This window comes from Chionomys nivalis, chromosome 24 (genome assembly GCF_950005125.1).
Source record: "Chionomys nivalis chromosome 24, mChiNiv1.1, whole genome shotgun sequence".
In the NCBI taxonomy this organism is placed as follows: domain Eukaryota; kingdom Metazoa; phylum Chordata; class Mammalia; order Rodentia; family Cricetidae; genus Chionomys; species Chionomys nivalis.
In genome coordinates, this window is record NC_080109.1 from 18,169,423 (window position 1) to 18,241,511 (window position 72,089).

Consider the following 72,089-nt stretch of genomic DNA (forward strand, 5'->3'; position numbering starts at 1 on the left):
TTTTTACAACCTCTGTATGGTGTGCTATTCAGGCGAGGTTCCACACTAACTCCCGTCATTGGGCCCCTGTATCTATCATTAATGAAAAGACTGTGAGGAGCTCCTCAAATAAAAGATATAATGATATAATTTTGGCACCAATAGCTCCATCTTCCAGACAAGAAGAAAGGGCATTTTCCAAACCCAGTATTCACCTTTAGTCTGGCCTAAGGTATATTCTCCTTCCTAAATGCCTACTCCACAATAAGATTACGAGCGCTGCCTGCCAAAAATTAGGGCAGTGTAAAGGGATCAAAATCTAAAATTTTTAACATATGCATTAAACCCAAACATTTCACAGCATGTATCAAACCTTTCCCAACATCTATAAGCAGTTACAAATATCATTAGGTCAATTCCAGTAAGAATTCATACATTGACAGACATTGTTGTTATCAAATACCACCAGCTCCAGTCTCCAGTCTCTGAGCAACAGTCAGAACCCCAATCTTCCCCCTTCTTAAGTAAAGAGGGGTTAATATTTTAATTAAAATGAGTTTTTTGTGTCCCAAAGTTTAAAACAGTCAAATGTTTAGTCTACACCTCAGCTGCAAAGCAAACAGAATGCAGACTGCAGAAGCAGCTCAACGTTTGTGCTTCAGGGCAGGTGGGCTTCCTGGGTGAGGTGAGCTGTAGTCAGCTATCTGAAGCACATCCTGGCAATTATCTCAGCCGTCTCCCTGGACTCTCTAAAGGCAGCATGATGTCCTGCAGAGTGGCGTAGCAGGTTCTGTTATCAGGCACTCCTTGGGGGCAGAGAAGACCGACCGGACCAAGCATTCCTCTCCAATCTCCTTTGGGAAGTCCTCTGTGGGGTGTCTGTAGCCACGACATCAGGTTTAGCTTTTATATTTTCTTTCTGTGAAAAAAGCATAAACGTCTCCTCGACCCCAAATATATATAGGTCGGGTTTTTTCATAATGCATTGCAAGGGCCTTTTTACCTTGCCTTAGTAAAGGTTAGCTTGGTGTCATCATGCTAGATCCGTTTGCATCAGGATCTGTGTGCAACTGTTATAAGTTGCTGTGTGCAACCGTTATAAGTTGCTTTCAAGGAGCCTTGGTACGCTCCATATTTTCTTTTTATTAATTATTAGCCATATGTGCAGTTCTTCCTTGGAAGAGCCATTTGTAAAATTTAGCATAAAATCCTTTAAGGGATTTTTAGCTATAACATTAGCAAAATACAGGTGTGTGAATCGTAGCAATGATCATCTGGGAAAAGATTATTGTTTTGGCCTTTGAATTGAGCAAAGGCAATTGTCCAGGAATCAATCTTAAAATTATCAATGTTTAGTATAAGAAACATTGATCATAGTCAATATTTTGTTAAACCATCTCCCAGATTTTATCCTGCCCTTTTGTATCAGACAGGCTACTATTCTAAATTAAGAGTTTCATATCTTAACTGGCAAAATTGAGAAGGTTTAGCCATAAACAGCATTTTTTATAAAACTGTTGTAGAACAAGTTTTACATTTAATATACACACTTGCCATAGCTGTATTATAATTAATATACTGTACCTGTTGATTTATATTTTACCTGCTTGAGTACCTGCTTGGCAGCTTTCTAAGCTCTCTATTGGAAACTATTTTTTGTAAGAATTTTATCTAGCAGCTCAAGGTCTTCCCATAAGAATATTATAACTAGAGCTTTAACCATTGAATATCTAAAAGCTTATAAGCTATTCTCTTAAGTTGCAAGTCTGTCCCGCAGATAGGAAAATGAAAAAAGGAAGCATTTTAACTAATGATGTTGGCCTCATTAGACACCACCATGTAGAAGAATGAAAATAGATCCATATCCATCTCCATGTACAAAACTTAAGTTCAAATGAGCCAAAGGCCTCAGCATATAAAAATTTTGTTGAGCCTTATAGAGAAAAAATTTTTTGAAGTATATTTTGCCACATTTCAAACACAGCCTCAGTGGCACAAACATTTGGAGAAACCATAAATTATATCTCCTGAATTGAGAAACTTTTGTATAACAAGACTATAGAGTGAGAAAAGATCCTTACTTATCATAAACCCATTTTAAAAATATATGAAGAACTCGGAAAATTAGTTATTAAAAAATTTAATCCAATAAAAATATTTGTTACAAACCTAAACTGAAAACTCTCAACAGACGAACTTAAAAATGACTGAGAGACACTTTAAAAATAATGTTTAAACATAATATCCTTTAGCCATCAGAGAAATGCAAATTAAAACTCTGAAATTTCATTTTATCCTTGTAAAAATGACCAAGATTAAAAATTATTGCTAACAATTTATGCTTAAGAAAATGTGGGTAAAGAAAAAACTTCTTTGCTGGAAGTGCATACTTGCATTGGAAGTGTAAACTGGCAGTCACTTTTGGATCATACACAGTATTGAAAGGCCTGAATAAATCCAGACGTCTCCAGCAGGAAGAGAAGAATCAAAAATCTAGGGCCAGCCTGTTCAGCGACCCTGCCCTAGGAACCAGCTGAAGACAAAGCCAGATTGCAATCCTGATAAACAATCCCGAAACACAAGGAATTTTCCTCCTGTGATTATCATCACACTGCTCTAGGAACCTGGGAGTGGTCCCGAGAGGCAGGGAGCTGTCCCCCTGCGACCATCACTGGATTTTTGGAATTTTTATGACCCTCCTGGACCACAGGACTGTGGTCTCTTTTCTAAAAATTTCCTCTACAGGTCACTAGAGGCCAAACTCTTCCCCCACGTGGGTCATGAGCCTCATCCCCAGTGTATCGGGCCCCCATACCATCTCCTTAACCAAAGCCTAGTGCGATTGCAGCAAGGACGGTCTCCTGCAAGTCATTGGGGGGGCTGTGCCCTCCCGAGACCTAAGTGAGAGTCTCCCCAGCATTGGGAGTCCCTCATTACGGCCATTTTTTAAAATTAGGCAAATATTTACCTTAAAACTTATCAATACCCCTGTTGGGCCTAAATATAAAAGTTTTTTGAGCATAAAAACATGTGTTTAACTATGTATACAGCAGAACTACTTTATCATAGCCAAAATCTGAAAATAACCCAAGTGTGTCTCTTTTACACCTAGGATAAATGAGACATCATCCTTTTAAATATCCATGAATACCATAAAATATCTTGGAGTAACTCCAAGCAAGCAGGATAGAAGTTTTTGGGTCCTCTTACTTCTGATTGTGAAGGCGAAAATGTTTTTTTATTTTTATTTTTAACTATTATCACTTGTTAGAGTATAACTCTGGCCCTCGATAAATTTAGTGAGAGGCCTGAGTCTCAGCAGTCTACCCTCAAGCAACACCTGGCAGCAGGAAAGGAACACAAGCTGAGACAATACAACTCCCACCCAAGAGTGGGCGTACAAATGAAAAAACTTGTATGATAAAAACTTTAACTCTTTTAAGAAAAAATTTAAGACATTAGAAAATAAAGATCTCCTATTTTCTTGGGAAAATAGAAGAAACATAGCAAAAATGACAATTTCACTGAAAGCAGTCTACAGATTCAGTGTAAATGTCCATTAAAAATTATAGCAACATTCCTCACAAAACTCACATACAGATTTACTATAAATGCACATTAAAATTATAGCAACACTTTTCACAGAACTCGAAAGAACAATCCTCAACTTTATAAGAAAGAAATAAAAATTCAGGATATCCTAAACAATTTTTAAAATCCTCTGAATGTATCACAGTCTTTGATTTTAAAACTTTTCTACAGAACCACAGTATTGAAATTAATCTACCTTAGATATAAATTTATATGCCTACAAACTAAAGATTTTTGACCAAGAAGCAAAATTTTTGGAATGGAAAAGAAGCACATTTATCTCCTTTTATTGTCCTGAAGCTGTAACTTTCTGAGTCCAGACCTCCTTACAGCCAACCTGTCTGGCTGCCTCAGCTCCACATGGCAGGAGGCTAAGACACAGGCTCTCTAGCCCTAGGGGTCTTCTGTGGAGTCAGGGTGGAGCTCAGCAGCTTTTGCTTGTCTAGCTCCGTTTGCCCGTTTGTCTAAAATCCTGCCTCTTTTCATAGTGAATTGTAAGTCCCGAATCTGAGAGGAGAGGTCTGAGAGTTCATGCTGTAATGCAAGAACTTGTTTGAGACCTCCTATTTGGGCCTTAAGGGCGGCTTTGTATTGAACAATTTCTGAACCAAAGGCATGTTATCGGGAGCAGTCAGAGCATAGGGCAGTGGCTGCGGAGTCCTTTTTGGCTGACTAAGGAAGACGCGGAGAATAGGGTGTATTTCTGGACCTGTTAAAACTAACCAGGGGCATATTTTATCTATAAAACAAAAAAATGCAACTAAATCTCTTTTTTTTTACTCTTACTCCTCTCACCCTGAGTGATTGTTGAAATTCCTTTATGAATTTCTCTTCCTTTGAAAGCGAATGGCCCATGTCTTGTGGGACGACAGCGAACCTGCGCCTACCTTATCCTGCAGATCTGTCCGAGTTCTACAGCTGCAGAATCTTTTATTTCTTGTTGTCCCGGGACTGCGCGTCGTCGTCCGGGAAGTTAACCGTGCTCCGAGTCACTGGTTCGGGCGCCACTGTAGCCGCCTCGACGGGTTACTCTGTCTAGGGTTTGTAACCCGCCTGGCTGGCCAGTTATTCCAGGGTCACGGAGAGGCACCACCTGAAAGGCAAGGGCTGATGAGAGAAAGGAGGCTCTGCTTATGTTGTCAAAGCCTCTGTTTATTAGGGTCATGGTTACAGCTTATATAGCCCCTGGATCAGGAGCTTGGGGGGCTGGAGCACGGGGTCTTGCCACGCACGTCACGTAAACCAAGAGGTTACAATGGGTCAGGTCACGATTCCTTGGTCAGGAAGTCACAAGGTGACACACCTAGTTGCCTAGATAGTTTGGAATGTGAGGCAGGTTCTGCTAAGAGATAACTCTCTATTAACAGTTAATTTGGGTGTGGGATAGGCTTGGTCAATAAGACTATTCTCAATACAATTGAGAAGTGAAGCCCTCTGCAAAAACTCCTCACGGCGGTGCTTCCTGTAAATTTTGGGGGGACACGGCTCCTGACAGAGATCCTAGGCTAGCACACTGAAGGACCAAAAGCTGACCTACTTCCACCAGATCCCCATATCTCAAAACACTCTGTCCTAGACATTTTGGAGTTATGCTTGAGAATTTCAAGCAAGTAAGGGGAAGACAACTGTGGATGTAGCTCAGTGGGAGCTTGCCTGGTTTCCAGGAGGTGTTAGACTCATTCCAACAGGACAATAAAAAAATGAATGAGTATCTACATGATGTGGGGATTGGGGCAAAATGGGTAGGTGTTTTATATGTCCAGATTCATGTATGAAATATTGTCTCATTAGTTTGATAGAACACCTGAACTGACAGTCAATGAAACTCCATTGAGCTATAACCCAAACACATTTCAATACACTTGAAGCAGCAACAACTGTTGCAAGAACGATGGTTAGGCTTGCCTGTGGCAGTGACCTAACCTAGAACCCCAGAAATCCATGTAAAAAGTTGCCAAAAAGGTCAAAGTAGCTTCTTCAAATGGTCCCGCTGTGCAGCTGGTTGACCTCCCTCCAGATAAACTCTACTCAGGTTTTTAAAATACCCTAAATGCCAATCTACATATATCCGCAGGTTTGGCAACAACACACCCACATACTTCACTAAGCCCATGATGGGAAAAGCAACTTTCATGTTGAAAATCAACCCTTGGGAGCAACAGAGCATGTCAACAGAGTAGCAGGCGGTAGAGGTGATGCAAGCAACATCTACTATGATCAGGTGAGTGTTTCTTAATGCTTTCACGAGCCCTGATTCTTCTGTATGGTGTCAGATTTGAACACATGTAAACTCCAAGCCAAATTATACCCCTGGAAAGGCCTGAGAAGCCTAATAAACAGCTTCAGGTGATTCACTTCATCCCCAAAGCTGGCAAAACAAAGATCTAACCGTGCACAGCTTTCCAACATCACCTTGCTAGCCTTGCACCTGAATTGATTCTGGACACAGGTAAAGGTATAGCTTCTGGGTGCCCAGAGTACATCTTCCTCAATGTGTTCTTCAACAGCAAGTTCATCAGTAGGGTAGTATTGGTAATTAACAGCTGCAGGGAACCACACGGTTGGCCTGATCTAGCTGCCTTGAAAGGCATACGTTATAGGTTTCTCAGGTTAGAGTTTGTGACTCCTGGGCACCGTGTGTCTTTTCAATTCCTGAGGAACTGAGACACTCCTCAGGCAATGGAGTGTTCAAGCTGCTTTGAGTTTCTATGTATGGTCTCTTAGAAGTTAAGGCAGCATGGAAGCTTAGCAGGACACTTTGTTTTAGACATTAATCTTGTGTGCCCAGGAGAGCTTGCAAACATCATTGTATCTGGCAACTACAGCTGTATTGATTGATCCTAGCAATTGCCACCATATTCTGTTTCTGATAATGGTATAAAAAGTCAGATTGCTTTCAATAAAACTTCTCACACAGCATCAGTCTTGCTGTGGTCCCTCCAATTCAAGCCTGTCTTAATTTCTTGCTGGCCATATCAGGTAATCTTGTCCCGGTAAATAAACATAGGCTTACAGACGGCTATAATTCAAATCAGTTAAATGGCATTGGTTTTGCTCACACATTGCTGTTTGTTAATTTGCTCTGATGCTGAGAAGTCCTTGTTATGAATGTTGCTTGGATAGTTCACCAATATATTCTCAGCTTTTTGCTTGAATTTATTAGCTCACCAAGGGTGGCTTTTTTTCTGACTTTGTCATATTTTCTATTAGTTGATTAAATTAGACTAGCCCCATCTAGGTGCCTCCTGTGAAGTCAGAAACAGATGATCTTGGTAATCCAAATCTCACGCTCTGATAGATAGCTGTAGCAAGAGCAGAATTATGTAGGTGACCACTGGCAGGATGAGAGCGTCTCTGTGGTATGGGACAGAATGAGGTCTGGGATAGTGTATCTTACATTGTGAAGATGTCTATTGTAGCCACAGGTAAAGCTGTGGATGGTGCCATGTCTTCAGTCTTTCCTACTACATGCTTGTAAAGGCCATGGCATCTTAGTGATCTGCCCAAAGACCCGAGTATTGCCTGCCTTTTGATAAAATCAGATTGGGTTGTCTCAGTTACCTCGTCATCATATCCGAGTCCCAACTCCACTGAATCATTGATTATCCAGAGTCCTGTTGCTTGAACCTGGACTTTCACCTTTGTGAGCTTAGCTGTGTCCTGCTATCACAAGTGTGCAAGTGGTTGTTTAGAAAATTGTTGTACACATTCCATAGTAAGAACAAAGAATTGAACATCCAGGAATGACCTAACACCAATCCATAAAGAGATGTAATGGATGTATTACACAGAGCTCCCTTTGGGATGGGAGAGATTCTAAGATGGGAGTTTGCTAATCAGGCTCTGGGCTGGGTACTTTATGGGGCCTCTGCATCCTCCCCTCTCCTCTATTGGTTATGTTTAGATACTGACTTCTGTCCCCACCCCAACTATCTTCCTCAAATATCTTCTGGAACAAGAATCTGCCACCTGAGGGAACGCACTTTCACTTTCCATGTCTGCCTATGTCTTTTTAACCCTCTCTTAATTTGGGATTAATAGTAAATAAAGACAAGCAATTCTCATCAGGTCGGGTTTGATATAAATTGACCAATGTTCCCTCTCTTGTGCAAATGAAACAGGTAGAGTGATGTTACTTAAGATGTTACAGTGTACAAACAATAGGAAAGAAACCCTTTAGTCAACCTTTCCTGATATTCATGAAACAGTTTAGTATCTAAATGAGGGGGAAGAGGCTCATAAGATGAAGTCTGAGAGATTAGTGAGAAGGACATGTTTGAGATTAACAAAAATGTTCAAGCTGCAGAAAAGCACTAATGAAAATACGTTTTGAGATGAAAGTCAGATTACCAATTAAATCGCTTAACGTCCATTTAACAAAATTTATTGAACATTAAGAAAAAAACACAAACAGGTCAAACAATTCAAACAACCACACACAAGCAGCGGAGCTATCAGGACATCAGAAAAGTAAACATTGATTTAATCACTTCGCAGTGGAAATACAGATATTTATGAGTTGATCTGTGCTGGTGGGAGTATGGGTCACGTCATCACAGGGAAGCAAACAGGCCTGGAGATCACCACTCAGATAACTCCCCGGATATGCAGCCTCTGTGTGAACAATGATTCACCACAAAAATTCAAAGGAATATTATAAATAACTCTGCCTACACTCCACAGTTGGCTGGGTACCTTCAAACATCAAGACACATTGTCTATCAATGAATGCAACTCACATAGGCACCTTCAAGTTTGATCTTACAAAAGTTTAAGTAAGGCGAAAATGTTGAAGCTTTAGGAATGGTTGCAGTCCAGTTAACTTTTTCTTTCAATACATGAAGTGTTCTTGTGCACATATCTGTTTTCCAATGGCACTGGATAGTTCCTGTGAAAGGGTCATTCAAACCTCAAGGGGTGGTGACCCAGAGGTTGAGAACCACTGTATTGCAGCAATGGTTGACCTAGAATTAGCTATGTAGACCAGCCTTGCCTTGTCTTGAACTCACAGATATCTGCCTGTTTTTCTGCCGCTGGAATGCTAGAGAGTAACGGGCCAATCCATCCAGTCCTCTTGATTCCATTCCTCTTTTGTTCAAAATTATTTTTTCATACAATATACTCTGAATTTGGTTTATCGCTGCCTGGAATCTCCAGCATTTTTACATGTAATCACACTTACAGTCTTTTACTGATCTACTTTTGATTACTCAAGAATACGTATTTCTCAACAAATGGCAATTAATGGGAATAAAGAAGTATGTGTGCTCATTTTAGCAATGTTATTAAGATTGAGAAAATAAAGCAGTTTTCTTAAACATACACATCAGTCTTCATTCAAACTGAAATGTAGTTTGATCTAAAAGTCACATCATTTTGTTCCCTTCCATCATACAATAGCTCAACACAGAACGTACAGGTTACTCTACTGGTGAGCTAGCTACATGTACCATTAATTTCATTAATTTATAGATTTTCTTCTAACCAACTAATATACTTGTCTCTTATTCTTAATCCTGAATGTAAAAACATGGGAGCTCCAGTAAAGGATAGGGCTCCATGGATTCCTTCCTCTAAATGGTCATGAGTAACTTGGACCCCAACATTTCTAAGGCGTGTGATGTAAATGAGACTATCGTCTCTTATGAGATCATGTTCACATGTGACAACATAAGTTAGTGGCAAACTCTGTAACTGGGAGTCATTGGCTATCAAAGGTGACATTCTGTTATCCACAAGTGCTGGATAAGTAGCATTTAGTTTTCCAAGGATGGGCTCCCTGTAAACATAGTTCTTTTTATATTTGTCAGGAAGGAAGTCACTCCAGTTAACAAACTTGAACAAGTCTCTTGACCCTGGTGGCATGTGCTCATTTCTTAGTAAGGCCTGGAGCAGAGTTTTGTCTTCAGTCACATACAGGCTTGCCAACTTAATTATCATCTCCCTGGACACAAGTGGACCATGTTCGTACTCTCGATGTGATGGCAGAGAAGTATCAAGCACTTGTAGGCCAGGGTATATCAAAGCTTGTGCCTTAATTCTGTCTTTGAAATCTGGGTCATTCTGTAACTAGAAATATAATGGATGTTAATTAATCAGTAGTTTTCAAGTAAAAGGAGTTGCAGTTTCACTTTAATAGCCTGAGATAAATAAATTTACTAATCTGAAACACTATTTAGTGATATTTCTCACAAGATTTGCACATTGACTGAGAGATATAAGAGTGTGTAATTCCACTGTCATATGTCCAGAAACAATGTACACTCTGTCGCTCACACATTGACTCACAAACAACAATCACCCAGGAAGATGATCAGCCACATCCTAGTGGTGATGACAGGGCAACTATGTTTACGATGTCAAATTTTTTGCACATTCATTCGTCTTAGAAATTTCGCTTTCGTTGTTCAGAATAAAGATGTGTTGTGTGTCTCAGTTTGTTCTGGAACATACTGTCCCTCTCTCTCAGTCTCCCAAGTGTTCTAATAACAAGCATGTATTACCAAGTCTAGTTTCCCTAAAACCACTTTTGACCTAAGCAATATAATGTGCAAAATCCACAAATGATATGAGATACAACTGCCAAAACTCACATGTAAAATCAAATGGAATTATGGCATGCTTAAGAGAACACTTAATATTTATCTAAGTAGTATGGTGTGTTAGATGCGATAGACAATATAGAGAATAATTTAGGAAAACCAGAAGAGCAGAAAAGGAAATGGAATGTTGTACATGTAGCCTCTGTTTCTTACCAGAAATAAGAGGAGTCCTGAGTCTCTAGCTACACACTTGTACACTCCACATCAGTAAAGCTAGTCTTCAACTGTGATCATGAGTATTTAAACAGCAGCAGCCTCCCAGCTGCTCTGCACCAGTGACTCTATCTACTGCCATTCTTTGGTATTCCAAGGTATACAAGTGTTCTCAAGACCATGTCCTCATAAAAACAAAGAATGTACACAAAATGAAAGAAGTACCTGAAGTCTCATTAGCTCATCACAAGGTTAACCATTTCACCAACTTCAAATTGTAGTACAATAGAAAGGAGGTTCTACAAGTTCAGGAAGAAATAAATAAAATCTCCCTAAGAGAATCTTTCCATGGCCATTATTCTTTACAGTCACTTTGGGATGGGATTTTCTAAATAAAGGAGAGCCTCTCAGAACATTAACAGACAAGTCATTGCAAGCATAGTATCAAAACTGAGGCAGGGTCATGTGATAACACCTTGATATGTAGCAGGATTGCTGCTCCCAAATGAGTTAGTACAAATTCTTGTACTTGAAGAATACAGAAGAAATGAGAAATTAGGAAAATCAGAGGCTGAGGAGATGGCTCAGTCAGTAAAGTATGTGAGTACAAATGGTCAGAACCAAGAAAGACGGGCACAGCTGCAAATACTTGTTACCGAGCACTGTGTAAGTAAAGGTGACACAAGGAGACCCCTGAGGTTGACTGGACAGCCAACCTTGCTGAGTCAGTATTTTCCAACCTTTTAGAGACGATGTTCCAAAAGTGAAGTAGAGAAAAGAAAAGAGAGAGAGAGAGAGACAACCCGTGCCAACCTCTGACTTCTACATTCGTGATTACACTCTTAAACATGCACATGCTTGTGCACACACATGTGTATACTCAAACAAACACATGCACCCCTACACAGAGACATCATATGAAAATTGTGACATTTAAAGGTGAGAAAACAGAACAGTAGTTCTAGTAGTGAAGTTGAAAACCCCCAAATCTTTAAATCAAAAGAAGCTGGAACAAATGCCATAACGCACTCCCTTAAAGAGAAGAATCGTGGGGGAGACCATCGGGGCTGCAAATTTTGCCACTCCTGTGCTCTCCTGAGAGACTCAATCCCTTCTTTTATCTAATGGCACTGTAATAAATCTATTAAAACTTCATGGTGGTAATATCTATCTTTACTACTAAGTAATCATTTTAAACTTCATTATAAAAAACTTTTCAAATAAATAGCCATACAAGTACTCATTAACACCTATATATATATAAAAAAAATAAATAAAGTCCAAAATAGTGGATCTCAGTGTACTAAAGCACTTCCAGACTATCCTGTGCCAAATCCCCTAGATAGACACTGGTGACAAGTTAAAGGTCCCCTTTTACTGAAGATGACAATTATAGAAGAATTGGCAGTGCTTAAATTTACCTAAGACACCAAAGACCCAAGAAAAAGCAATGGAAATCTTGACCTTGGCAATTCAGATGGATCACAGAGTCTAATATGGCCCCAAAATACCTGAACTTTGTAGCACAGAAATGAGCCTTGGTAGCTACATCTGTTTAACAATATTATTTTAAGATGTAATATATTTGTTTGTGCTGTGGAACATTTTTTAATGATGCAAATATGTGTTGCATTTTTTATGTTACATTTGTTTAACTCTGTGAAACTGTGATGCTTTGTCTGTCTAAAACATCTGATGGTTTAATAAAGAGCTGAACGGCCAATAGTGAGGCAGCAAAAGGATAGGCAGGGCTGGCAGGCAGAGAGAATAAACAGGAGGAGAAATCAGGGAAGAAAGAAGAAGTAGCAAGGTAGAACAGGGAGAGGAGAAAATCAGGGGCCAGCCATCCAACTACATACCAAGCCTCGAAGAAAGAAGTAAAGAAAGATATACAGAAATAGGGACAGATAAAAGTCTAGAGGCAAAGATAGAGGGGATAATTTAAGATAAGAAAAACTAGCTAGAAACAAGCCAAGCTAAGGCTGGGCATTTGTAAGAAAGAATAAGTCTCTGTGGGTGATTTATTTGAAAACAGGAATAATCAGAAATGGAGCTGAATACGAGCAAGCACCTCCTTCTGAATACTAGACTTGGGAATAAGAAAGAGCAGCCTTCCCACTGCCACAGCCATAGACAACTGCCACTTCCAGACCTCTTCCCTCCCTTGCTTCACTGAATATTTCAAGACAAGATCCATTATTGTTGTGAGACAATGGTTTTACTCTGTAAAGAGTTGTTTCTTGTACTTGTTTTTTTTTTTTTTTTGTTTTATTTTGTTTTTTGTTTTTTTGTTTTTTAAATGATGATTGACCAGTAGCTGGGCAGGAAATATAAGCAGGGTGACCAGACAGAAAGTAGAGGCAAGGCAAAGAGAATTCTGGGAAGAGGGGAGCTTCAGTTTGCAGTCATCATCCAGACACAGAGGAAACAAGATGTGACTGCTTCACTGAAAAAGGTACCAAGCCATGTGGCTAATGCAGACAAGAATTATGGGCTAATAAAAGTTATAAGAGTTAATAAGAAGCATGAGCTCATATACCAATCAGTTTATAATTAATGTAGGCCTCTGTGTGATTTCTTTGGGACTTAATGACTGCAGGGACCAGGCAGGGCAGAAACCTCAGTCAACACATTATAACACTTTCTTCCCTTTAATTGCTTCTTATAAGATGTTTAGTTTTCGAGGAAACTAAAAAGCAACTAATACATTCCTCACCTCAAATGATACAAAAAATGAGAATTCTAAAATAGTTTGTCAATGTAAATTCAATAAGTTGTGAAGCAAAACAACCCCTTATTAAGATAAATAGAGTTAGTGTAGGTTTCAAGATATTGGTGAACTTTTCTCTAACATTGGCAGGGTGAATCAAGGTGAGGGTGACAGTTTCCTTTTTTTCTTTTTATGGCTTTACCACATGACTCTTTATTTCGTTTAGTGCTAATAATGTCAACAGTAGTGTAACACACCAAATGCAAAGGAGTGACACTGGAGACACAGAGAAGTTCTTGAGTTGCTGAGGCAGGAGGCTCACAAGTTCAAGGCCTACACAAACAACAGATCGATTCAGGGAATCTTATCAAAAGCATGTCTTGAAAGTCATTGAAAAAGAGAAGCTTCCATGACCCTGTGGTACAGTATCTTCTTGGTAAGCACACTGTCCTGTATCCAATGCCCAAAACCTGCCCCTCAAACCATAAAATACTAGGATTGATTGTAAAACCCTTCCTTAGCATCGAACAAAGCCACATTTAAGTTAATAATCATTGAAACGAATAATCTTTCTTGTTTATCTGAAATTTTATAGATAGCAGTGGAAAAGTAATGCAAATACACCTAAAACACAGGGTTTTTTGCATGTTAGGATTAAAGCAAATAATAACACACACAACATACCAGTTGAATCACTGCTGCTACCAAGGTGCCCCCAGAACTGTCTCCTGTAATACAGATGCGAGCAGGATCTACTCCATATTTTGCAAGAACCTTATCCTGGAGAAAGAACTTGACCACAAAAACACAGTCTTCAAGGGCAGCTGGGAATTGATACTGAGGAGCAAGTCTGTAGCTTTAGAGGTAAATCAAGAAAAAACACAACAGAGCCCTTGTTAAAATTATGTAACTAAGTATCTCTTCCTCTCATCAACAGGTACCCTGACATATTGAAAAATAAACCTCACTAATTAATGCCTAGATGACTGGTAACTTCTGTCTTAAAAGTGAGGAGTAGATTTCGGTTCAGAGTTTCAGGTGTCGGTTCTAAGGAGGAATGAGTGAGACAGGTGTGTTATCCTTGTGAATCCTGTATGCTTCGGTGGCCCTCAGTGTGCTTGGTGACTGAAAAACAATTCAGAATTACTTATGGGATCACTCAGATATTTTAAGTAAAGAAAGTATGAGAGTAAATAGGACTGTTTTGAAGAATTTGAAATATGAATGTTTTAAGTATACCAGTGGAGCTTACAAAGATTCCTAAAATTGAAATAAGACTAAATACTATTGTGTTTGTTTGTCTTTGGCTGGGTATATCTGTGCTCTATCACAGGAGCACGCTTTAACCAGACCATCTCACTTTTTAACTCTATCAACTTCAAATTCATTAGAATTAGTGAATAACTCCCATGGCTATATTAAGCAATGTTCTTCAGACGGTTCTTGTGTTTATATTTTAACCTGTGTCTAAAATATTTGAAATTAGTATAATCTGAGCAAAGTAGTATAGCAACATTAATATGCTTCAAGATAAAGAACAGCTAATACCTTAAAACCTGTAGAATTTGTAAACAATGTACAACAAACTTACTATTTAAAAGGCTTAGCTAAAAATTATATTGTGTTGAACTTAGCTAAAATCACAGCAGTAATGGAACTGCGTATTTAATGTCAAAATTTAGATATTTTTAGAAACTTATGTAATTTGTCTGGTTCCATTTTGAAGTAATTATGAGCGGGACAGAACTGATCTCTAGTATGTCCTACTGACCCCAAATATACTCTCAACCATGATAACTCCTTAGAGTGACCTTGTCTGAGGTCTACAGTTCTATACATCTATGTCTTCATTAAAGGACTGGAAAGATGTGCAGCACTCAGCACATCCCTCTGCTGAGTCCCTCAGTAGTTCAGAGGCCACATATGACATGTTGGAGTAATAAGCAATTATGCATATTTTGCTCTATTATTGAAAATGTTGTCAAAAGTCATGTCATGAAATATTAAGACTGATAATTTGGATGGTATCTTGAAACATTCAAATTACTCAAATACCTTCACCTAATAGAATTAGAACCAAAGACAACTCCAACCCCACACAGTGTTTATAAGCAGCTTCCATAACCCAATGTCTCAAGCATATAATGAATAAACTTTCAAGGAATGTCACTTGCAGGTAAAATTAGGTGTTTGAGAATCCTGAAGTTCATAGTCCCAGAGATGTCATAGCTGTGATAACAAAGATGCTTATTACTCTGGCCGTACATTTGTGTCCACAGTGGCAGATATCAAAGCAAAGACTGATGCCTTTGAGAACATATTGACATTATAATCATAAGAAAATTACTATAAACAAAAATTCATATGCTATGGGTATAGTTGGGTGAGAAGCCCTGAAAAAGCCAGGCCTACATTATGAAGGCAAATGCTGTGGTATGAAGTATCATCGTTTTCTTACTCTATTCCCACAATAACAGCACCAAGCTTGTTTGCTGTCAGTCTGTTCAGGTCATCATAGGCTGACATCTCTGAAACAAAAGAAATAAATTTAGAATGGTGCCCTGTAAATAGAAAACAATGGAAACCCAGCAACACTCATGACTGTGATAGAAATGTGAATTACCGCTGATTGATGGAAACCCAGCAATCTCCACATTTATTATTTACGTAAGTCAACACTCTGTCAGAGTCCAGGAAGAAATATAGTCTACAACTTATTACTGTAGCACAAAGGCAGTTGAAGTAGAGCATGGAGGTCACTACTGCAGGACATTTGTATTACTTGTCTTCTTGTCTTATCTATTCCCCTCTTTAATCTTTGAGAAAAGAATAAGATGGTATCTGATAAGGAATTAACACAATACATTAGGGATCGGTATGCATCCCAGTCTGCAGTTGAATCTATTGAACATAAATTCAGCAACAATGCTAGAGATGGAAAAGAGAACTCATATCTATGTGATGGACATGGGGACTAAGATGGAAACAGTGAAGAATAAAGCAGAAGAAAATGTAGGATTAACACCTAAAGAATTAAATAATAAAATATGGGGATTATTAATATTTGTAAAGTCTAAACAATAATTTATTACCACATGGTTTTAGTGGTTTTCTTTTTGTTATTTTAAAGCTGTAGTTGCAAATGAATAGATAAAGTTAAGGAGAGAAAAGAAGAAGAAATTTCTTTCATTCAAAGTAACAGTAAAGAATATTAGTATAGCAGAGTGGCCACTTTCATATTACACAGTTTAAAAAAGAATCAGAAGAGAAACAGAAAGACCTTACAGTATAATTGAAACATCTCATAAAATAAAACATGATAGGATAATAAGTAGGAAGAGCAATGGGGGTCAGCAGAGGTCAAGGCAGAAAAAACAGCTCATACTTAGGAGTAAACAAAGGGGTTAAAATTGCAGGTAGAAGTAACACTAATCAGATGATGATCTGGAAGTAAATATCCCAAGGAAAGCAGAGAGACTCATCTTGGCCAAAAGATAAACATATCTTTGCCTAGGATGTAAGTAGAGCAGTAGAGCCTAGTGAAGAAGGGATTAGTAAGATGTGAGGAAGACACCAGTAAGTGTGAGATGCGTAAGGAGAGATGCCAAACATATGGACTTATATCTTGGAAGGAGCGGGTAAGGTTGGAAACAGGATGGAAATTTAGAAATGTCATCGGAGTGCAACAGAGGGACTAAGAGCTTCTGAGAGGTGGCATTGTTCCGGCCACAGTGAGAGCTTGGATGGTCTGGAGCAGGAGCCCACACCCCTAGTTTCTAAGAATAGGACTGTTGCTTCCTCCTTCAAACTCTTTGAAAACATTCTTTAATAATTTTGTTTCTGCAAAACTAAAACGCTGATGATAATGCCGATCTACAAAAGGCTTACTCAGTTGGCTGCCCAGTTGAACACAGTGGTATTTTTGTTTATCTTGAAATGTTCACAGTTCACAAGGACAAAATACTGGATATAGTAATTAAGCTACAGGTTCTTTGAGTGTTATCACTTGTTTCAAAAGTACACAGTATAATATTCCAATGTTTTGCTGCATAGTGAATCCATAAGTCATCAAAAGTCTAAAATGGTGTGTGTGTGTGTGTGTACCTGTGTGCGTGTGTGCCTGTCTGTCTGTCTTAGCTACTCCACTCATCTACAGACAAGAACTGATTGCTCAGGTTTACTTTATTTTATCATTTTAACACAAAATTATGCTTTGGATTCTAAGCCTCTACATTATTGTTATATATCAGTCTAGTACTTGAACATATGCTAGCTGCAATATGGCAGCAATCATATTTTTCAGACTCAGCAGTTAAAAATCCTGGTTCACAACAATGTTTATTTTATTTACGTGATTAGGTTATTTTAATCTAACTCCTAAGTTTATTGGTTGAATTTTCAAGCCTAGGATATCAATATGTTTATTTTGAAATATATTTTTTAACAAACCATCTTAATTTCTACTTATTGTTTTAGTTACCAAATTGTAAATGGAGAAATATATGTGATCCATGACCCATACATCCCACTGTATCTTTACTAAGATGCATATATTCCCTAAATCAACATTGTGCTGACAAATGAGTTGTCAACTTCTGGGTACATGGTGTACAGCAATTATTTCAATATGAATATATAAGCAACACACACACACTAAAAGTACTAGAAGTACTTACTGCAACTTCCCAAGACAAAGGCACCACCATGAATGAAAATGACAGCTGGTCGCTGTATTTCAGACTTCCTTTTTGGCAAGTACAGACGGACAGGAATGTCACTAAAGTTTGTGTCAACCACTGTAATGTTTTCATCTGAAACTGGTTCTGTAAATTGAAGTGCTGTTACAGTAAAAAATACTTCTTCATAGTTCATAAGACCTATGTTTTCAAATAATGTGGCCTATAAAAACAAAAAGAATTAAACTGTACATTTTTAATTTAATAATAATAAATACACAGAGTTGCAATGATAAAAAGTAGACAGTGTGATAATACTCTAAAGAACAGATTTTTATATCCTCATGTTATTTTGGTAGCATGGAAATCAGTGTGGTTATCAGCATCAGACCTGAACAGGATTGAGTGATCAAGAATTTGTCTTGAATAAGAAATGGGTCATTAAAATACCATCCCTTTATGAGAAAATATTGATAGTTATAGGTTAATAAGGAGGAGTCTTTTCTTGCATAGCTGTTAATAAGTTACCATTGCTATAGTAAATAATCCACTAAAACAAACTGAAAGAAAAAAATTATCATCTCATTATATACATAACAGAGCTTTAAAAAGATTCAACACCTCTTTATGAAAATCCTGCAGAGATTAGATGTACAAGACTTTTATAGAAAGTCTACAGCCAACATCAAATTAAATGGAGAGAAACTCAAAGCAATGCCAGTAAAATCAGGAACAAGATGAGGTCATTAACTCTTTCTATTCTATATAGCACTTGAAGTCTTAGATAAAGCAATAAAACAACTGAAAGAGATCAAGGGGTAAAAATTGGAAAAGAAGAAGTCAAAGTATCATGATTTGCAGATGATATGACAGTTTACATAAGTGATTATCTAAAAATTCCGCAAGGGTATTACAGCTGGCAAATATTTTCAGCAGAGTGGTTGGATACAACATTAACTCAAAAAAAATTCAGTAGCCCTTTTATATACAAATGACAGCCTGAGAAAGAAATCAGGGAAACAACACCCTTCACAATAGCCACAAACAATATATAATAACTTAAGGTAACTCTAACCAAGGAAGTGGCAGATTTGTGTGATAAAATCTTCAAATCACTGAAGAAGATACCAGAGGTCATAAAGATCCCCCATGATTATGGATAGTTATGTTTGGCATACTAAAATATCCTACCACAATCAATATACAGCAGAAACTCAAATGTCTGAAAAACACTTAAAGAAATGGGCAACTTCCTTGGCCATCAGGGTATTGCACAACAAAACTACTTTGAGATTTCCTCTGTCAGAATGGTTACGTTCAACATCATGCTGGCAAGGATGTGGATTAAGAGAAACACTCATACGTTGCTGATAGGAGTGCAAATTTGTACAGCTGCTGTGGAAATCAGTGTGGCTGATCCTCATGAAGGTGGGAATAGATCTACCCCAAGATTCAGTTATACCACTCTTGGGCATATACATTACCACTGGAAAAAGAGAAACAAATTAGTTGCATAAACTGTTGAAGCTCTACCCTCATTTTATACTTACATGGAAAGGTGTTGGCTTTAGGGAGAGGAAGGGAAGTAAACCCAGAAATGGGAAGGGAGAAATTAGCAGGGTACAAGTGATGTGATAGGGGAGATGGGTGGGAAATGGGGAGGGAAATGCTAAAGAAGCAGGGATGTGGATAAAATAACAGTAAGGATATCTGAAAATGTCACAAAGAATCATACTATTAGCTATTTACACATAAATCTAATATAATCACATAATTCTGTGGATAAATACATATGTAAAATTTTAATGAACTTTTTTTGTAGGAATACCAATGATCCCTTAAGGAGTCAAACACTACATAACCAAACCCTAGTATAAGAAGTGAGAAGTTCTCCTTTGACTTGAACAGAGTGGTCCGAGAGACTTCCAAAACCTTCATCCTGTTGTCATTGTCCTTGTCACTCCTAAGAGATGAAAGGTAAGACCCTGTTATTGAAGACACCATAACTATCAGAAACAGGGCCCAGAGAGCTTTAAGCTGGAACTGATCTGAATGTCACCTCACTGAGAACTAGCGTTCATTGCATCAGAAGGCACCACACAGGATTCCAAATGAGGGAGGCAAAAAAGAATCCTACTCACATATGATGCCTATAAACCACATCAACTATCAGCATGGCACAAGGACCCTAAGTAGTGGTGACACACATACCTTGGCTGTAGCTAAAAGCTCTCTGCCTCTCTAATTGGACTTAAGAACAATCCACTAAGAGAGAAACCTTGCAAACTCCTCAGTACTAGTGAAGACATGAAGACATGAATCTAGGAAGAGAATCTTCTTAGCTAGTGCAATTCCTACTAACCGTCTAATACTCACAGATACTCGCAGTCTTCACACCTCATCAAGGAAAGTTCTCTTTGGCACATATGGAGACTACTAGAGAAAACCACAACCAATCAAATGAAGAGTTGTGGAGCCCGTTCCCAGTGGATGCATCTACAGACACTCCCATGCCTAAGCGTTAAGGAACACTGAGGGAAAGGAGGTGGAAAGATTTTAAGAGAGAGAAGATCAGACAGTTTGTTGTGAGATTGTTTGTCCTAATACTGTCAGAATCTTCACCAATAAAGGGTCTCTCCAGCATGCCTGTCCAACAATAACAGCACAAGGAGACATGCGAGCGTACAGTGTAGACAGGCACGACTACTGGTGTACCGGGTAGATAGACTTTGTATATCTCATACTCTAGATTACAAGGCCTCAACTGCACACAAAGAACTACAGGCAGCCAAGGAAAGCTGACAGCAGGAGAGGCGGTCATCCCCAGCAAAGGCCACATAAATCGCTTATCTAAAATCAAATGGCCAGTCCTGAAACATATATACAAGTACCATTATTCAGACCGAACAGGTTATATTTAATAATATAAATGTATGTAAAATGTGTATTCATGCAACAATAATGAATATGAAAAATAATATGGAGGGGCTTGTTGGAGGCCAAGTAGGTAAGAAAATGAGGGGGAGAAAATACAATTATATTATAATCTCAAAAATATAAAAGCAAAGCAAAATTAAACCTTACATGTGTCTGTCAATCTTATACTATACATAATGTGAGTGGATTACTTTTGTTTATCTTATACTGTATATAATGCGAGTGGTTTGCTTTTGTCTATCTTATACTGTATATAATGTGAATGAATTGTTTTTGTCTATCTTATACTGTTAGATAATGTGAGTGGATTTTTTTGACCATCTTATACTGTATATAATGTGAGTGGATTTATTTTGACCATCTTATACTGTATATAATGTGAGTGGATTTATTTTGACCATCTTATACTGTATATAATGTGAGTAGATTGCAACTGAGTTCTTAATCATTTTTTAGTATTCATCAAGTCTGTTAAATTTATTTTAAAATCTACTTTTTATGGAAACTGAGCTATTATAATTTAATTTTGGCAATGGATTTTTCTTAATTACTAGGATGACCATTTAAAGAATCATATTTTGATCCTATTTGTGCATATGTAAGAAAAGACACATCTATTTGTATGAGTCATTCTATTTTGAAGTTGATAGAATCAAGGTCAAATTCAGCAATTGTGTGTTTTCAGAATACATTCTTATTGATGAGAAGGTGTCAGTTTTGAAATCCAGATATTCATGAGTGGCTCAGAGAAGATATAGCAATTTCTCTACTGAATTGTGGATTTGTAGTGAAAGAAAATGGTTCCAGGGTGACCCAGCAAATGTCAGACTCTGAAAATAATGTGTTAGGTGTCAGATGGGAAATCAGACAGCCCTTCTGCAGTGTGTTGGCTAGCATTTCCCTCATCTGCCATACTGTTTTGTGTCTCTGGCATTCATTGTTTTCTCCTGTTTCTGCCTAAGCTTCCTCTTATCTCTGTATCCATAAAGCTTCCAGACAAAAATATAGCTTGGTTAAGGGTAACCTAGTGTGCCCTCTATGACAGACTTGTGTTCAAATTATATCATTGCCATTAAAAAAAAAATGTCTGAACTCCAGCATCTTAGACCTCAGGAAAGATAATAACAGCAGCAGGTCACAGAGGTGGCTTTTGAGCTGTTGTGGGTGTCTGCAATGTGTCAGGGTGCATGTCAGCCTACTTGGCTCATAAGTACACAGTGTAGCTTTCCAGAAGATTCCAGATAAGAAATCTCAACAGACTACTGCAATCCCAGACAGGAGAGTCTACTATCTTCCACACACAAACATACTTAAGGAGAGCTGAGAAAATAGGATATCACTATCACTTCTGTATGTTACTAAAACACATTTCATCGAACTGGAAATATATTAGTTTTATTAACTTACATTGACATCACTGTCATCATAGGGAAAATTACCCACATAGTTAATATTGGCAATATTAGTTATTAGGCCCCAAATCAAATTTATTTGGAGGTCTCAGTAACACAAAGAATAGACAATGTTTCTGTGAACAGAAAGTTTGAGAGTTACATTAAAAGAGAAAAATAGCTAGAACAACAGTGATTAAAATTTACCAAAATATTAAACTTGATGGAGATAAATTGAGAAATTCCAGAGAGCATATGAGTCTAGGGATTGTCAAAGACATCAGATGTATCCAAGGTTCCTAACAATTCCCAGATATTCATTTTAGACGATACTATTTCCTTTATTCTGATGCTGCAATATCACAACACTCAGTGTTTTAGCAAACACTGTGGGTCCCTCTGCTTGTAGATAGTTCAGCCTGTGAGCGATTAAATAAACATCAAGAACAACTGGCTTATATGTCATAATGAAACTGAAATCACTTTCAAACACTTTGAAATAAAATAAGTTTCAAATAGGCTTATAGCATGGCAACCCAATTCCCCAGTAAAGAATACATTACCACAAGTGACGTCATTTTTATGACAACATCCATGAATCTCACTTTCCAGGGTTCTTCAATATTCTCTGGAACAGGAGAATAAAAAGAGTAGGCAAATAGAACACAAGAGAATCCGAAGCACAGAGTTTTGTACCCCATGATAAATCTTTTCCAAACCTGTGTGTCGTGATAGTCAACAGCATCTCATATATAGACTACAGAGCAGCAAGATAAAGGTAGAAGGTGAGCTGTTTGAAGCAAAAGGATGGTTTTAGCAACTGTGACTTGACATTCAGCTGTAAGATCAAGCCACAGTTGAAACCGGTTACGCAACTGTGTACAGCTTGGTGAAACAGAATTTACTACAAAATATCGAATAAATAATTTAGCAATGGCAAGAGCATTATGAGAGCAGTGAACTCCCCCTTCACCACATAACGTCACAAGAGCAGAAGCATTTAGGACCCTAATTAAAGCACACCAATAAAAGGCCAAAGAGATCCCTTTGCTCTTTCACCATACTACAAAGAATAGTGACACCACTGTAAAGCAAGATAAAATGTTAGGTAACATTTAACTAACCTGAAGGCTAACACCCACAACGCATATCATTTAGAAAATTCAGATCTACCCTGACAGTGCTCTTTAGAGGCAATTACAAATGAAATTGTTATTCTTTTCCAAGCTAGGAACCAATTCAACTAATGATTAAATGTGTATGCAGTCCACCATCTATTAAACTTAAAATTTGTAGATGTGTATCTTATATAATCATAGAAAATCTGTAAGTTGATTAATCAAACATTTGTAGCTTCCTGGTATTCCCTATATTCAGATTAGATAGAAGATCTTAAAATTGAGTACAGCTTGGCAACTGTTTATTCTTTTGTGAAAATTCTTCTCTTACCCATGCTCTACCAGTTATATTGTAGAATATCTTCCTCAGATAAGGACTCTCCCACCTTCCTTGCTAACTTCTGGGCAAAAGCTGTCTCTGGCATTCTTACCTGTTTCATGTCGTAACCCAAACTTAACTCAGCTTGGTTTTGATATTGATCTGAATACCAGAATATTGGTAAAAAGTCATTCTCCAATTTTGGGGATTAGAACTACATGGACTGGGATTTAAAAAAAAAAGTGGGGGGTGGGGAGAGGAGACTAAGAAGGTTGCAAAGAAGCAGAAGGGCTCAATCCCACATGTGCATCCTAGAAACACCAACCCACCATTTACAATCGCAGGTTCTTTTCACATGTTCCTCCACCATCTCTGCTCTGAACTGCAGAGAACTCATATGGAATTCAGCGAACCTTACCCTCCCTCCCATCCAGTCAGGTAAGCTCCATTTTAAATTAACCCATTTCTATTAATCTGTGTATCACCACTTGGTTGTGGCCTACGGTAAGGTTCCATCTGACTGTCACCTGTGGCGGCTACATGGCGTCTCTGACTCCACCTACGCGCTCTCTATATCTTTTCCAGCCTGGCGATATTCTGTTAAGTCATTGGATGAAAGTAGTTTCTTTATTAGCCAATGGCAATAAAACATATTCATAGCATATAGAGGGAAATCCCACATCAATAGCGCAAGAATCTCAGTCACTGGGAGACTTATACAGTCTAATCTTAGTATTTAGTGAAAAAATGTTGTAAGAGGAATGAAGTTTTCAAACAAGAGTTTTGTTTTTTGGTTTTTTTTTTTGTTTTTGTTTTTGTTTTTTTGCCAAGTGACTAGATAGGTTAGCTTAACCAATCACATGATCCCTTAGACACATGAAACAAGCCTGAGAGGGGAAAAGGGGAGGCCATGTGAGAGGCTCTCAATTGCCCCTTGAAGTAGAGAAGGTCACATGACAGCCTTTAAAAGAGAGAAAGCTGTTCCCAATCAAATAACTGAAAGAAACAAAAGTTAAGTCAGGCATGATGGGGCACAGCTGAAATCCCAGCAATAAGGAGTTCAAGGGAAGAATCTTGAGTTCACTGCCAATCTGGGCAGCAAGCCCCAGGGCAGTCTGACTATGGGGCAAGACCTTTCCCCAAAATGTAAATGAGGCAAGGAGGTAGGCGGGGACAGAGGGAGATGGGTGAGTGAGAGCAGGAGGAGTGAGAGGAGTCTGGGCAAAGAGGAAGAGAGAGAAAGGAGAGGAGAGGGAAATAGGAAATGTCCTTAAGCAGGAAGAAGCCTTAGTTCTATGACCAGAGAAAACTACAGTATAACATCCAGAGATCTACACCTAGCAGCCCACTTCTGCTAACTGGTTTTTACTCCCCATCAGTCCCTGGCTTCTATTACTACTAGCAATACTGGAATGATGTTCTTGGGAATTTGAGCATTTTCAGGCTAGGCTGAAGCTGCAGGGCTCTGAGTTTTCAAAAGAGGTTAGGAGGGCATCCCAGCTGCTGGTGTAAATCTTTGATCACTGCCAGGAATTTTCTTGCAGTTTCCATTGCCCCCAATTGATAAACAAAGTGAAGCGGGCACTAGGCTGTCTGGGGCAGACAGTTCCTTTCAATACCAAGCAAATGGGGTGCCAAGGGTGGGGGTAGAAAGTCAGATGTCACTCCTCTCTGTCTTTCCTCCAATGTATGATTCTGGGATGTTCGTCTAACATCAGGGGGATGTAGTGGAATGAACTAATTCTTGTGGTCTTATAATACTTTATCCATGTGTCTGTTTTTAAATCAGTATCAGGAATATTTCATTCATATGACTCTGTACTATAAGAAATCTAGCGTGGGGATTTCTCAAGCAGTATTTTCTTCTCTAGAATTGTTTTGGCTATACAAGATCTTCTGTGCATCCCAAGTCATTTAAGATTTTTTTTCTCTTCCTCATTTAGAAATTACACTGGAGTTTTTAATTGGATTATTTTCAATCTATATTAGGGTTTTGTATAATAATCATTTTATTAATATTAATTATGGATATCCATAGCCATGTTTTTCCAGTTTGCATTAGCTCCCTCAATTTCTTTCTCTAAAGTTTTAACGTTTTCTTTGTAAAATCTCTCATTTCTGCTTCTAGATAAATTCCAAGGTAGTAACTTCACAAGTTATCGATGACGAGATTATTTCCACAATTTACTTCCCAAGGTATTTTCATTTTTATAGATGGGAGTCTACCGGATTTGTATTTTAATTTTGTCTCCTGTCATTCTTTTACGTACCTGTCATGTCTTAGTGTCTTCCAATGGAACACAGGTTGCTCATGTCACCTGCAAAGACTAAAGCTTGGCTTCTCCTTGCCATTGACTCTTATTTGCTTATCTTGTCTCTTTGCTCTAGGAAAGACTTTCCACACTGTACCGAATGAAATGGAGAATTTGCACATACCTGACCTTTTACTCAAATGATGGGAACTGCAGTTTTAGCACATACATCTTTTACTAAGTTGTGATAGGTTCTTTCCCATTTGAATAGTATTATTGTGAAGAGTGTTGTTTGGTCAGAAGCTTTTCCCACTCATAGACAATCCTACAATTTCTTTTCTTGAATTCACTTATGTTACTTACAACATTTTCTGGTATATATATATATAGCCACCACTGCACGGCCACAAAGGAGCCCCTTTGTCGTGAGTGAACTTATTGATGTGTTCTGGAATTTTGTTTACAAATATTTTGTTAATATTTCACCGTGAACATTAGTTTGCCATTTTCTTTGTTCATGGAATCTTTAACTGGTTTTGGTATCAGGACAACACCAGTGTGCTATTTGGTCTGTAGCAACTTGGCACAAGCTACAGTCATCAGGGAATGAAACCTGAATTGAGGAACTGTCTCCATCATATTGGCTAGTAGCAGTAGCCTTATCTATGAATCATCTTGATTAGTGATGGGACGGGGACAGACTACTGTGGGCCTTGCTATCCCTGGGCAGGTTGTCTTGGTTTGTACGAGACAGCAAGATAAGCAAACTGTGGAAAGCAAGTCAGTGAGCAGGTGTTCCTCCATGGTCTCTCATCCAGCTCCTACCTCCGAATTTCTGTCTTGAGCTCTTGTTTGGCTTCCCTTAAAGATATCTATAGCTTGTGCATTTAAATAAACACACACATTTCTTTTGTTCTTTTGGTACATTTGTTGTTGTTGTTGTTTTCTCCAGAGCAACAGAAAGCAAAATAGAACAAAAAATTTCGACCCCTGAGTCAGATATTTCTGTGTTATTTGGGGACTGAGGTGGGAAATTTTGAAGCTTTGGGCTAAAATACGCCATTTATTGCTCAGAAATTAATCATTTGTTATGACAGGAAGATAGGAGTGTTGATGGAGGTCCAGATGAAGGAAGCCTGTAAACTTTCTGCGCGAAACAAATAGCATATCAGGGTTAATTAGTGACATTTTGATTAGCAATCTAGCAAAGTGAAAGCTTTCCTTTATTGGATAATTGGTGCTGGATGTCTGGGGTAGAAAGCAAGCAGCAGTGCTTAATAACGTGGTGCAGGCCTTAATCCCAGCACCCGGGAGGCAGAGGCAAGTAAATCTTTGTGAGTTCAAGGGCAGCCTGGTCTCTTAAAGACCGTGTGGTGCAGAACTCTGTCACGTGGTACTTTTGGAATGCACGAGGGGCATGGAGAGCTGCTGAGGCTCAGCACGGTGTGGCAGGTTCAGAGCTTCCCTGCAGAGGCCAGGACAGGACTTAAGTGAGGATGAAGCTTCAGTTCCAGTGGAGACCACAAGATGCTGGAAATTCCAGGATTGAAATGTTGTTGGTTATCCATATAACAAGCAGTTCACTATTGTCCTAGGGTGCATATCTTGCCAGATCAGAGGGTTGTCTTTTTTTTTTTTTTTTAATAGATTACAGGGCTCACACATTTTTAAAGGATTGGTGGCTACTCTTCTTCCTAGTGGCCTTTATGGAAATCTAGCCAGCATGGCTGGAGCTTACAGATCAGTATTAACTTGATTTCTTCATGTCCTATGACTCAAACGTCTTCAGCAACAGTCTTATCTTCAAGATCTGGAGTATATCCAAGATCAATTGCAATATCTTGCAAGATTTGGGGATGAACCATAGGATTTACTGACCACTAAATTGGAAAACGGTCACCCTGACCTGGCACTGAGCCCTTCCTTTAATAGACAATGGTATCTGGGAGATATATTGCTCTCCTGAGACATAAACTACTCCATTTAAACTCATTTCATGTATGTATATTCATTTCATTTCATGGAAGCATCTGAAATAGTCAATTTCTAGAAGACTCTTTAAAAGGTTTGCTTGGTGTCCCTCCTCATAGTCTCTGCTTCCGTCCTCCACCCCAGAAATCCTTCCTAGTCTATTATTCTCACCCTTCATACCGTCTGTTTTCTTGAAATCATCCCATGGCCTTACTAGGTTACTGACTTCTATGCGTACACCAATTAAAAGACATTTTTTTTTAAAATAGATTTTTAGAGTTAACAAGAACACATAAACGGGTACATGCAGAAGCTGTGTTTTGGGAGCCGGGCAATGGTGGCGCACGCCTTTAATCCCAGCACTCGGGAGGCAGAGGCAGGCGGATCTCTGTGAGTTCGAGGCCAGCCTGGTCTACAAGAGCTAGTTCCGGGACAGGCACCAAAGCTACAGAGAAACCCTGTCTCGAAAAACAAAAAAAAAAAAAAAGAAGAAGAAGAAGCTGTATTTTGGGGCCTGAGTTACCTCACTCAGAACCATTATTTCTAGATCCATCCATTTAGTCGTGCATTTAAGCATTTCATATATTTTGCTACTAATATTCCATTGTGTTCATGTGTCAAATTTCATTAGCTGTTTATCAGTTAATGCAAAGTCTAGGCTGTTTCCATTTCCTGCCTATTATGAATAAATCAGCAATGAAAACGGATAAGTAAATATCTATTGGGAGGGTATTGTATATCCATGTCTTCTGGGATTGGAATACTTCATCCTACAGGGAAGCCCCTTAAAACAGGAAGTTAAACAACTCAAAATAGTCGCAGGATGTCCCTGAAACTGACTAGATTATTTAGGCCTCTCTTTTCCAAAGTGTAAACAAGCCACCAGGCTGAGTTTTACTCCCAGAAAAGCCAAGGTGCAAAGAAGATTCTCAGAAGAGGCAAGCGACAAGGAACCATCAGACATACCAGCTGCCTGGAAGAAGGAGAAACCAGCAGGGATGCCTGAAAGATGTTTAGATTGGCTGAGTCACTTGGAAGGAACACTGTCCAGCCTGTTGAACTGCCTGCAAACTGTGAAGTATGCTACAAGCTTTTGTGAGCTGTCACCACACCAGTGTGGGCTTTGGTGATGCCTTTTTGCTCCTGTTTGAAAGCCTTCTCACATATTCCCATAAATAACTCTAATCAGACTCAAGGTTCATCATGTTGAACTTTGATGCTATCTATATTTTGGTCTGTCGTCAACTCCTAGTTTGAGGTGAGCAGTAAGAGTCTTGTTACATAGCAGTAGAATGAAGAGTTCTATGGAAATATGTCCAGGAGTGGTATACTGGATCATATGGCGAATTCTTTCTACCTTTGTGCAGAAACTCCACACTTACTGCCCTAGTGGCTATGCCAATCTGCACCTGTACCAACAGTGAGTGGTCCCCTTTCTCTGTTTCCACGTATTTGTTTCTCTGATCTTAACCATTATGAGTGGGGTAAGGTGAAATCTCAGGGCAGTTTTATTTTGAATTTCCTTCATGGATAAAGATGTTGAAATAAAAAAGAAGTGTTTTTTCTTTTCTTTCATTGAAAAAAGATTCTTTTATACAATATATTTTGATCATGGTTTTCCTCCCTCTACTTCCCCCAGTTTCTCCTCCCTATCTCTCATGCCCTCTGAATCCAACCCTTAATGATTCATCATAGAGTAAAAACAAAAGGCTTCTAAAGAATAATAGAATAAAGTATAATAATACAAAATGAAAACCAAAGAAACCTAATAAGGAAAAACAAACAAAAAGAAGGGGAAAAGCTGAAGAAAAGGCACAAGAAGCACATTCAACAATTCCAAAAAAAACCAAAATCAAAAGCCATAATACATACCCAAAACACTCTGCCTCATCTTCTGCAGGGTTCTCTGCTCCCTGAGGGGATAGATTTGATGGAGACATCACATTTAGGGTTAAGTATTTAAAAGTTTCTCATTTTCTGTCTATTGTCTGCATGTGGGTCTCTGTATTTCTTCTCATCTGCTTCAGACAGAAGCTTCCCTGATGATGACTGAGCAAGGCACTAATCCATGATATTATATATGTGAAGGGGTGTTAGATTTTTGTTTAATGCTTTTTCAGCATCTAATGATATGATCATATAGTATTCTGGATAGACACCATATACCAAAATTAAATCAAGAGCAGGTGAACAATTTAAATAGACCTATAACCTGCAAGGAAATAGAAGCAGTCATCAAAAGCTTCCCAATCAAAAAAAGCCCAGGCCCACAATTCTACCTTCCAGTGCTTCAAAGAAAAGCTAATACCTATACTCCTACACTTGTTCCACATAATAGCAGTAGAAGGAACACTGTCAAAGTCTTTTTAGGAGGCTACAGTTCTCCTGATAATGAAACACACAAAGACTCAAACAAGAAAGAGAATTACAGACCAATCTCACTCATGAACATACACGCAAAAATACTCAATAAAATACTGGCAAACCAAATCCAAAAACACATAAAAAAAAATCATCCACCATGATCAAGTTGACTTCATCCCAGAAATACAAGAATGGTTCAACCTATGAAAATATAATACTTTTATTAATTTCTTGAGACTCTCATAATCCATTTTGATCACACTAACCCACATACTCCACCTCTAATTGCTCTTAGATCCACAACCAAATTCTTACCCAGTTTTATGTATTCTGTTTTGCTTTGTTTTTAACAGCTCACTAGGTCCAATTTTTGCAGTCCATAAACTCTACATGTGTGGAGCCATCCACTGACACATAGTCAAGCTACCAGGGACCACACGCTGTAAATAAAATCTGTTCATCCTTGTAGCATTGTTAAGTCAATAGATTCTTAGCTAGGGCTATGGTGTTGAGATCCTTTTCCACTTACATAGGGAAATATTTACTGACTTGCTCTTGTTCATAACATTTGTGCTATTATTTTATCCATGGTCATTTGTAAATCTCAAGGTAGAATCTTCCTCCACAAAGAATTTTCCCACATGCTTATCAAAAGTTACTATGTAACTAGAAATCTGAAAATTATTTCATGTCTGCCAAAGTAAATAATGTAAGAAATCTTTTGTCAGTTCTGGTTTACAGTTATTTGATTAGTGACCCTTTGTTTTATACATTTAAGAACAAAAGATTGCTGTGGATGTTTTAAATTCACAGTTATCATGAGTAAAATTAAAAATACAGGAACAGTAATTAAGCTTTCCTATAACAATTTACTGATGACAAAGAAGAATCACATATGATCAGGTGACAAAAATGTCAAACTACAGTGAAAGAAAATTAATGAAAGTAATAAGGATAAGGGTTGTTTATCAACTGAATTCACAGATATCCATAATTTTCCAATTTGCCAGCTGTAAGCAAAAGGGCAAAACAGGTGAAAACCATTTGGAAACAACAGCAATAGCAACACGAAGACATTAGAAAATTTGCTAATGATTTTGGCGCCTCCCAGTGGAAATGCAGTTACTTATGCTCTTGTTGGTACTGGCAGAGGTGTGGGTCCCATAATAACAGAAGCGAGTAGGCCTACACATCATCAGCTCAGATGGCTTCCTAGGTCAGGCATGCAGTAGGCTAATGATGCACTTCAAAATATGAAAACAATACTATGAATAATTCTGACTCCCATATAGAGTTGGCTAGGTATCATCTTGGATTAGGAATCATTGTCTAAAAGAGAATGAAGTTTCAGCTTTTTAAAAATTAAACTATAATTGCCTAACATCAGCTTCCATTTTCTGCACGAAATCCATATGTGCCCTATTCCCTCTCAAATTACACACACACACACACACACACACAAACACACACAAACGGTTAAATAAATAAAGACAGTCTGCTAAGTTCTTTTAGTGCTTGTTCCACATATGTGATTCTTGTGCTGACAACCTGATATCAGATAGCCAATGAGGAAGTTCGCTCCTGTTGTTGAATATTGCTTTACTATGTAAAGGTGTGGTACATTTGTTTATGCTGCATTTGTTTAACTATGTAAAAAAGTGTTGCATTGGTTTTACCTTGCCTGTATAAGGCACCTGATTGGTCTAGTAAAAAACTGAATGGTCAATAGCTAGGCAGTAGAGGGGTAGGTGGGACTGGTGGGCAGACAGAATAAGCAGGAGGAGGAATCTAGGCTCCAGGAGAATGAGGGAGAAAGAGAGGGACATGCCCAGTCCAGCCAGTCAGGCATCTACCAACCAAACAGATAGAGAGGAAGCAGAAAGTAGGACTTACAGAATTTAAGAAATTTAAAAAGCCCCAAGGCAAAATGTAGATGAAGAAAAATGGTTAAACTAAGTAATAAGAGCTAGTGGGAGAAGGTCAAGAATTCATGAATAATAATAAGTCTCCATGTTATGGTTTGGGGGCTGGCAGTCCAATAAAGCCTGCTACACATACCTGGCTTGCTCTTACTAAAGTTTAAATAAGATTCAAATATTTAAGCTTTGGGACAATTGGTGCCCAGTACACAGAAAAGCATATTAGTAGGTAATCAGCAATAAATAGACTTCATGTACAGTGACTGTAATAAATACTGATCTAATTTACAATGACAAAATTGGGTTTTTTTTGTATGAACAATGCACAACTAAGACTTGGGACTGAAATACAGTTTAATAATCACTGCAAACAAATGCCACTACAATGTTTCTACCTCCTCATTCATCACCCATTCTTGTCCCAGCCGCGAATCTCCTGCCCTTTTGAGTATAACACTACCCACATTTTAGTACTGAACTATTAGGTTTGATTTCTCAGAGAGTATCTCTACTCATGGTGTTAAAGATGGCAACAAAATGAATATCTCCATTTTAGTGAATTGTAAATTATCAAAATTAAGTAACTTCCCAAATATACTAAACCATATTTATTCTAACTTAAAATTAGGTTTATTCAAAGTTCAAATCATGTTTAAACAACTCTTCAATTTTAAAATACTTTAAATTATAGCTTTAAGGTAGCGTTGCTAGCTAACTGACTATGTAGCTATATGTACAATTGATTTATAGATTTTCTTGTAGCCAACTTATATACTTATCCATTATCCTCAAACCTGAATGTAAATACATTGGTGCTGCGACAAATGATATGGCTCCATGAATTGCATCCTCTATGTGTTCATGTGTAACTGGAACTCCTGCATTTCTCAGTCGGGTGACGTAAATAAATCCATCATCTCTTAGGATGTCATGTTCACAAGTGATGACATAAGTTAACGGCAACTTCTGTAACTGGGAGTCACTGACTAACAAAGGTGACAGTCTTCTATCCAAAAGTACTGGAAAGAAAGTACTCAGCTTCCCAAGAACAGGCTCCCTATAAACATGGTTCTTCTTGTACTTCTCAGGAAGGAAGCGACTCCAGTTCACAAACTTGAAAAAGTCCCTCGATCCTTCTGGCATGTGCTCATTTCTCAGCACTGCATCTATCGCTTCCTTCTCTTCTGTGAAATATAGTATTGACAACCTAATTGCTAACTTCCTTGACAAAAAGGGACCATTTTCATACTCTCGATAAGATGGCATCCAGGTATCAACTGCCTGTAGTCCAGGGTATATCAAGGCTTGTGCCTTAATTTTGTTTCTGTATTCTGGATCATCCTGTAGCTGTAAACAAAACATATGATGAGTGTTAATGAGTCAATAGCTTTAACAAAAAAGAATTGGTAACTTTATTTTAATGTCCTAAGGTAAATAAATTTATTAAACTGAAACAGTATCTGAGGATTACTCTCATAAAATTTACTCATGGTTTGAAAAATGAGACTCTCATTCCACCTTCTTCATACTTGGCAGCCAAACAAGACCATGAGCTGGAGAATTCTACTAGAGATGGCAGAACGGTTATGTTTAAAAATACTTTTAGTTTTTGGTGACAAGTTGTTTTTTATCTATCTATCACATACTGTCCTCCTGTATTAGCCTCCCATGTGGTTTTAACCTAGGCATGTGACATCATGCCCAGCTGGCTTATGTTGACATACAGGAATCTACAATAGCAGAAACAATGAATATTGTAAAACAGCATGTCGAAAACTCATTCAGATGGAGCATGAACATTTGTTGTTACACGTTGAAAACAATTCTATCATATGCCTTACCTTTAGCTGCTAGTATTATACTATGACAGAAAACACAAAGAATAATTTACAAAAGTCAGAAGAGAAGAAGAAAGTAATGGACTGTTTCATGTGTAATCTGTCTCTACTGGAAATGGGAAGAGTCCTGAGTTTGCAGTCATAAGATCCTTTCCTTTCATTTCCTAGTTATCACGCTGAAGGAGAGACCTTGCAGTGGTCCCTGCAGCACGTATGCTTCTATAGCCAAGTGCCGCATCCCCAACTGTGTCTGCAGCCCTCCACAGGAAGTTCAGGATGTGCTGAGTGCAAGGTCATGTCCTCATCAGAAAGTGAATTTATATGAAATGAGAGGGCTAGTTGAAATCTCAACAGCACATCACAAGGAAAGTATCTGACCAACTTCAAAATGAACAACACACCATAGGTACAAAGTGCTTATCCCAGTGGTGGTAGCACAAGCCTTTACCCCCAGCACTTGGGAGGAAGAGATGGGTGGATCTCTGTGAGTTCAAGGCCAACCTGGTCTACAAAGCAAGTTCCAGGACAAGTTCCAAAGCTACACAGAAATGCTGTTTCGAAAAGCCAAGAAGAAGGAGGAGGAGGAGGAGGAGGAGGAGGAGGAGGAGGAGGAGGAGGAGGAGGAGGAGGAGGAAGAAGAAGAAGAAGAAGAAGAAGAAGAAGAAGAAGAAGAAGAAGAAGAAGAAGAAGAAGAAGAAGAAGAAGAAGAAGAAGAAGAAGAAGAAAGAAGTCCTGCAAGCTGCAAGTTCAGGAAGAAAAGGAAAAAAGTTTTCCAGCTCTCCTTCCCAGTGGCTTTAGGCTGGTAATTTTCCAAATAAAAGGCAGTGTCTCAAGAGTTGAGAGAATAAGCAGCAGTGAACACAACAGTAAAACTGAGACTGAGCCAAATAGCTCTTCCACATATAAACAGGCATAGTCTCCAGTTGAGTTAATGCCTGCAGGTGATCTTCCATATAAAAACATGAATAGTCCTCAGCTGAGTCAACACTTATGGTTGGTGCTTGAAGCAGGGAGATTATACTGCAGTATAAACTTTCTATTGTTCATCAAGGTATAGGAGAAACTTATTAATTAAGTGAAATCTGGATAGATGGCTCAGTTTATAAAATCTTTGCTAGAACAAGTCTATGGACGGCAACACAAAATGAGACCTGGGCATAATGTCAGTCTAGTGCTAGGGTGAAGAAAGATATATCTCCTGACCTCACTGGCCATTTAATCTGATAGATAATTTTGGTAAGGTCCAGGGACAATGAAAATACTTGTGTGAAAAAGTCTGATTTTCAAGGCCAAACTGGTTTGCTGGAAAGTTCCAGGCTCACAAACATTACACAGTGAGACTCTATTTTGGAAAGAAAGAAAGAAAAAGATGGAAAGTAAATGAGGGAACTGCTGACTTCCACATGCTTACCACACATATGTACACACAAGGGCAAACATACACACACAAACTCACATGAACATGGATCCACACAGAAACAAAAAAAGACAAGAAAAAAATGAATTAAATTTAATTAAGAAATTAAGAGAGAGTAGTGGCTTTCTCGGGAATACTTCAAGATCCACAGACTTTAAATCAAAAGAAACAAAGACACACCAGTGTATTTATGGGTTAGAAAATAGAAAAGAGCCAAGGTAGAGACAAGTGTCGAAAAATTGCAGGTATCTCTAACACTATCCTGAGCCACACAGTTACTTCTTCCAATGCAAAGATATGGGGATCTTTGTCCTTATCTCTAATTCCTTCTTAAAACTACTGTTCCTTATTATTATAAACCCCAAAATAGTGGCTCCTAGTGCACTAAAACACTCCCAGAATATCCAGTAGCTCTGGAGAACAGGCTTCAGGGTCCTTCTTAAGTGAGAGAAGAGTACCGGAAGACATCTCACTGCCTGGTCTTATCAGCTCTGTGGAGTAACAACAAAAGTTGTTAATCAGAGCAGTAACAACAAAAGTTTCATACATTGATAAGCCAGAGGGACCGTGGGCTCTGCCTTGGTCAAAGGGGTCCAGATGGGGGACATCTTAGGAAAACCATTCCCTTTTCCAACCTTTCACATCTCACAGCAGCATTTATAAACAAATATCTTTTGGCTGCCTTTGCTCCTTCTTCAGCATTCAAACAATTCAAAGAGAACATAATAACATACAGTATCCAGACTCTCTGTTTATTTTTCAACTTTACAAGGCTTTAGTTTAACCTCTATTTCTTTTATTTTTATTTTTAATTGTTGGCTTTTTGAGACAGGGTTTCTCTGTGTATTTCTGCCTGTCCTAGAACTCCCTCTGTAGACCAGGGTGTCCTTGAACTCACAGGTGCCTCTGCCTCCCTAAGTGTTGGGATTAAAGGAGTGCCACCACACTGTGAATTCACAGAGGTCTGCCCGCTGGTCTTCCAAGTGTTGGGATTAAAGGTGTGTGCCACCACACCCAACTTCTCTCTCTCTCTCTCTCTCTCTCTCTCTCTCTCTCTCTCTCTCGGACTTTCCCCTTTTTCTTTTCTCTCCCAAGCCTGCATACATTTTTAACATACTGTAAAATATTTAGAGGTTTTCTTCATCTTTGAATCTCTCTTTACTGTGTATCTCTCTTTTTCTCACCATGTGAGTCTTTAATTTTCTAAGCAATATGGACAGCATTAAAGCCATGCCTTTGACAGCTGGATCCAGTTCATTCCTTAGCTTTCTGTTGCCACAACTTTATGGTGTTTCAAGGTCCCTGCCACCAAACTGCAGCAGTCTGCTCACAAACCACACTCAAATGCTCTGCAGCCAGACCTCCTGCCTGAAAGAGTCAGAGTTTATGCTGGCAGGATGGCCCAGAAAACCAGCATTTTAAAATGGCACAGCCTTTTTCCTGCTTTGGCTAAAAACCAAAAGGGCATACAGTCAGCTTCTCATCAACACCATTTAAATGTTTCATGGCAGGGCTTTTTAAAAGAGCTGCAAGGTTTTACAGCTAAAGCTGAATCAGGAAGCCTCTCTTAAATGAGACACATTTGTGTCTAGCAAACAGAGCCCACCTGAGAAAATGCTGCTATCAATAAGCTGTACTTAACTCTATTCTTTTTTGTCTAGAATTACTTCCCAAGCTCTCTCAGGCTTTATGTGGATGCAGTTGTCCACGTCACACTCATGCTTTCGGGGGGGGGGGTCACTCTTACCCCAGAGTCAATGTGGTGTTAAATTTTGTATAAACATGGAGACCCTCTCTCCCACTGCCCTTGCCCTAGAATCTCAGAAGGAAAACCACTGCAGTTAGATTGCTATCCTCTGTCTCCTCAGTTAGAATAGTCAGCTCATGCAAAGAGGTGGATAGTAACCACTGTGTCATAAATGGTTTAGCAGAGACTCCTCATGCCTCCCACAGTGACTGACAACGAAGGATATACAGGCTGACAGCAGGCCAGGAGAGGGCCTGCTGGTAGGCAGTAGCAGAGCAGGTCTGAGCAAACCAGAACCAGCATAGAATCATTTCTGTGGTAACATAGAGCAACGAAAGGAAACACGGAGGATAGAGGGAAAGAGAGATTAATCTAGAAGATCCCATTATCCTTAATTGTTGCTGGTGTGCAACAACACATTTTGTCACATATATTAATACTAATAGTCATACGTCCTCCCCTATACTGCCTGCTAATCTAGGATCCAATGTCTTCACCTACCTTATTTCAAGACTTAAGTAAAATTTAATCTTCTTCAGTTGCATGGAATATAAAATGTCCAATTAAAATGATCCTATACCAGTCACAACCATTGGGGTTGTTAGTCTGCTAACAATTTTTATGGGTATTCCAGTATATTTTTAATCTTATCCATAAGCGTGCACCTATATGTTTATGTATGCTAACACCCAAGCAAGAAAATCACTCCTAAACTCACATAGCATTCAATACACCTCAATTCCAATGTGTCAAATGTTCAATTTCCATCTTATATTAAAGACTACATATAGTACTATGATTTGAAAATATATGCAGTATTGGACTGGAGAGATGGCTCAGTCACCATCACTGACTGCTCTTCCAGAGGACCTGGTTTCTATTCTCAGCAGCCACATGGCATCTCACAACTGTGACAACTCCAGACAGGAGAGTCAGTGCCCATTTATGGCCTCTGAAGGTACTACATGGAAGTATGAATCAATTAACACTTTTTTAAGTTTCTTCTGCTCGGCTGAGGTGATCATAGAATCAGAAAAACAGTATCTGAAAAGACGTAGCAGCTTTTGACATGTGTGCCTTGTGGCTAATATAGAAGGTGTGGTTAAGTTAAGCGTACTCATCCTGGTGCCACACAAACTCACTGGAGGAAGTCAGGCATTCAGGGAAGGAGAAAGCAGTTATTGAGGCACATGAAATCCAGAATGAACACTGCCTCCTGGAAAATGAGCATAGATAGGCAAGCATTTCTCTCCCTGTCTACAAACTGATTGAAAGTAAATGATTCAATAAGCTGAGAATATTATTCCTTTGAAAACAACTTAAACTGATTTGCAAAGGTCAAAAAAAAGATGAGATGCCATAACTCATAATTCTACCCTTGTGTGGACAAGTTGAAGTTGTTGAATTAATACTTGCTTCTTAATTCAGGATACAAAAAATTGAGTCACATTCAACAACATGCCTCCTCATTCTGAAACTCATAAAGAATTACAATTAAGACACATTAAACTAGTGGACTTGAAGATTCATATAAAAGATTCACAATACTCTACCCTAGTGAAATGATCCATTTTTAATTCAACTTTTTTGATTTTATAATATAATTATACCATTTCTTTCTTCCCCTTATCCCTTTCAAATCATCCCTTATACTATGCCTTGCTCTGTTTCAATTCACGGCCTACTTTTTCGTCTTTAATCCCTAATATTTTATATTAGTTTTCAGTCACATGGTTTAGAAAAGTCATAACATTTTTTGTTTACTGTTGGTTTATTAGAAATTATTTTGTGTGGCATGAGCAGCCAAAGGTTTGTTGAAAGTTTTGCTTGCAGAAAGACCTCAGGCTTTCTTGAAAGTCCAGATACCATAATTTAAAATAAGTTCTCTTATATCAACTTCTATGCAACTGAAATTAGTAGAACAGTAGATGATGCAAATCAGCAGAGAAGCTGACATGTATGTTTCACCCATGTTGTTATGTAAAACTCACAATAGCAATGCCATTTCCGTACAATATTTAATTCTATTCCATTTCACACTTGGCATTATTCCCAATGCTTTTAAAATCCACTCTTCTGAGTCCATGATGTAGATCTAAATGTGGGATGCTAAAAGCTGGAGGTCCTATGGATGCAACAACCTCAGCTCCCAATGAAACCAGAACTTACTTCAAATGAAGAAGCAGCAGCAAGTAACCTATCACAGCCTCTCTTCCTTATGCGACCTCTCTAACTCAACCCAACCACTTACAGTGCAAATGAAGACAATGAGAAAATGGGCCAACCATAGTTCTTTTACAACCTATCCTTCCTTATTCAACAGGAAGCTAAAAGTATAGATGTTGTTGGAATGTGGGCATCCATCATGTAATAGCAATACCATAATAGTTGTAATAGTGACCTAATTTATATTCCATTTCACTCCTCTTCTAAGAACAAAATACATATCCAAGAGCAAGTCATAAACACTGGTGTTTCTGCATGTAAGATGAAGTACTTTAATTGTTGTGTTTATGGCCACTGTGGTGTTGGGGATGTGTATTGACAGTTAAGGTGCTTGCCTCACAAATCTTTAGAACCCGAGTTTGGTTCTCTAGTTACCTGACAACCAGGCATGACTGAAGTCTGCAGTTCCAGGCTGGGAAAGCAGAAACGGCATCATCAAAGGAAGATGGCTAGGAAGAACAGCTATAACAGTGAGACCTGAATTTTACTGGAAGACCCTTCCTCAACAAATAAGGTCAATGCACAACAGAAGATGATTTTTAACATCAATCTGCCTCCACGTGCATATGGGAATACACAAGAAAAATCGTGTGAAACATCTTACACCACAGTCTCTCTCTCTCTCTCTCTCTCTCTCTCTCTCTCTCTGTCACACACACACACACACACACACACATTCACACATTTTTAAAGGCCATTATATATAATGTAAGCATAAATTGACATTTTATAATGTCTGTTCAGGACTCTTTGGGATGCTGAAAATCCCTGTGTGTTGTGCAGATGACTGTTTCTCTGACTCACCTCTACCTTCCCCTTGACTACTCTACTTCTCACAAGGATCTCATAATACACCTCGAGTTCCTTGAAGCAGTACACAAAGCTGTGTTACATTAAAAAATAGCAATACCCAATATCTAGTCTATCAGAGCAGATCAGCTTGTGTTTGAAAGAATAAGTTTAGAGCCTGTCCTGTGTTAGTTTTAGTTTTGGCTTCATAGCATACAAATGCTATACATTGGGCTACATACCCAGTCCTGTCAAGCCTTGGCTTGCTGGTCTTTAAAATGGGGATTATATCAGTAAACATAATGTATATTTTTATTTAATTCAAACTTTTATTTTTGAGTATTTCATTTGTACACCTTACCCCTTCCAACTCCTCCCATGCCCCCCTTTCACTGCATGGGATTTATAATCTCTTCTTCTTTAATTATGTTATCTTTCCAAAAGATAGAAACAATCAGATCCATTTCATTCTTGTTGGGTAGGGCACAAGTAAGATTACATAAAGGTTAGAAAGGGAAGAAGTATGATAATATTAAAATAAAAATGTAAATTGAAAAACCTTTTCTCAAAAACTACTAAAGACTATACAGCAACACTTGAATATCTTAGTATTTTTGGAAATGGAACAGACCCGACATAGGGAAAATCATCTGATGAAGTCAGTGGTGTTCTAAAGACTCAGCTCAGATGAAGCTCAGTATCTTTGGTAGACGCACATAATTATGAGTGAAAAAGGAAATATTCTGCAAAATTAATTAGCAAATGCTATTAATAGATTGCTTTTAGAATAACTAAAATAATATCTTTTTTTTTTCTTTTTTCCCAGCAAAAAGTATTTTAATTTGCTGTTAATGACAAACATGTTGTAGTGCTGGAGAAATGGCTGAGTAGTTAAGGGTACTTGATGCTTTTGGAGAGAAGCCAAGTTTAAGTCTAAACACCTACATGGTGGCTGAAAATAGTCAGGACCTCCAATTTCTGCAATTTCTCATCTTCATGGGCATTGTATGCACATAGTGCAGAAACATACATGCAGTCAAAAACACACATATACATAAAAGAGATAAAGTTAAGTAAAAAAATTTAAAAGAAAAAATAAAAAAGAAAGCAATGTTGCATTTATAGGTTTAAAAAATTAAGAACATTATAAATATGGTTATCCACTTTCCTGTAAAAGGAATTGAACTACAGATATGCTTAGGTTTCTAGTGTCAATGAATATTATTAAATTCACTTAACAAATAATATGTTTTAAACATCATTAAGTTTTTGATTTCACAATGTCTCACCACTCTCTAAGGACCTATTGTCAGTTGATGCTCCTGGGAAAGGAAGAGTTGGTTTTTTTCTTAAAGGCTGTGGCTTCTGGGGGCTTGTCTACACTCTAGCATAAAGCCAAACATCAAGCATGTATGGGCAGCACAAACTGTACTTGACGGATATCCTGATTAGCTTTTGTCAGCTCAGCACAAGCTAAACTTATGTGAGAAGAAAGAGCTATTTGGTTTATGCCTCTGTAACATTGTTCTGTGGAAAACCTGTGGGGCATTTTCTTAACTAATGATTGCTATAGGAGGGCTTACCCCATGTTAATGACAAAGGTCCTGGGATTTGGGTCTTAAATATAATAGAACAATCTAAGCAAGCCATGAGGATCAAGCCAGTAAGCAGCATTTCTCCAGAAATTTGAAAACCTCTTAGACTCTATCAGGGGCATTCATGTGATATTTTGAATTAAGAACCACTAAAGTAAATCTTTTAGTTTCCTGGGACAATCAATACTGATTTCTTGTGATGATTCAGAAGAGACTAGCACTACTACTGTGTTGGGGAACAATATTTTTGTATACAATGAAGATGTGTTGCCTCATTGGGTAATAAAGAGCTAACAGGAAGAGGTTAGACAGGAGAGCCAGACAGAGAATGCTGAGGAAAAAAAAAAGGTGGAGTTGCCAGCAAGACACAGAGGAAGCTATTTGGTCAGAAAGGATAGGAGAGATGAGATAATAAACCCAGGAGACAAAAAGTAGATTGGTTAAAAATGGGTTAAAGTTGTAAGAGTTAGTTAGGAACAAGCCTAAGCAATCAGTCAAGCTTTCATAAATAATAAGTCTCAGTGTGGTGTTGTGTGATATTTTGTTTGTTTTTTGAAAAATAAAGCTTGCCTGGAGATCAGAGGGCAGGCATAGCCACTACTTAATCGTAGAAGCTGGGCAGTGGTGGCTCACACCTTTAATCCGGTACTTGGGTGGTGGAAACAGAAAGTGGTAAAGTGGGGTAGAGACAGGATCTCTGCCTGTCGGACTGAGCAACAAAAGAGGTGGCTTCTCCTGGGTCTTTGGTCTTCTAGGTTTTTACTCCAATATCTGGCTCTGGGTTTTATTGATTAAGATGAATTAGATTAACATTTCAGTGTGGTTATTTGGGAGCTAGGAAGTGGGACAGAAATTTTCACTAAAACCAATAAGTTCTAATCTTCTGGGAAGGGTTTCCTCAGGATCAACACATAGCAGTTATAGTCCAGAGGGTGCTAAGTTTCTACCTTCTGCTGGCATCTGAACTTGGAATTATGTAACTTCCCACGTGGTACCGATTTTTGAAGGAATGAAGGGGTCATGGGGAGCAACCAAGCTTTGGCAGGCACCATGAGGGCCTAGAGAAGCTAATGGTGATTATGAAGCCTCAGTTGAAGGAGAAGCCCTGGGATTGAGTTTTGGAACCGTGTATCACGGACAAAGTACCTGAAGAGAGCAAATGAGCAGCTCTTGCCAGGTGCAGAGGAGACCACGCATTTTGGAGATGTCAGTACCATAGTCTTACCAACAAGAACAGCAGCTAGTGTGGCATTAAGACAGTCTGAGCCTATGAGACATATTACATGTGTTGTGGCAAGACCTTTGGAGCCTATAGAGTGACCCTGCAGTGTCTAACCCCAAGTTTTTCTATTTTAGACTTTTGTTTTACTTTGTTCTGATAGAGACATTGCTCTAATTCTTCCTTCTTCGAATATGAAAGTATTTAATTAATTTATTATTTTATAAGAACCCACAGTAATAGACTTTGAAATTTTAGAGAAACTGGGTATTTTAGAGTGACTGACCATCAACGTCTTTGAATTTGTAAAGATTGTGAGACTTTCAAAGTTGCAATGTGTTTAATATTGATATAATGATATTAATATGAGATGTTGGGCATAAACAAGAAAGGGAAGGTTGCAGTTAAGTAATGATGTGTTTGTATGTCAAGTTGACAAACGTTCAGGAGCTTTGGCTGGTTTGTCTTTCATTTTGTTTTGTAAATTTGAAACAAGGTAGATTTATTTGAGAGGAGGGAACAACAAAGAAAATGACTTTGTAAGATTAATTTGTTAGTGAGACTGTGAAGATTTTCTAAACAAGTGATTGATGTGCACAGCCCACTGTAGGAGGTTCTACCCGTGTACAGGCAATCCTAGCTAATATAAGCAAGCAGGCTGAAGAAGCCACCAGGAATAAGTCACTGGGCACTATTCCTCCATTGCTTCTGCTTCATGACTCTTGCTGTATGTCCTCAAAAAATGTATAAAACAGCCTCACTTGTCTGCTCCACAGAGATAAACTCCTCCCACTGCCATGGATTTTCTGCCTTCAGGTACTGTACCATGTCAAACCATAAGCTCAAATAACTAATTTTCCATTTACCTTTTTCTTATTAGGTCTTCTAGTCAGATAGATAAAAAACTAATCAATTTGCATCAAGTACAGTGACATCAAATTCACACAAGTTTTATAATTTATCTTTGAAAAACTAGCAATAAAAGTTATACTAAATAATCGTTCATAGTAATTGCTATCTTTTTATTAATTAGTATGATAAGGAAGGCTGGATGGTGTGACTCTATTCCAAGTAGCTGTGGACTGATGGGGAGAGATTGCAAGCTTAAGGCATAGCCATATTACAGAACAGATTCAAATTCAGCCTGGGATGCTTAACTAGAGAACAACTCAAGAAGAGCCTAAAATGAGGTAGTTCCATAGTTCCAAGGTAGATCATTTCTTTAGTGAGCAAATAGCCTTAGATTCAGTGCCCACTAAGCACACGTGCACACATACACACAGACAGAGAGAGAGAGAGAGACAGAGAGAGACAGAGGAGAGAGAGAGAGACAGAGAGAGAGAGAGAGAGAGAGAGTAGGATTATGAAATTCAATGCAACATCACCTAATTTCTTGACTAAAGCCACATCTAAATCTAAAATCATGCAAAAGAATAAACTGATTTGGTTATGTTACATTTTATAGATTATAGTAAAAACATCATTCAAACACAATAACTAAAGTTATTCCTTTGTGTTAGGACTAAATTGTGCTGGTTCCAATCATACATAACACACATAACATACCAGTTGAGTCACTGATCCTGCCAAGGCACCCCCAGAGCTGTCTCCTGCAATACAGATGTGAGCGGGATCCACTCCATATTTTTCAAGAACTTTATCCTGGAGAAAGAACTTGACCACAACAATACAATCTTCAAGGGCAGCTGGGAATTGATCCTGAGGAGCAAGTCTGTAGCTTTAGAGGTACATCAAACAAAAAAGAAACAAAGAACTTAAGATACAGATAATTAAGCTCAAGTATCTAATTATCTCTAAATTTTAGTAGCAGATTATAAATAAAATTTGGCCCTATTTTGAACCTTTAAACCCATCAAATAAACCAAGACATACCAATAAATAGTTTCTAGTTTAAAGCAAGACATAGGTTCTAGTTTAAAGTGGTTTTGGTATTAGTCCGGTGAGAAGAAGAATAACTTAGCATATATTTTCATCCTCAAGAAGTCTGTAACTTCACCAGGCCCTGAATGGAGTTGGTGACTCAAAAGCAATTCATGATCATTGATTAGATTATTCAAGAAATTTAAAATTAGAAAATCTGAGAGCAAAGTGTTGGTAGTTGCCTTCAATTAGAAACTTATTTGTCCAAAATTTCACAGAATTGTAGAATTTCATTTCCCAAGCATGAGGATTTGAATTAAAATAAGCAGTTTGATATATGGATATGTAAGCTATATCAATAAGTATTACTAAAATACTATGATTCTTAAGACAAAATATATAAAATCTTTACTCCCTCATCCTTACTCCCATCTCATTGTGCATTCTTTTATTGAATCATGTCTCAATTAAACAGTCTCATTTTTTTAACTCTTACAATTAGGATTAGAATTCTTGAATTATTCATAGTTCTATAATAAACAATATTACACAGATAGTTCTTGTGAATTTTTAAATCTTAAGGTGTGTCTAAGTGTTTAAAAATAGCATAATATCAACCATGAAACATCAAAATATAATTTTATTTCAAGGTGAATAACAGAAATTGCCTGCATTAATTTTAGAATCCTTAAACTAGATATAACTTTACTCTCTTAAAGGCTTATGTAAATTATAATGCGATAAAGTTGATTAAATTATAATGATAAAGGCAAACTGACATTACTACTGTAAGTTACAAATTTCTCAAACATAAGTGATTCCACTTGCTTTAAAGCAGTGGCTATGAGCACAACAGTATTGAACCCACTAGTTTATGCTACTTGACTCTACTATACTGTCAGCAAAAATTCCTTATAATGATTCAGCAAAAACCTCCATTTTTGTAAATCCATTCTGATGCTATAAAATTAGCAGGTGAAAGCCAATTTTCTCCAACATCATGATGAGGCATAAGAAGTATAGAATACACCCAAAAGGTCATAAAACAATAGCAAGTATTCAGCTTTCTGGTATATTGTTGAACATTTGAACAAAAGTCATGAATTAATAAGAGCTGTCATTGGAAAGGTTCTTGAGTTGTTTGAGTGGTCCCAATATTGGTTCTAATTGTTATTACTTGGCCCAATAATAACTCTAACATACATTGCTTCTACCCCTCATGATGTGGGATTTCCCTTTGTATGCTGTCATTACCATTAATGAATAAAGAACTGCTTTGGACCTATAGCAGGGCAGAACTTAGGTAGGCGTGGAAGACTAAACTGAATGTTGGGAGAAAGAAGGGCAGAGTCAGAGAGAAGCCATGTAGCCCTGCTGGAGACAGATGCCAGAACTTTAGCTGGTAAGGCACAGCCACATTGTGAGACACAGATTAATAGAAATGGGTTAAATGAATATGTAAGTGTTAGCCAATAAGAAGCTAGAGCTAATGGGCCAAGCGGTGATGTAATTAATACAGTTTCTGTGTGATTATTTCAGAGCTAAGTGGCCAGGAACTACCAAGGGGCCTCCTTATTACACCCTTAGGTATGATGAATATACACTGTAGGCATATTACCTGGGTAGGCTTTATGTTCTTTTTTTTTTTTTTTTTTTTTTTTTTGGATTTTCAAGACAGGGTTTCTCCGTAGCTTTTGGTTCCTGTCCTGGAACTAGCTCTTGTAGACCAGGTTGGCCTCGAACTCACAGAGATCCACCTGGCTCTGCCTCCCGAGTGCTGGGATTAAAGGTGTGCGCCACCACCGCCTGGCTTAGGCTTTATGTTCTTAAAGCTGCTACTGCTCTATTGGCAAAGATGTTCACATCTCTGCTTCTCATGGGAGTCTACCATGACAAAGATGAATGCAAAATGGAGTCTTGTTGAGGAAATTTTGATATTATAAAGTTAAGAAAAGATTTTTGAACCCAAATTTCCTAGCAGCAATCCAGCCACCACTGCGGATTTTGCAACTTGTACTGTAAACTAAGCTTAGGTGGGAGGGCAAGGGCACAATACTGAAAATAGCCAGTCTCTTACTCTGGGGCCACCACAACAGCATCAAGTCTGCTGGCTGTCATTCGGTTCACGAAATCATAGGGCAGCATCTCTGAAATAAAAGACACAAATACAGAACAGAGCTGTGTAAATGCCAGGCAAGGAAAACCCAGACACATCTATGAATCCTAAGAGAAATCAGAATTGTGATTACTTAATGGAAATCTTGCAGTCAACACTTTGGCCACCACATGTAAAAAAAACTCCAGTGGAGTTAGAAAACCTTCGTTAACTCCTATCCACTAAGTCCCTCCTAACCCAGGCCAAAGAGAAGACTCTTGCTAGGTCACAATGAAAGAAGCTTGCTGTGCCTTAATGACTTGTTTGGGTTCTCTCAGAAAACTTGCTCTGGCTTCCTGTGTTGCCAGCTTCACCTGACTCCAGTTTCACAGCCCGGTGCACTGTGATTGCTCTCCTGCTGCTCATTTCTGCGGTCAATTACATCAGGAGGAGGCTTGGCTGAACAGTACTGAAGGACTGCACCAGGCATTGTCTCACAGACAGTGACTGACGAGCAGTGGTGATGATCACAGTCCCAAAGCTTAAATAGTAGCAAGCTCTCCTTTCATAGAATTTATATTTTACTTTACAGGAGAGAAAAAAGTTTATGACTTGACTCTCTCAAAGTAACCATGTCCATACCACAAAATTGGCTATAAATCAGAACTCTAGAAGTAAGTTGAAGATAATATTGTAATCATCATTATAATATTCATAAGTTTAGATAGTCACCTTCATTCATCTATCTTTAAAGAGCATTTAGAGTTCTCATACTTTTTAATAAAGGGACTCTAGTTTACCTAAAGCCTAATATACTTCTCAGGATAATTTTTTAAAATGATTTTTCCATAATAAGAGGCATAGTCTTTCAAATAAATTTTAAGTTGCTCTTTTGAACATAAGTGAAAATTTTAATTGTAGTTAAAATCAATCAGCATATTCTTGTTTACAATACTTTTTACATAAATTAACTATGGATTGAATTTAGTTCTTATATCAGGAGGGACAAAAAATAAATTTATTATGATTAAAATCTTAACAGAAAACAATGCCAAAATTTTTCAGCAAAAACCAATTCACATAAAAAGTGAATTTATTATATCAAACATAATGACTACTGTCAAATGCTCAATGGAAAAATTAACTCATTGCAGGAGAAGGTGTAACAAGATCATGAGATGCAGAGAATTCCATTTCATATAGCAATTGCAATCACATTAAAACACACATTACAAAATACACTTACTGAAGCTTCCTGTGGCAAAAGCACCACCATGAATGTAAATGACAGCTGGTCTCTGTCTTTCAGACTTCCTTTTTGGCAAATACAGACGAACAGGAATGTTACTGAAGTCTGTGTCAATCACTGTAAGGTTTTCATCTGAAATTGGTCCTATATATTGAGTTTTCGTTATTATGAAGAAAAGATCTTCAAATTTCATTAGACCCGTATATTCAAGTAATGTGGCCTATCAAAACAACATCCAAATGTATGCATTATTATTTTTTATTTTAGCAACACTAAATTCACATAAAGATGCTATGGGAAAAAGAGTAAGTGATGCAATAATGCCATAGTGTGAATAGCACATCCTTCACCAAAGGTGAAATGCACATCTCAGAAGATGGAGAAGAAAGGTATGGAAACACAGAAGGGAAAGATGGGTGAAATACAATGTCTTCCAAACATGACAAGGCACTTGCACTTATCACCTCATAGTTGCTCCGGTTATCTGTATGAGATGTGCACATGACCAAATCAAATAATATGGAAGCATTCATTGGGGCCTTGTAACACAGAAAGCCCCAACTCCAGCTCAGGAGGTACTGACAGTTAATGGCTACTGGGGATGAAAGGATCAGGTACCTTCAGGGATATGGAAAGTTGCACTGCTTCCAGCACATGGCTCTATGACCATAGGCAGCACTAACTGGATGCAGTGTGCCATGAAAAATATTTTTTATAAAGGACATGATGTTGTGAGGGCTATTGCATATGAAAGGTCTGGGAGAAGTTGTAGAATGAATATGCTCAAAATATAGATATAAATATAAAGATAAGAGATTATAGATAGATATCGGTAAATATATATTCTATTTATATTTTCAAAACAATAAAATATTAGTCAGCACAAAGGAAAATAAAATGAGAATATATTTGCACTAAATATGTAAAGATTATCATCTTGACTTTAGGAAAACATGAAAGTATTTCTAGACTAAACAATCAGACTTATTACATGTCCCAATGCATATACTCTTATTTTTACTCTAGAAATCTCAATAAACTCATCTGTAATAAGACATGTATAATAGTAGGCCAATCAACATTTCATGATAGATAAGGGACTTGTAAAGAAGATGCCACACAAACCTCAGGAAATACTGACACTTATTGGTTGCTGAGAGGGGAGATGCCATTTTCTTCAGTGGTGTAGATTGCTAGCCTTGCTCTGGTACATAATGCGCCCCCCCCATGTTAAGGTAGGACACTAATTAAATTAGTGGGGATTCACAAAGAAAACATAAGAGTAGAAAGAAAAAATTTTGAAAACAGTTTCAGCAAGAGAGGTGAATTCATGTGAATTTATGAAATTGTCAAACAATAAAAGCTCATTATAAATTTAAAAATCTAAAGCATACAAAAATTGAAATCAAGATAATCTCATTTGATACCACAAATTTTTGCCACTGTTGTTGTAATGATTAGTTTGACTGTCAGTTTCATACAGCCAAGAATCAGGAGAGTCTCCTCAAGGGACTTTCTAGATCATGTTAGCTGTAAGCATGTTTATGGGGGAAATGTCTTGATAACATTATTTGATATGATAATACACAGCCTTAAGGTAGGCGGCTCTGTTTCCCAGGTAGGACCATGATAGCTAGCTAAATATAATCATACATGCATTTATTTATCTCCTGTCTTAATTGTTAAAGTGATGGCACATCAATACCATAGCACCCCGATTGTCCTGAAATAATGGCCTGTATTCTTTGCTGTGGACTCTCACCTGGCTTTTTACCAGGGTATGTTATCACAGAAACCTGCATGAAAACAGAACAGTTGTCTAGCATAGGAAGATTGCCATTCTTCTCCAGCAGAGTAGTTGATATTTTATTTTAATATTAACACAGTACTTATATAAACCTGTAATGAAATCATCATCACCATTTAGCTAATTATTAACACACTTAAAATTGATGATGTAAGCCAAATATAAACTTCTTTTAACATGAGAGTGCACAATTTTGAGTACAGGGAGCCTATGAACTACCTAAAAAATAAAAAAGATACTAAAACAATAGAAGGCTAAAAATAAATCAAAAATTTATGATATGAATCATTTATACATGTGAGTTTAAGAAAACGTATGAGCCTTTCTGAAAAGCATCAATTGTATTCAAGTATCTGAACAATTACTCAAAAATTCTTTTAGAAATATTGGTTATTTTTGCTGTCAGTATATACTTACCTTTAGAAGTAACATTTACAAGCATTGTGTGTCTTCATTAGACAATAAATCATGTTAGCAATTAACTAAAATCTTAACTACATAAACTATAATATTATCTGGTAGGTAAAGCATTAAAAAAAGCAAAGTCTCTTTCAAAATGCTGACTCAATACACTTCATTTTTATATATTTGTAACAAGGCCTCCCATTTTCCCAGGAAAAATATATTACCATAAGCGTTGTTATTTTCGTAAGAATATCTATGAATCTCACTTTCCAGGGTTCTTCAAGGTTTTCTGGAATGGGCATATAAGTATAATAAGCAAGAAGGATGCAAGATAGTCCAAAGAACAGCATTTTATTCCCCATGATAAAACTCCAAACCTCTCTCTGCTGATAGTCAAATTGCTACCTCATATATAAATCGCTAAACAGTAAGACAAAGGTAGCAGGCCAAGTCTTCCAGACAACACGGCAATAAAGCAACTCATTCACTATTCAGTTCTAAGATCAGACCATTGTTGTAACAGGTAATGCAGCTGTGCTTCTTTGTGTAACACAAGGTACCATAAATAATCTATTGAAAATTGGGTCAAGAGTAAAACCATCACGAGAAGATCAATTTCTTTCACATCAGTGAAACACATCTTAGCGAGATTCACAGCACAGCACAAGAAAGATTAAAATCCACGTTCTGGTGTCATTTAACAAAAGTAGTGACGAGAATTTAAAAATAATTTATGAGTAACATTTAATCAACCCAAAGGCTAAAGCCTATAGCACAGATTATTTTAAAAAATAAAATCTACTATGTCAAGTAAGCACTAGGAAAGCACTAGAAGGAAGGAAACTAAATGCTGGTCAAAATTATATAAATATTTCACTTAATGAAGAAATATCTGGGCAATATTAATCACACATTGAAGTTAAATTTAGGGATACATATAGCTACTTGCATAATAATGAGAATATTATATTATATTATATTACATTAAGCAAACATTTGTAGCAGCATTGTATTATGTTCTGCATTAAGCAAGAAATTAATATTTGAATAAACCTGACATATATCTGTGCTTTTATGAAATTTCCTTGCTCTTTTTTTTCCATTGTTCTAAGTGTTGTCTATGCATATTATCACAGAATGAATTTCTTACTTGAAGCCACTTCCGAGTTACTACAAGAAATTTGAGGCAGAAACTGTTACTGGCATGATTAATTGTTCCATGTTGTTCTTTGCTATGCTTCCCAACCCTGTTTTCACATCTACCAGAAAAAAAATGTACAAGACAAAAATGCCTTGTGCAAATAGATAGGTACTGGAGAAACCAGGAAAATTAAACACACAGCTTACCTCTCTCCCTGGAATGCTAGGAATGATGTATTCTTACAATTTGGTGATCCATTACTGTTTGATGAGATAGACTCTGTCTGTATTTTCCAGAATTAGTTTTTCCTTAAGCCCTTTCTCCCTAAACCTGCAGCATCATTTATAAACCATAAACGTCACCCTTATGAATGATGTCACTTGTGTTTTACAACAGCCTAAGTGACTCCTATGTTATCTTGAGACCATGCCAATTAACACTCACAAGTACTATGTTTCCCTTAAGTCAAGCTTTCTAGACACTAAATCATGGGCAGTATCTCTAAGACAACATTTCCCATTCTTGTGAAAGAAACCTGGTGTATTTTGTAAGGAATCTCAGTGTAAATGTCTTAAATTGTGCAATTTGGACTGACTTAATTGTTATTGAAATACGTTTAAAAAAATTGTGCTATCCTTAAACATGGCTACAGCAAAATGATCTGGACCAGACACTAGAAGTCCTGGTTTCACCACAGGTTACAACAAAATCAGACTAAGTCATTCTTATCTCTTTGTGGACCATTTTCCCCCTATCTGCTATAAAGCCTGAAAGATAAACACTACAGAAAAAATCAGAAAAAGTCATTCTTCCTCAGCATTTGGGATTAAATATATGGCTCCTGGATAGAATATGCTGAGCAGAGCAGGGTATAATTATGCATTTTGGAGTATATATGCCTAGTTATTGGTTGTTCAGCTCTTTATTAGACCAATCAGGTGCTTTGGGCAGACAAAGTAACACAGCTTCACAGAGTTAAACAAATGCAGCATAAAATATTGCAGCACATCTTTGTATCATTAAACAAATATTCCACAACATAAGCAAACGTAACACATTTTAAATTAACATTCCACACTGTTTCTCCCTTTTCATTTAAATTGAAACAAAAAGTTTTAAACTTTAGTATAGTAAAACTAAATACAACAAAAATAAATATCAAGTAACAATTACATTTACAATATTCTGCCCATTTGTATTTAGCAAATTCAGAGAAAATATTCTATTATCTATCTCATCTTAGTGATTATAATATTTTATACCTAATTTATTTTCTATCATAGCTAAAGAAAACTACAACTCTAATTATTTAGCTTTTAACTCCATCAAAGATTGCAGAAGAATGGTGTACTATAACCTAACAGAGATATCTGGCTGCCTGGACAATCACATAAGCTGCTCGGCAACATTGAAGCACCCATCTTTGACCTACAGGCCAAGAATATCTGGCAGACTTTTCAGTGAACCAGGAAATCTGAAGGTGAAGGACAGTCACACGTTGTATTGACAAAGGTCTTCAGTTGCTTTCTTCTGTGTCCTACAGAATGTAAGGGAGACTCCTTTGTGAAACGGGAACCTCCAAGGACTGCCCTGCCTTGTCTTGGTGAAGTGCAAATCTTTTTTTCTGTCTTGCCTGTACAGTCTGTATAACATACTTTCAAACAGTCAAGGCATAAGCAATTTCTTGCCCACCTGGATAGCATTGCCTCACTGAAAGCAGATCCACTGAAAAGTGGATTTTCTTTGATGCCCTCCATCCTTTTATGAAATAAATTGATGCCAGGAGTAGATGTGTCTCCCTGTCATGAAAATCTCTAAATTAGTGAAATATTTTAAATACTATATTCTATAGATTTTTGAAGTGTTTGAAGATCATTTATCTAACTAAAATATATCTCTGTATGATCTTAAAAACATACTAAACATATCTGATTGTTACAAATGACTAATTACTGATCCGTGTTTCTTGATTATCCTAAATAGTTTACAATAATAGCCTTCAAAAACCAGAACTTTACCTTACATTTTAAATTAGCTTCATAGTTACATTAAACAAGACTAGAAACATATATGCAGTATGTTGCAACAAAATTAACCTTAAATTTGTATCAATATACCAAAATGCATGCCAAAGAAAAATGTCTGAGATTAACGGTTGCCTTTTTATCCTATATTTCTATATTCCCCTAAATGATAACAAAGATTCATAACCCACCAAATAACCAAAGACTACCCACTCCATCTCTTGGAAATGTGGACATCACATTCTCCAGACTCTTTACTCTTGTCTGTGGGAGAAGGTATCTTTAGGGGTTTCTGAGAAAATTGAGAAAATGGTCATGTTCTGGGAAGACCAGTTGTAGCCTTTGTTGATCTATACCTGTCAAGATTCAGGAGGTCTTTCCTGCTCAAACATGATCCGTATCAACCCTGAAGGAATCCATAGCCTCTTGTCTCCTGGGAAATCAAATGTAAAGCCTCTTTCCCAAAGCAATGCATTTTTTGAGTTTCATTTTAAAGTTAAGGCATTCTCAAAATACCTAGGCTGATTTATTTCATCTGTCCCTCTTTCAATCCATGTCCTTCTGCACTTGTCATTATTTATCAGCAACCAATAAAGATTCAACATCAACACAATACAATACAAGATCCAGACTACTTATGTATTTCCCATCTTACATGACTATTTTCTTTTATATTACTTTTACTCTCTCTTTAAAAATTTTTTATTTTTAGCTATTTTTTCTTTAATTGTCTCTATCTTTTCTCTTAAGTCTGTGTACATTGTTAAACACAGTGTAACCTATTTAGAAGTTTTTCCATCTGCACCTCTTTTGCTATATATCTTTTAGCCTTTAAACTGCTAAGCAGTGTAGCAAGGGCCTCTGAGTAGCTTTGGCTGCTGGCTCTGCCTTCTTTTAGGGTTATAAGAGCCAAGCCTAAAGATCACAGCCTGGTTGGAGATGAGTGACTGAGAGCTGCATTCAACCCTTCAACTCTGGAATGCCAGTGCCCTGTACTGGGGCAAGTGTTTTTACTTAGTTTTCTGTTTCTACAGGATGTTCAAGGCCCCAGTGTTTGGCAGAACCTCTTAAAAGGAGCCATAGCCACATTTTTGAACAGCTTTCTCAGGTGACACATGGAAATATGGCCGCACATTGGACACCAAAATGTAGGTTTCAGATTTATTTATTTATTTATTTATTTATTTATTTATTTACTCTTTGTTCTTGGGTGCCTACAATTCTGCTCCCAAATAATCACTCAGAGACTTTTTATTGCTTATTAATTCCTCGCCTGAGCTTGGCTTGCTTGTAGCCAGCTTTTCTTTACTTAAATTATTCTATCTTTCTTTTGTCTCTGGGTCTTTTCCTTTCTATTTCTGTATATCTTTTCTTTCCTTCTTATTCAATGTCTGGCTGTGTGGTTGAGTGACTGGCCCCTGGCATCTTCCTTTCCTCTTATTCACTCTCTCTTCTTTTCTTCTTATGTTTATTCTTTCTGTCTGGCAGTCCCACCTATGCCCCTGCTGCCTAGTGATTGGCCTTTCATCTCTTTAGTATACCAACCAGGTGTTTTAGGCAAGCAAAGTAACACAGCTTCACAGAGTTAAACAAATGCAACATAAAAGAATGCAATGCATCATTGCATCATTAAACAAATATTTCATGACATAAATGAATATAATATCTTAAATATTCTACAATGTATGTATGTATGTGTGCATGTTTTTATATGTGTATATGTATATGTATGTAACAGCAACAAATAAAAAAGAGGCCATGAATTTGAAAGACAGTAGGAATGGCATATGGGAAGGTTGGAGGGAACAGAAAAAATAAAAGGAATAATATTTAAAGAGATAAGATAGAGGCTGAAATCAAGCAGAGGGAACAATCCCACATAAGCTCACTGGAAAAGACAACTCAATTTTTAATTATTAGATAATTCTTGCATGTTCTTCCAACAATATCTCCTCCAAACTTCAGAGAACTTACACAAGATTTCTTGACTCCTGCCCTTCCTCATATCCAGTCAAGCAAGTCCTGTTATTCCCTACTTTACAGAAATAGAATATATAACCCAGAAGCAGAAAAAAGCAAAAATATCTTAACCGTCTGATTTTTGACAACTCAAAATTTTATTAGCAGGAAAATGTTAAGGCATCACAAATTTAGGGATTTTCTAGACAGGCTTTATTAGAAAAATATGACCACAAAGACATGAAAGACAGGCCAGTGGGATTCATCTCCACTGACTCAGAGAACAGCAAAGCAAATATTAAAGGTAACAAATCTTGAGAGATGTGTTTCCAAAGTTCATATATCTGTTATATAGCTGATTGGTTTACACAAACACAACAGAGAACCAATCTGGGGGTAGAAGTGCTGTTACTATGATAAAAATTGTGATAAACAATAACTTAGTGAAGGGAAGGGGTCATTTTAACTTTGGGTTCTGGATGAATAGAGTCCATAATGATGTGGAGACAAGGCATGGCATCAGAAGCTTGAAGGTGCGTTGATCCTAGTCTTATGCACACATAGCAGGGAGAGGTAGGAGGAAATGGTGTGAGGATATAAACCCACAAAGCTCCACTCTTACCCTTAAATATCCTAATGGTTTCCTTTTATTTGTAGATTGTTCATTTCATTTTAAGATTGTCTGTTTCTCCATCTAGTCTATTCTCATATATTCTACTATATGTTTCACCCATATTATAGAGTCTTGTTATGGTAAAATGAGATTCATCCCTCATACATTCATGTATTTGAATAATTGGTCCCAATTGGTGCTGCTATTTGGGTAGACTATGAAACCTTTAGGAGGTGAATATTTCCTAGAGGAAGTACATCATCGACTAACTAATACGACCAATCCACATCTTTGTAAAACAGCTGATATCCAGTGAACCATTATAGATATAGATACTATATACACTTTGATAAATATTGAGCTAAGTAATCTTAATTATCCATCCTGCCCTAGTCCTAAACTGCTATATATCTGTTTTGTTACTTGACCTATATGTTTCTTCATTATTGGCAATTCATGTATTGTACAGGCAAGGTGTGCCTGATAACAATGCCTACCTAATTTGAAGGATAGCATCACCGTTGGGTAATTGATAGCCTGAATCTCCTTGATATTACCCCTTTTTATTTCTTTGGTATCCAATATATGGAAAATATTTGAGAGATTAACTCAAGATTAGAATTACTATGATTTAAAGAGAATCTACATTTACTTGAGTCACAAAACAAGTCTATAATGTACAGAACAAAGGAAGAATGGAAAAAATGATTAGGGAACTTGATACTGGGAATGCTGACAGTAGCATTTTCAGGCAGTTCTTTTAGCTATATGCACCATGTCAAGTTCCAGGTTTCTTTACATATTCACTGAGAATATGTAAACACTTGTTCAAGATTACAGTGGTATTATTTGGTGTCTTTTATTGTTTGATATTTTTATATATGTACATCATTTGTTAGTACAAAAACCATCCCTCAAATTCATCCTCTAACAGACCCCAGAACCTATTTATTCCTCCCATTTTCCTGTGTTCTTGTCTTCTTAAATATACTGGGTCTGCTACGTGCTGTCTATACGTACAATGGCTTAGAACCATACTGAGAATTTAGACTACTTAATCTGATTCAAGTCTAATGCATGCAGTCATAGCCACTATGAGAATATGTGTGTAATGATCCTGTATATTTATGTTTTGTTGCTGGCCTAGACTTCTGGAACTTAAATCACTCCTCTTCCATCATGATCCATGAGCTTTGGAGGGAAGGGAGTGATATAGATGTCTTATTAAAGCTGAGCCCTCCACAGTCTCTTACTCCATGTACATTGATCAGCTCTGAATCCTCTATTAATCACCATCTACTGCAGAAGATATTACTCTGGTAATAGTTGAAAGATACACTAATCAAGGGCTATAAAGATAAAAACTTTGATGGCAATTTATGAGTATGTTTATTCAGCAGGATAATACATTAGATTCTGTTCTGGGCCTATGAAGGCTATCTAGCCGTATATGTCTTTTGGTTTTGTATTTTAGTTTGTTTTCACAGTTAGCAGTACCATACATGAGTTATATTTTGAGAACCAGACTATGATAACCAGAATGTGGTGGGTGCTTACTCACGCAACATTTAAGCCATTATTACACCGATCTTGCCTGGCCAACCATTATTGTAGCATTCAGGGTTGACAATTAGAAAACACAGTTGATGGCATTTCTCCCTTGGTAGCATTCTTAAAACCTTCCAGAATATGAAACTAACTAATAGACATAAATCTTCCAGGTCAGTACCAGCTAGATTTCTCTATATCCTATGCCTCAAATATGTGTTGTCTTCAGAAAGGATCTTATCTTCAAGTTAAAGAGCAAAGGCGATCATCTACAATGTTTGGAGAGTACATGAGACCCCCAGTGCCCAACAGCTCAAAATAAGATAAATTCCTTTCAGTTAGGAATGTAAAGTAATTTGTTTAAAAAGCATCAAATGGTTTCATTAATCAAAACAAAAACATACTAACTCCTATTAAATGCTCAGTCCCCATTTTTCTACTTCAGCCTGTCCTGTAAGTAGCTCTTGTAGACCAGGGGGGAAATGAAATCATTGCAGAAAAAAAAAACTGTAGTGTGGTCATGAGAGGCCAAAATTCAGTTCAGTGTGGCTAGGTGCAATTTATTTAATATATACATTTAAAAATACACTTACTGCAGCTTCCTAAGGAAAAGGCACCACCGTGAATATAAATGGTAGCTGGTCTCCATCTTTCAGACTTCCTTTTTGGCAAATACAGACACACAGGAATGTCACTGAAATCTATGTAACTGTAATATTTTCATCTGAAATTGGCTTTGTCAGTTGAATTCTCACCATTATGGACAAAAATTCTTCATATTTCATAAGACCCATGTTTTCAAATAATATGGCCTATCGAAATAAAAATGTAAACATTAATTGTTTAACTTTCGTAAGACCAAATGGACATCCAGATACAATGTAAAAAATGAGTAACTGATGTGCTAATACCATGTGTGATTATTGCATCCCTCCCCTGGACTAAGGAAGCATGCACAAAGAGGAGGCAGAGTGCAAAGCCCTGAGCTTGGGGAGGATTGCTAGCACTCCAACCTCTCGACAGTATAGGACCCTTATACTCATGAGCTCACACCAACTGTGATTCCCCGCACACGAGTGTCAATGCCAACTTTCTAGTAAGGAGGGCTGAGTGGCTCACTAGGCTGTTTCCACAGTAGGGAAGCTATTGGCTAGTGGAGAATGGAGAGTCAGTTTCCTTTAGGGGGTGACTCTTAGGAGGTTCCTCTGGCTCCTGCAGATGGGCTCACAACCATGCACATAGAAACAACTCTAAATGGACTCAGAGCATTTTTTTAAGGATGTGAAACTGAGAGGGAGATTGGGTAGCTGGGTCTGGAAGTATTTGGATGGAGGAGGGGTTGAAGGATAGATTTGATTGCAGTACATTGTACACTTGTACACAATTCTCAAAGAATCAATAAATATGTATTAAAACATCACTAGACAATCCCAAAGGCAAATACATGCAGACAATATTTATACAAATAAATCAGAGTTGCCATCCTACTTCAGAAACAACATTGATTACATTATTCAGAATTGTTTAGATTCGAAGCAAAAAGAAAAAAGAGAGTTAAATAAGTCTCAATCTGGTTACCTTTTATATGACCTGCACAGTTGGGTCCCATTGGCATTTCCTCATGGACATGCCGGGGTCTGTGAAGCACCATAATACTTTAAGAATTACTGTCAGTCAATGTTTTCTGTATGAGGTGATGTCACTTTCTCTAGCGATTTAGATACTGGTAATTTACTCTTCCTGTAAGTAACACTCATGCACAAAACTAATTAAACCCATGGTGTCTCATAAAAGAAGGGTCTGATGTTAGGAGGAGATTACTGAGAGGCATCCAACTTCCAACAAAGGGAGAATCACCAGAGAGGGTACTTCATCATATCAATTTATGAAACTGTTGAGAAGATTTTAAAACATTGATTACCTTCTTGATTTTTCCCTTGACCTAATTATCATTGGGTAGTGTGTCATTTAACTTTCAAAAAGTTTGTGTAATTTCTGTAGTATGGGAGCCCACAGGTGACTCGGTTTCCACCTGAAGTCCATTCTGACTCATAAGCCATTTGAATTCAAGTTTGCTTGCTTCAGTCTCCTTGAGGGTTGTGAGAATGCTCTGATTAAGCCAATGGGAAAGAGCACTTTGCTCAATAGAAAGAACACATTGTCTAGTAGAATTCATGTGTACTGCTGATGCCAGGCCAAGGGCACATCGAAGTAGAAATTCAAACTGTTTGCCAGCAGCAGGCTCGTGATAGATAGGAACAAGAATGGCCTTGTGGTTTTAGATACTGTCTGACTGTCTCTTATGCTTTGCTCTGCCTTTGTGAATAAGCAGGCTTTGAAATCAACTCTGGGCTCCTTGGCATTGACCAACAGGCCTCCTGAATCCACCCTTTGTATCTGTCTCAGTTTCTTTCATCTGCCTCTTCTTCCATCCTTATGCCATCCTCCAGGTAACCGAACTGAGTCATCATCAGCAGGCTCTGACACTGTAGGTTTTTTTTTGTTGTTGTTTTGTTTTGTTTTTTTTATTGTTGATATCCTGCTTCTTACTTTTTGATCGGACAGGATGCAGAGTGTTATTTGTTTTCCTATACGGAGTGAAACTTGCTTTGGGTCCTTATATATGGTGGATTTGGAAGAAAGTTCCGTAGGGCGCTGAAAGTATATTCTTTAGGATTTGATTTGAATGGTCTGCAGACGTCTTTATATCCGTTTGATTTATGGTGTCACTTAACCTCACAATTCCTCTGTTTAGTTTTGTCTGGATTACCTGTAGATTAATGAGAGTCAGGTATGGAAGTCATGCATTGTCCCTGGGTTAAGGTGGGCCAACCTGTACTTTTTATGTCTAATACAAATTTGCTTTTGAAACTGTGTGCTTCTGTTTGTGACATAAATGTTTACCAATCAATGTAATATTTTCTTGATTGAGATTTTGTTTAATGAGTATGAAAAACTAGTTTTGTTTTGAAGTCTATCTTTCAGCATTAGAATGCTTTCATGTTTCTTGATCGTATTTGCCTAGAATCCCATTTTTAGTCATTTTACCGTAAGGAGTATCTATTGCTGCTGGTGAGCTGTGTTTTTTGGAAGAAGCCAAGAATTGGATCCTGCTTTATAATGCGGTTTGTTAGCCTGTTTTTCAGTCAGTCTGTTAGTCTGTTGGGGGAACTGAGACTATTAATACTAAGAGTTATTACTCTACATTGTACCATTTCCTGTCATTGTGTTAGTGTGGTAATGTTTTCTTAGATGCCTTTTAACTAACTGTTCTGGATTATGTACTTATTGTGTTCTCTTGGACTGTCTTAACCTTCTCTTCAGAGCAAAATACTTCTTTGACCATAATCCTTAGAGCAGATTAGTAGTATATGCATTCCTTAAATCTTAGAAAAATTTTCTTTCTCCTTTAGTTATGACTTATGACTGATGTAGTAGTTTGGTCTAGAATCTTTGATTTTTTTTTAACCTGTAGAATGCAAGTCCAACCCATCTGACTTTTAAATCTGTATTGCAAAGTCTGATGTCGCCGGGCGGTGGTGGCGCACGCCTTTAATCCCAGCACTTGGGGAGGCAGAGGCAGGTGGATCTCTGTGAGTTTGAGGCCAGCCTGGTCTACAAGAGCTAGTTCTAGGACAGGCTCCAAAGCTACAGAGAAACTCTGTCTCGAAAAACTAAAAAAAAAAATCTGGTGTTATTCTGATAATCATGTCTTACATGAGACAAGCTCTTTTTTCCTTGAAGCATTCAATATCCTTTCTTTGCTTTATAAATTTACTGTATAATTACATGACATAAAGAGTTTCTCTTTGTTGTCATATCTAATTGTTATTCTGTATGTGTCTTTTCTTTTGATAGGCATCTCTTTCTATTTGGTATTTTCTTATATTTTTATGTTAAAAATATTTCTGTGCATTTGACATGGGTTTCTTGTCCTTCTTCTATACTTATCATTCATTAATTTAGTTTAGTTTTGTTTTTTAAATAGTGTCCCAGAATTGCTGAATGTTCCATTTTTTGGTTCTTCCAAATTTACCATATCTTTGAACCTTTACAAAAAAATATAATCCAATAAGGCACCAATTTTAGAAAAGCAAGAAGAAGTCAAACCAAATGCACGAGATAACAAGAAATATTAAATATTAGTTCAGAAATTAGTTAAAGGTAGACTTTACAAAATCTTTACATAGAATAAATAAAAGAAGTGGATCTTTGGAAAGATAAGCAAGATAAAGAAATTCCCAGATAAATTTGTAAAAGGATGCCATAATTAATAAATTAACAAAGTCATACAAAATAAAATAATAGATTATGAGGGAGTCTTTAACATAGACTCAAAAGAAATTGATAGGACAAATTGTTAATGCTTTGAAACTTTTATTTCAAAAATCTGGAAGACTTACAAAAATGGAAAAATATTCATAAACTGGCATTACCAACAGAAGTTATAATGAATCAAACAGATTAAGAGCAAGAAAATATGATAATCGATAGTCTCCGCCATGAGCAGAGAGATTCACTGTTGAATACTACTAAACTATTAGCATTAATAACCAATACCTTTCAAAAACTGAAAGGAAAATAACAGTATAAAACTTTTGCTGTAGCCTGACACTAACCCTTTAAGGAAGGCCTGACATCATAAACTTCAAAATAGTCCCCACAAAAGAAAGGGAAGTAGCATTTCCATACTAACTCCATATATCCAGTAAATAGCGTGAAATCAAACGACACACACACACACACACATGAATGCACATACAAGCACACAAATACAAAGAAAATTTCCTGTATAACATAGATCAAAACTTACTGAATGAAATGAATGCACAGAAAGCTCAAGTCTACATTAAGAGAATCATACATAGTTCTCAGTTTGGTTTGATCCTGGGAGTAGAATATAAGGTTATCTCAACATATGAAAATTAGTAACTGCAGCATTCCATATAAATAAAGTTAAGAACATTAAATAGATGTGTTTAGTAGTTTACAAAACTTGTTGGTAAATGACATAGAAAAATTAGGAAGAGGTGAAACTGGAATGTACTGCAAGGCAACAGAGGCTACAGAGAAGAAATCTGTGGTCACCCAGTTAAAATATGATAGTACCAAAGAACTCCTACAGCTGATAAACACCTTTGGTAATGTGGCAGGTTACAAAATCAACTCCAAAAAATCAGTTGCCTTCCTATACACTAAGGATAAGGAAGCAGAGAGGGAAATCAGAGAAGCATCACCTTTCACGATAGCCACAAATAGCATAAAATATCTTGGGATAACTCTGACCAAGGAAGTGAAAGATCTATTTGGCAAGAACTTTAAGTCTTTGAAGAAAGAAATTGAAGAGGACACCAGAAAATGGAAGGACCTCCCTTGCTCTTGGATTGGGAGGATCAACATAGTAAAAATGGCAATTCTACCAAAAGCAATCTATAGATTCAATGCAATCCCCATCAAAATCCCATCAACATTCTTCACAGATCTGGAGAAGACAATAATCAACTTTATATGGAAAAACAAAAAACCCAGGATAGCCAAAACAATCTTATACAATAAAGGATCATCTGGAGGCATTACCATCCCTGACTTTAAACTCTATTACAGAGCTACAGTGTTGAAAACAGCTTGGTCCTGGCATAAAAACAGAGAAGTCGACCAATGGAATCGAATAGAAGACCCTGACTTTAGCCCACAAACCTATGAACACCTAATTTTCGATAAATGAGCTAAAAGTATACAATGGAAAAAAGAGAGCATCTTCAACAAATTGTGCTGGCAAAACTGGAAGTCAATCTGTAGAAGAATGAAAATAGATCCATATCTATCACCATGCACAAAACTCAAGTCCAAATGGATTAAAGAACTCAATATCAGTCCAAACAAACTGAACCTGATAGAAGAGAAAGTGGGAAGTACTCTACAACACATGGGCACAGGAGAACACTTCCTACGTATAACCCCAGCAGCACAAACACTAAGGACATTATTGAATAAATGGGACCTCTTGAGACTGAGAAGCTTCTGTAAAGCAAAGGACACTGTCACTAAGACAGAAAGGCAACCCACTGACTGGGAGAAGATCTTCACCAACCCCGCAACTGACAAAGGTCTGATATCCAAAATATATAAAGAACTCAAGAAATTAGACCGTAAAAGGTTAATCAATCCAATTATAAAATGGGGCACTGAGCTGAACAGAGACTTTTCAACAGAAGAAGTTCAAATGGCCAAAAGACACTTAAGATCGTGCTCAACTTCCTTAGCAATCAGGGAAATGCAAATCAAGACAACATTAAGATACTATCTTACACCTGTCAGAATGGCTAAAATCAAAAACACCAATGATAGCCTCTGCTGGAGAGGTTGTGGAGAAAGGGGCACTCTCATCCATTGCTGGTGGGAATGCAAACTTGTGCAACCACTTTGGAAAGCAGTGTGGCGGTTTCTCAGGAAAGTCGGATTCAACCTACCTCTCGACCCAGCAATACCACTATTGGGAATATACCCAAGAGATGCCCTAACATACAACAAAAGTATATGCTCAACTATGTTCATAGCAGCATTATTTGTAATAGCCAAAACCTGGAAACAACCTAGATGCCCTTCAATGGAAGAATGGATGAAGAAAGTATGGAATATAAACATATTAGAGTACTACTCAGCAGTAAAAAACAATGACTTCTTGAATTTTGCATACAAATGGACGGAAATAGAAAACACTATCCTGAGTGAGTTAAGCCAGACCCAAAAAGAGGAACATGGGATGTACTCACTCATATTTGGTTTCTAGCCATAAATAAAGGACATTGAGACTATAATTCGTGATTCTAGAGAAGCTAAATAAGAAGGTGAACCCAAAGAAAAACATATAAGCATCCTCCTGAATATTAACCTTCATCAGGCAATGAAAGAAGACAGAGACAGAAACCAACATTGGAACACTGGACTGAAGTTTCACGATCCAAAGGAGGAGCAGAAGGAGAGAGAGCACGAGCAAGGAACTCAGGACCGCAAGGGGTGCACCCACACACTGAGGCAATGGGGATGTTCTATCAGGAACTCACCAAGGCCAGCGGGCCGGGGTCTGAAAAAGCATGGGACAAAACCGATCTAGCTGAACATAACGGACAATGAGGACTACTGAGAACTGAAGAACAATGGCAATGGGTTCTTGATCCTATTGCACGCAATGCGCAATGGCTTTGTGGGAGCCCAGGTAGTTTGGATGCTCACCTTAATAACCTTAATAGACCTGGATGGAGGTGGGTGGTCCTTGGACCTCCCACAGGGCAGGGAAACCTGCTTGCTCTTTGGGCTGAGGAGGGAGGAAGACTTGATTCGGGGAGGGAGGGAATGGGAGGTGGTGGCGGGGAAGAGGCAGAAATCTTTTTTTTTTTTTTGGTTTTTTCGAGACAGGGTTTCTCTGTGGTTTTGGAGCCTGTCCTGGAACTAGCTCTTGTAGACCAGGCTGGTCTCGAACTCACAGAGATCCGCCTGCCTCTGCCTCCCAAGTGCTGGGATTAAAGGCGTGCGCCACCACCGCCCAGCACAGAAATCTTTAATAATTAAATAAATAAATTAATTAATAAAAAAACAGAAAAATAAATAAATAAAAGGTGGGTGTGTTTCCTATAAAATTCAGAAACAACCCAGAGATACCACTACTTCCAATCTTTCAAAAATAGTTAGAAGACTTAGAGTAACAAGGCAAGAGAAAGAAAGAAAGGAGTACAACTAAGGAAGAAAGAGCTCTAGGGTGGTGGTCCCTCTGTGGGGAAAGCACTTACAAGTATTAATTGGAGTTCAAATGCCTGATACCCATGTAAATATCTGAAGGGAGTGAGAAATAAAACGTAACATGCCAGCACTGAAAAATCAAAAAGCAAAAACGAGTCTCCTCAAAGCTACCTGGCTGGCTAGGATTAGTCAAATCAGAGACTTCTAGATGCAATGAGAAATCCTCAAAAAAGTAAAGTGAAGAGCACTCTGGGAAGATGACCAGTATCAACTTAGGTTTGTTTGGTCTTGCTGTTTTGATCCTGGGCTGCCTTAATCAACAGACTATTTGGCATTTCCTGAAAATTGTATAATAACACTTTTTTTTATAGCTAAATAAAATTCAGTTGTGTGTATATAGGCATTTCTGATTCTTCCATTTCCTGGTGAGCATCTGTGATGAATCCATTCCCTTGCTGTTATGAAGGGAAGAAGCAGTAAACATGGATGAGTAGGTATCATTCTTTTGCCTGTGACAAAAAGTTATATGAGCTTTGTGGCAGTTCTATGTTTGCTGAGTTTTATGGTAGTTCTCTATTTTCCTGATCTAGAGAAAAAAACAACTTAATATTTATATGGATAGACAAAAGATTTCAAGTTGTTAAAGCACAGGAAATACCCACAAGAATTTATAAATAGGATGAAAGGAAATGAAAGAGCTACTGCACAGAACAAGAGACTCTCTGTAGAATAAAAGACAACCTGTGGAGTGGCAGAGAGCATTCATAACTGTGCTCTCAGAGGCAGACTATTATCTAGAACGTATAAAGACCTGAAAATATTAAATACTAAGCTACAAAACTTGCAATAAGTAAATGCACAATCAGATGGCAAGACAGTAACTGTCAATAATTTTCAGAAAAAAGTCCGAAGTCTGCGTCTATTAGAACCCTTAAAGATTGACATCTCAGAACACCTAAATGCTGAATACCAAATGCTGATGAAAATGTGCAGAAACAAGAACGCTAGCGCTGCTGCTGATAAAAATATGTGAGAAGACACTGTGGAAAGCTCAGTAGAGGTTTCAAAAACTTACAAATAGAATTTCTATATCACCCACTACTCCTGTCTGTACCCAACGGAATATAAAGACTAGTCACAGAGAAACTTGAACATTTGTGGATACTGATGCACTCCTCACAGTGGCTCAGTACTGGAACCTGAATAGATGTCTATGAAGTGATCAACACGTAAAGAAAATGTATACGTGTACAAGGGGATTTAATTTAGTTTTAATGGAATATGAAATCATGAAATTTACAGGACTGTAGCAAGATATGGAAATTATAAAACTTTCAGCTTGCTCTTTAAAATCAAACCATCTGTGAGCCTTCTTTCACAGGCGCCCCTCAGATTTCAATATTTTATATGTATTATGAGTGAGCAGGCATAGCTGATGAAATTAGTGAGGGGATCGTGAGAGGTTTAAAAAGAGTACCTAAGGAAAAGACAATGAAAAAAAGGGGGACTATATAATACATGAGAGTTTAAAATAGAATGGCAACTAATGAGACCAAAGAACAAGAGGAACCAGGGGAACAGAAAGGAGAGTTCTGGGTATCAAAAGTACTAATATATATGAAGATAACAGAAATGCGGTAAGCTGACATTCAGCTTGTGAAGTTACATAGAGGAATTAGGGAAATTCTTGTGCTATTTTTGCGAAGAACATGGTTTCATTCTATCCATGTTCTGAGAACTGGAATAGAGTTGAATTTAAGGATAATGAAGTAATTTGTTTTAAAGAGGAAATTTTAAGACAGGAGAGCATTCAGCCCATGCTACGGTTACATTTTTGTGTACTTCCCTGAGGCGATAGAAAACAAAATATTTGTTTAGAGGTATCAAAATTGCACAATTTGTCAATAAGGAAATTATCTTGAGCAATGTGAGTTTTGAATCCAAGGCCCGTGCTGAAGCAGAAACTGTGATTGCACAGAAATAAGATAAATGTGCTGAGGGTAAGATCATCTTTTCTAAAGTCTCAACTTGTGGGAAGGTATACTGATAAGGAGATCCCAAGCTACAAATGAAGCTGAAGAGTTTCCCCACTTCTCAAATGTGATTGTTTAGAGACTTGTTTCTGCGGGGTGAGCACACAGAAGGAAATGTGACAAAAGATGACCAAGCTCAAATGACACAAAGCAAACCCTCTTTCCCAGAGCTTAAAACTGGCATCATGAGGAGCAGTCAGACTGAAGTCAGGCTGAAACCCAGAGGTGTAACCAAATCATATATCTCTGTGTCCATGATCTGTGACTTGCAAAAGAAGCTAAGACCCTAAGCAATAGTGGAGAGAGTGCCCGAACTGGCCTTGTCCTGTAGTCAGACTGATGAATATCTTAAATGTCACCACAGAACCTTCATCCAGCAACTGATGGAAACAGACAAAGGCCTCCACTGGAGCACTGGGCTGAGCTCCCAAAGTCCAGTTGAAGAGTGGGAGGAGTGAGAGTATGAGCAAAGAGGTCAAGACCATGATGGGGACACCCACTGAAACGGTCTATCTGAGCTAATAGGAGCTTACCAACTCCAGCAGGACAGGGAAGGAACCAGCATAGGACCAAACTAGACCCTCAGAATGTGTTTGACAGTTGCATGGCTGGGGCAGACTGCGGGGTCACTGGCAGTGTCACCAGGATTTATCTTTACTGCTTGTACTGGCTTTTGGGGAACCCATTCCCTTTGGGTGGTTACTTGTCTGAGCCTAGATATAATAGGGAGGGCCTTGAACCTTCCCCAAAGTAATGAGCCTAACATTCTCTGAGGAGTGGATGGGGGTTAGGGAGGGGAGAAAGGTGGAGAGGATTGGAGGGGGAGGGATTGGGAACTGGGATTGGTATGTAAAATAAATATAGTTTGTTTTCTTTTTTAAAAAATAAAAAAATGAAATATGTAACTTTTTGTTTCATTGTACCAGGACTATTAAGAGATTGTCTTGTTTCTCAGAAGACCCTTTGGTCCGTTAAATCAGGTTTGAATTGGTAAAATCTATAGGTACTTCTGAAGTTATACTGTTGTATTTTCAATTGAGGTACCTTGAAATAATGGAGATTACGGACAGAAGTTATGGATGGAAAGTAGCATATTGGGATGTCAAGTTCAGAAGAGATGGGTTGTGATGATGTATAATGTATAATTTCTTAGGAACAGAGCCCATAGGCAAGCTCCTGGGGAATTTTATTGATTTAGTGAACTAGGTTGGAAGTACTTGTTTGTAGTTGGCTTTGGAGGTTGTACAATGAAGCAATAGATAGCTGGCTTCCCAATTTCTGTAGATGACACCACTGGAGAAAGGTGTCAAATTGTGGGAACATGCAGTTCTGTCTTTTGTGTATTGACAGTTAACTTGCCCTATTCCCTCAAAGAAAGATGACTTTACATTATTGATCTTCTGTGGAAAAGTAACCTTGTAAATGTCTTCACTCATTATTTAAGAAATCAGCCTAGCACCTTTCTTATTCTGATAATTAATTGCATAATTTGCTATAACCAAGGACAGGAACTAAAAAGATATGTTATAATTTCTTATTCTTTAAAAAATGTGTGTATTTGTATCCATTGCTGTAGGAAATCTTAGAGCTTGTGGTTACCCACCTACGGGGGCACAGCCTCTTAGACCATATATGCTGACACAGAGCCTGCGTCCACCCCTTCCTCCTTTTTGCTGGCTGCTCGTTCAGATTGTTGAATTGTGGGATTCTATCTCTGTCCACCGTTCAAGCAGAGAATTTTGATTTGTGAGTTTACCCCTAAATAAATAACTATCTATTTCTCAATTCTGAGGTAGTGTGGGATTTCTTTTGAACATCCGTTTATCACTTGGTGCCTATGTGGATTTAAACTCCATGCCTTTCAGGTGAACTACCAAGCCATTCCACGGCCTAGACAGTCTCCCAAGCCTGCCATCTCGTCTTGCTCTTGCCTAAGCATTTTTTTTTTGTAGAATCCCCATCACAACGGAGTTTACTGTGTGCAGATTTCATTACCAATGCAACTTTTAGTAACTTTTTTGCTAATACTATGGATTGTATTATGTGAGGCTTATATGACTATGGTGATATTTCAGTTTATTGGTATTAGGTTTTAGTTTTCTTCTCCATATTCTATCATTAAGAAAGAATATGGCACTCTTAGGAATGATATAATCTTTACAGACTAATTATGAACAGCTAGTTGACAGGATTAATACAATCAAAAATCAAAGGTTATCTGAAAAAGTTAATATTACAGACAAAATTGAATCCATATCCAAGGTTACTAAGAAGTCATCTGAAAGAATTCATACTGTTGAATTTGACAATCATAAGTTGTTAAAAAGTTATGATAAGTTAACAGAAAAAAAATGTATCTCCAGGATGGCAATCTGCACAATATTCAAATAAAGTCCAAGGAGGAGATGTTATCTTTAAAGGAGAAAATTTAAACCTTGGAATCACAGGTGCAGAATGAAGACCAGGGACTAGATGCTTCAATGAAATCACTAGAAATATATACAGGCCATGAGATTCAGGCTTTACAAATGACAATAATAAAAAAATTTGAAATGATTGAGGAAATTATTGGAGCTGATGAACAAGGAAAGAAGGCACAAGAACAGGATGCAACATCACCAGTGGCTGTCAGAGATGGCTTACCCAGAGTTTTAGCTTCCTACCCTGTAATTTATTCTGACAAAGCATCAAGTTGTAAAGGCTCAAAAGGATCCAAAGAAGGTTGATGGATACCTATAGGAATGAATGATCTTAAAGAAATTAAGCAAGTTGTTCTAACTTATGGCTTGCATTTGGGCAATTTTGATACAAACCGCTGTGTAAGTTGGTGTCGGAGACTGGTAATTTCTTCATAATCTGTATAGAGAAAGTTCTCTGTAGATGCAAACTTACCCCAAGGAAGCAGAAGTCTGAGTGCCTCATTGGAATTTCCAGGGCCTCTTCAGTTGATGGTTGGTACCTCATCTTAACTCTTTTCATTTAAAAAGGAAAGGAATGTGTATGAGCATTTGCCTGCATGTGTGTCTGTGCCTTGGGTGCATGCAGTGCTCACAGGGGCCAGAAAAGTCTATGAAATCCCCCGGGGTCACAGACAGACATGAGCTGCCAAGCACGTGCCAGTAATTGAACCCAGGTTCTCTGCAAGAGCAGCCTTTTGACCTCGGAGCCATCTCTCCAACCTGTACAATTAGCACAGTAATCTAACTGGTTGCACTCAGGTAACATATTTTTAGTAGAGGTTGTATTGGTTTTGGGCTCTAGGAATTTAGATCTAAGATAAAGGTACCTCCCAGAGGGAGTTCCCTTTGGGAGATTAAAAAGAGCAATCTTCCAGTCTAAATTCTGGAGTTTTTTTTATCTTAAATATACTGATTAATAAGAATTTTAATGAAAGGGTAAAAAAAGTGAATCATTCTAATCATGATGCTTTGGTTTTAGAAATGAAGAAGGTCTACGTGAGTAGTCATAACTAAAGCATGGTTGACGTCATTGGAAAGTTGGTTCAGTAATTAACTAAGAGCTCTGGCTGCTCTTTCTGGGGACCTGACTTTGGACCCCCACACCCACATGGTTTTTCACAACCATTCATAGCTCCAGGTCCTGGGCATCTGATGCTCTTTTTTTGACCTCCTCAGGAACTGCACACCCATAATGCGCATGCAAATATGTGGGCAAAACACTCACACATTAAATAAATAAATCAATAAATCAATCAATGAATAAAATTTAAAAAGTGAAAAGTGTGGTTAATGAGACAATGCAATTTACCCACATTTGCAGTTTGGACTGTTGGAAACTACTCTTCTCCTAAGAATGCATTCTAAAGGTTTTACTTCATAGTCACAGCATGTTAAATCAGGCAATGGGTGGACAATAAGGACCAGAAATAACAGCTCAAGATAACTAATTTTGGGGCCAGCAACATTCCAATTCTTTCCAGTTATAAACTTCTAATCAGTCATTGAGTCTTACATGTACACCCATGTATAAACATCGGTACCCTAGCTAGTCTTATGTCAGTTTGACACAGCTAGAGTCACCTGATAGGAGGGAACCTGTGGTAGCCCACGTGTGACTCAGTTTCCATCTGGAGTCATTACTGATTTAAAGAAGTCATTTGAGTTCAAATTTGCCTCTTCTGCCTGCAACTTTGAGGGCTGTGAGAAACGTCCAAGTTAGACCATAAGAAAGAGCATTTTTGCCCAGATGAGAGAGCGCATTATTCTATTAAGATTTGGGCTGGTGTATGCCAGTCAGAGGGACACTTTTCGTTGGAGATTAGAAGCTGTTTGCTAACTGAATTCTTGTATGAGATAATGCACCTGCTTGAGCTTCCTCCCAAGGGCAGTGCAGGGAGGCGGTTAGCTGACTATACTGCTCTTTGTTCTGCCTTTTGCCTGTAACTAGTATACATGCTGGCTGGGAATAAACTCGGGACTGCTGTCCTCCTGGTCTGTTCTGTGTTTTCTCCTCCTTTCTCCCACCCTGCCATTTCCTATAACCTTGCACCCCTCCCAGGTACGCCCTGCTGCTTCCTGCCAGAGCAGGCACTCCAACAGGAGCCTCAATGGAGAAAATGCCTCCTGAAGATTCAGCAGCAGGGCATTTTCTTAATTAGTAATCAATGAGGGTGGGCCCAGCCTATTGTGGGTGGTGCCACACCCACAAAGCCTGCCTAACAAAGCAGGCTGAGCCAGCCATAGGTACCAAGTCAGTAGCAGCACCCCTCCAAGGCCTCCGCATCAGCTCCTGCCTCCAGGTTCCTGTCCTGTTTGAGTTCCTGT

At 37.8% G+C, this 72,089-nt stretch overlaps 2 protein-coding genes and 1 pseudogene across 2 annotated transcripts; 1 reads left to right on the forward strand and 2 right to left on the reverse strand.

Annotated features, from left to right (window-relative positions):
* Positions 1 to 9,036: 9,036 nt before the first annotated feature.
* On the reverse strand, positions 9,037 to 22,740 carry LOC130866056 (arylacetamide deacetylase-like 2). The gene is made up of 5 exons (XM_057757304.1): positions 22,603 to 22,740; positions 17,712 to 17,934; positions 15,494 to 15,563; positions 13,720 to 13,891; positions 9,037 to 9,639 (listed from the first exon to the last, which is right to left on the reverse strand). Exons 1-5 carry the CDS (start codon positions 22,738 to 22,740, stop codon positions 9,037 to 9,039), a joined length of 1,206 nt encoding a protein of 401 aa, XP_057613287.1.
* Positions 22,741 to 32,726: 9,986 nt separating this feature from the next.
* On the reverse strand, positions 32,727 to 50,612 carry LOC130866083 (arylacetamide deacetylase-like 2). The gene is made up of 5 exons (XM_057757338.1): positions 50,475 to 50,612; positions 48,036 to 48,258; positions 46,772 to 46,841; positions 44,380 to 44,551; positions 32,727 to 33,329 (listed from the first exon to the last, which is right to left on the reverse strand). The coding sequence occupies exons 1-5, from the start codon at positions 50,610 to 50,612 to the stop codon at positions 32,727 to 32,729; spliced, it is 1,206 nt and encodes a 401-aa protein (XP_057613321.1).
* Positions 50,613 to 64,724: 14,112 nt separating this feature from the next.
* LOC130865757 (POU domain, class 5, transcription factor 1-like) overlaps positions 64,725 to 72,089 on the forward strand; it is a 14,850-nt pseudogene continuing 7,485 nt past the window's right edge.

Excerpts from the sequence above, each read along its gene's own strand:
- LOC130866056 (XM_057757304.1), bottom strand. The coding sequence starts at position 22,740 with ATGGGGTACAAAACTCTGTGCTTCGGATTCTCTTGTGTTCTATTTGCC. Across the intron at positions 17,935-22,602 it reads TAAAAATGACGTCACTTGTG|GCCACATTATTTGAAAACAT; the intron begins GTAATGTATTCT and ends TTGTTTTTATAG. Across the intron at positions 15,564-17,711 it reads CTTTGTCTTGGGAAGTTGCA|AGATGTCAGCCTATGATGAC; the intron begins GTAAGTACTTCT and ends CTTTTGTTTCAG.
- LOC130866083 (XM_057757338.1), bottom strand. The coding sequence starts at position 50,612 with ATGGGGAATAAAATGCTGTTCTTTGGACTATCTTGCATCCTTCTTGCT. Across the intron at positions 48,259-50,474 it reads CGAAAATAACAACGCTTATG|GCCACATTACTTGAATATAC; the intron begins GTAATATATTTT and ends TTGTTTTGATAG. Across the intron at positions 46,842-48,035 it reads TTTTGCCACAGGAAGCTTCA|AGATGCTGCCCTATGATTTC; the intron begins GTAAGTGTATTT and ends CTTTTATTTCAG.